At 39.0% G+C, this 72,089-nt stretch overlaps 1 protein-coding gene and 1 long non-coding RNA gene across 2 annotated transcripts; both read left to right on the top strand.

The window, feature by feature from the left end:
• Positions 1 to 24,903: 24,903 nt before the first annotated feature.
• On the top strand, positions 24,904 to 42,716 carry LOC129773707 (uncharacterized). The gene is made up of 4 exons (XM_055777351.1): positions 24,904 to 24,939; positions 41,355 to 41,534; positions 41,929 to 42,183; positions 42,258 to 42,716. The coding sequence occupies exons 1-4, from the start codon at positions 24,904 to 24,906 to the stop codon at positions 42,714 to 42,716; spliced, it is 930 nt and encodes a 309-aa protein (XP_055633326.1).
• Positions 42,717 to 47,784: 5,068 nt separating this feature from the next.
• On the top strand, positions 47,785 to 49,152 carry LOC129778072 (uncharacterized). Its single transcript, XR_008743361.1, has 2 exons — positions 47,785 to 48,510; positions 48,572 to 49,152. It is a non-coding gene; the product is annotated as an uncharacterized LOC129778072 (long non-coding RNA).
• The last annotated feature ends 22,937 nt before the right edge of the window (positions 49,153 to 72,089 follow it).

Raw genomic sequence — 72,089 nt, 5'->3', positions numbered from 1 at the left:
TTTCTGACTGCCGAACGAAGTGCTGATACATGATAACGCTACCGAACCTCGTTCACTACTGTTTCTCAGTTACCGTGATGATATCTACGATGATAGTTATCTAAAACCAAATATGTCATCGGATGATTGCTCGGTAGAATTACGGGGTATTTTGTATCCTTCTCTACATTTGGTGCCGCTCCGATTCTGCCATCCACTCGAAGAACACCTTGCTCATCTAAAGTGGGGCAAAGCTGATACAGAGAACTGTTTTTTCCTACGCCTGTTTTTTCGTTGATCGACTTTGTCCTATTGCGTATCAGCACCATCATCTCATCCGGATATCTGTGTCACTGTGCCTCACGGATTAAAAGGATTTCCGCCTTTTGGAGCTCTTCGAGTGTCAATGGACCTGATAAACGTTTTTTTCCCAATAATTTTTGTTTCAAGTTTTCTATGAATCGGTATACATAGGCAACAGCATGAATGGCTCTGGTTAGTTTAGAGAAACGTTCCATTTCGACCAAGCGTTCGGGAATCGGATTTGCTTTATGAGCATAACAGGGACGTAACTCTTCGTCAGTTTGTTTGTTGGACAGTTTTTTTTCGACCATTCTGTTTCTGCCAGCCGTAGGAACGAGGGGCCCTTGAACCAAGCACTGCTTGCAGACAGATCTGGTCCATTTCCCCACTTCGTCGCAAGGTCTGCCGGATTTTGCTTAGAGGGAACCCAACGCCAGTTCGTTACATCGGAGATCGTCAGCAATTCTCCGATTCTGCAGGCGACAAATTGTTTGTAACGACGATGGTCAAACCGTAGCCAGGCTGATACGGTAGCTGAGTCACTCCACAGGATCTTCCTGGTGATGGATAGTGTGTGGTTTTCGTTGATGAACTGTGCTAATCGACCCCCAAGAACTGCGGCCAAAAGCTCTAATCGTGGTACTGATTGGGTCTTCAAGAGGGTATCCTTTGTCTTCGCCGCAACCAGTATGCATTCCGGTAATCCGTCAGGGTTCAGGGTTCGGAAATACGCCGCCGCACAATACGCAGATTCACTGGCGACCACGAATATGTGGAGTTGTAGATCCCTGTAGCGTTGATGAGTTGCGCCTGGGAAGTAGCAGCGAGGTATTTTAAGGCCACGAACGTCGACTAACAGGTTGATCCATTTTTTCCACCTTTGGTGTAGCTCATTCTTAACCTTTTCATCCCAATGTGTTCCAGATCTCCACACCTCTTGCAGTAAGATCTTCCCGTGTACTACAAACCGACTTAGCAGACCTAGCGGATCGAAAAGTGACATCAAACATCTTAGAAGCTGTCTTTTCGTAGGACTTTCATTGCTGTTGAGCAAATCAACAATTTCCTGCTTCATCTCGGTTGCGAAACTGAAGGTATCTTCTTGTGTTGACCACAGGAGACCAAGAACTCGTTCGGGGTCATTGTGTTTATCCGCCGCAAACGATTTATCTTCCTCGAGGTCACTTTAATAGCGTCTTCCACGGACTCGTAGCTTTCCAGAGAGTCGTCCACGTAGTGGTTCTTCACTGTACCTTCAACAGCTCGAGGATACAGTTCTTCGAATTCTGCGGCGTTCTTGTTTTTCATGAATTGCGCTGATGCCGGTGAGCACGTAGAGCCGAAGGTCGCTACATCCATGAGAAACACATCGGGAGTCTCGGAGGGATTATTGCACCAAAGAAATCTTTGAAAGTTGCTATCTTCTTTCCGCCGAAACAGCTACGTTGAACTGGCGAAAGCGTACGAGTACACCGGGAAGTGATATCAGCTGATCTGGACCCTTTAATAGAACGGAATTAAGAGAAATTCCGTTTACGGCCGCTCTAGCATCCTAAATCATGAGAACTTTTGTGGGCTTCCGAGGGTTTACTACAGCTCCTAGTGGCAAATACCATACACGTCGCAAGTCAGCACTGTTCAGTTCTTTCTCGGTTGCTCGATGGGCGTGGCCTTTGAATTGGTAGTTTTTTTTAATTATTATTGATGATGGTCCCACCACTTTCCCCTACATAGGTTTGAGCTGGACGAGTTATCTTGTGGATAATTATATGGAGGAGTTTCTTTGTAATATAAAACAACCAGTAAGCAAGTTAAAAACAAAAAACGGTCCGGTTGTACCACTGGCATAGATTGTTTATCAAAAGAACAAGTAAGGGCATTATCTGAAGTATGGTAGTCTTTCAATTGTCGTTGGAAAACCTGCTTCAGATCTGGATTACGATGCATTTTTCTCTCCAAACATTCAAGTCGACGTAGAGCCATATTATAGCTATCCGGCAATTCTATATGGTCGGACTTCCAAAGTAGGCCGGTTTCAAAATGACTGCCTACTCGAACTGTAGTATCCTGCAACAATTGTTGAGCACGTTCATCGGATTTCGACAATAGTGGAGTCCCAGGTAAAACTCCGACTTCATCCATGGTAACGAATTCCTTGACTCTCCACTCTGGTTACTTTGGCAGTCCACAACAGGCATAGAAGCATCGTTATACCATCTACGCCGAGCTCCCTAGCTAAACTATCCTCGATTAGGGTCAAGGATGAACCATCGTCTAGGAACGCAGAGGTGTACACAGCCTCTTTGGGTCCATGTAATGTGACAGGTATTATCGTGACTGTTTCACTAATCGATGTGAATGATTTTCTGCAGTATTTACTAAGGTCTTTACATCTGAACTACTACGCGATGAATGTAGAAGAGGGTGATGGCGGAACTCACATCCGTTTATTCCGCAGTTGGACGGTTTTCTACAACTTCTTCTGCCGTGAGCGTTCAAACAGTTTCGTCCACCGGATTGCACATACTTCCAACGACAGAAAGGGATGTGAAGGTTGAACAGTTCTGGATCCGATGTTAAGTTTTAACAAATGAAGGAATTACTTACAAAATTTTGTGCCTATATAATTTTAGCTATGTGTTTAGACTTAAGTTTTACTAGCTATAAGCCTTAATTCAATTTTTCCTTAAGCCTTAATTCAATTTTTCCAATATAATTCACTGTTCGAATTCACTATATGTGCTTATGGGTTTTCGAATGGTAATGAGCGGATCTTGTAAAATGCATTGCTTTTTCCCTTTTTTCCCGATTGGACTGTCACCTTAACAACCTACATGTCAGACCGATCCAATCGTCACAGGATCGTTACCAGCAGAGCTGCCAGTACTAACACAGCGACTAACAAAAGAGACCTCATCGGGTATGATCAATGTGAACAAATGGTTTGACGACTAATGCCGAGCGCTTCTGAGCGAGAAGGATGCAGCCGGCAAGTATGGTCTTGCACCGGAGCTCTTCGAGGGAGTTCCAGCTAACGGAGGAGTGGAAGAGAAAGGTTAATCTTTACCATCTATAAAAAAGGTGAGAAGCTGGATTGTGAGAACTACCGTGCAATCACGATCCTGAGTGGTGCCTTCAAAATTGTATCTCAAACCATTCTTCGCCGTCTATCGTAAATAGTAATCAGATTTGTGGGAGGTTATCAGGCCAGATTCATGCTCGGTTGCTCGGCGACGGACCCGATATTTACGATCGATACTGCAGAAGTGCCCCGAGTATCAAGTCCTTACTCACCATATCTTCGTCGATGCCGCATATGATACAATCGACCGGAAACAGCTATGGAGAATCATGGACGAACTAGGCTTTCCGCGAAAAGTGACAAGACTGATTCAGACCGTTATATAGTCGGTGGCCCCATACGAAATGTACCATGAACAAATACCTGATTCGAGCGGTTGTCCTCTATGGACACGAAGTATGGACGATGCTTGAAGAAGACATGTAGGCACTTTCGTTTTGAACGGAGGATGAACCACCAACTGGCCCAGCTGTATGGTAAACCCAGTATTCTGAAAATCGCTGAAGCTGGACGAGTGCGATAGGTGGGACATGTTGTTAGAATGTCGAAATGTGAAGAAGACCTCATTTCAATAGTATGTAGACTCATCTATATATATATAAATGGATTTCTGCCTGTCTATCTGTATGTCTGTCTGATTCTTATGGACTCGGAAACTACTGAAGCGATCGGCATGAAAAATGGTATGTAGGGGTTTTTGGGGTCGGGGAAGGTTCTTATGATAGTCCGAGACCCCTTTCTCTACAAATGAAACACAAATTTCTGCATTACTCGAGAATCAATCAAGCAAATGAAACCAAATTTGGCATATGGAGATTTCAGGGTGCAATAAATGTTTTTACGGTGATTAGACACTCAACCCCCTTCTCTTAAGGGGGAGGGGGACTCTGTCATGCAAATTAAACACAAATTTCTGCATTACTCGAGAATTAATCATGCAAATGAAACCAAATTAGGCATATGGAGGTTTTAGGGTGCAATAAATGTTTATATGGTGGTTAGCCACTTCACCGCCTCTCTAAGGGGGCTGTTATCCAAAGAAACACAAATTTCTGCATAATTCAAGAACTAATCGAGCAAACGGAACCAAGTTTGTCATGTGGAGGTTTTAAAGGGCAAGAAAGAGGGTTTTTCTAAAAGGATAAGCTCATTGGTTTTAATGGCGACGATCATCTGAATCGGTGCAGTAGTTCAAAAGTTATGATTTTTTGAAAAAAGTTATTTTTGGAAAAAACCAGAAAAAAAAGATTTTTTGGACCACCCTAAAATGGAAATGGTCACCCTAACGAAGAAATACCAAAAACGGACCTAATATTTTACGATAAAGAACAAATTTACTACTTTTCACCAAAATCTGTGGACCACTATATCGGTTTGGCATGGAATGGCTGTATTCGTTTTCCAAAACACGAGTGCCAAAAATCCACGAAAAGTTTACAATATCGATGAAGTAACAGGTTACATAAACAAACTCGTGAATGTGGCTCGATACTCGAGATGCGAATATATCGACCGTATGAATGTGAAACTGAATTATCTGGGCCGATTCATTAATTGCATAATTTATCAGATGTTCTAAAACAGCTCCAAAAAGAACCTTATGGATCATCGATTATCAAACAACAAAAGCAAATTAGTCTGAGCTGGGATAGAACAAAATAACATCAGAATGTAATGTATTTAAATGTCAAGAATCAACCAAATTAAATATGCTGCAAAAATGAATACTCCAAACATTCGAAATATTGAGGCGTAGAAGTTCGTCTATTCGCTGTATCTTCTTGTCATCGTTGGTAGAAAAACCAGATTGCAATCTCCGACCAAGTTTACCTACCAAACATGAAAAGTGGAAGGAAATAACTTGTTCCATCGGATGCAGCATGTCGGCCGTAATGAAGATATTCTGTCCCACTTGTCCCTCCTCATCGCCGGTCTCCTCCAACACTCAACCTTTCCGGGGTACGTTGCTATTGGAGCAAACAGAGAAGACATTCGATGAAATAAATAAAGCTGCACACCTTTCCCAAGCAACCGAGGTGAGCAATAAAATTGCAACGCAAATGAACTACCACCGAAAGCAGGACAGCCACAGTTGGATTGGACGATGTAAACAGGATACACAAAAGCATCATTTCGTCGGATACGTCGCCCGGTTCTGTGCCAGCACTCCGGAAGTAATAACTGTAGAAACGAATTTCGTAACGATGAAATTTTTCCGACCTCCTGGGGGGTGGGCCGGGTTAGGTGATCAGGAGGAAGACGACGATCGAGAAAATAACTATGATTTGATGGCGAATGAAGAATTATTTCATTGGGATTGCATACCAATATGCAATATGGTTGTGCCATTTTGACCATGTTTATTTTTGCCAAAGCAAGTGAAACGCGGTATAAATATATTCATGTTATTTCTTTTGCAATCAAAAATTTTCCATCAAGACAAGCAAACAAGGGGTGTGCGTATAGATTTAATGATAAAATGCAATGTTGTCCTCAAGCAACCTGATAGTATTGATACACTTCAATAGATTTTTTTTCAGAATTGTTAATATAAGTTTTTTTGCTTTTACTGTCTGTTTTTTGTTCTGTATATTTTTCGAAATGTATTTGTACTTTTAACCATAAAATGATGAAAGTTTTTTTTAAATTCTATTTGTATCGTTTACATTCACTTCAAATTTATTAAATCTCACCGAAAAAATAGAATTTACTCTAGAAAAGTCTTGTGAAATCAACTATGATTTCGACCACTTGCTTGCGTTGATATAGCGCATTTAATCGTGCTCATCATTCGTTTGCCGACGAAAAAATATATCATGCAAACCATTGATATAACGTTATACATTAGCTCCGCAAACATATATAAAACACTGGAAGATTATTGATCCAAGCCAACATTTTCTTCTCGTTGGATCTCATTTCCATACTATAGGGTATGGAAATGGGTATTTTCTTCGTGTTAAATAAACATACGTCAACTTATCTTATTTTCTTATTTCATGGAAATGATTTTATTCTCTGGAAACAATAAACAAATCTCACACTAAAAAAAATTAAACATTAGAAAATACTGCTCCCACATACCCCCAGAGTGGTTAGCGTCTCACATTATCATGCCGGGTGTTCGGGTTCGATTCCCGTTCTGGCCGGGGGATTTTTTCGTCAAAGAAATTTCCTTCGACTTGCACTGTAGCCACGCGTATTCTAGAGCTTGCCCCTCGGAATGCATACAAGGCGTGTTATTTGGCTTAAGAAATCTGAATTAAGTAATTTATTAATACTATACTATACTAATAATACTATACTATATTAATACTATTAATAGACGTTAGTTAATGCATACGTTGAGACGGCAAAAGTTCCTCAGGGAACGTTAACGCCATTCAAGTAAGTACATACCCCCAGAAAATCCCATTTGCATTTTCTATGACTAGTAACTGATAATCAAATGCTAACCATCCGTCTCTTCTTGACGTGTATCATTTATCTGATAACCCCAGAATTGAAATTTAATGTGATGGAAACCAACATAAAACTGATGCAACGATAAAAGCTTTCACTTTCATCAACGCCGCTGGCTTTCTTGTTTTGGATTCATTAACTCATTAGTTTACGAGGAGTGAGTGCGTTATGTGGTTTATGATGTGGCGACTGGTCATCATGGATCCTTTCAGTGAAGTTGATGATTAGTTGTGGAGATCAATCGATTGCCACTCATTCGCTATGAATGTTCAGATTCTATGGTAGATTTTGTTGACTGTTTCAATGTCAATAAACCAGTTTTCATTTAATGCATTCGAAGTAAAGAAATTGAAGGGTTGAACATGTGAAACTGAAACATAACAGTTGGACAATAGATGTAATTGAATAGGATATTTTATTTGGTGGCCCAAAAAACAAAAAACATATGACTATCTGTGATAGTGGGTATATTATTGAATAATACACAAGTACGCATGTAATGAGTGGGACAATTGAAATTTGGTCAATTTAAATTTGATATATTTCTCTTGAGTGTGCTAAAGCAACCTCACTAAAGCAAAACCTGTACATTTCTTATTTTGTAGTGGTGTGCCGAAATGTGTTGAAAGTCACTAAAATAGAGGAAAAAAACTTTTTGAAAGTAGATGCAAACAAATTGCATCATGTTTTTTCGTCAATACAATTTCCTGGCACAGATGACATTCCAGCAATAGTTTTTTGACGCTGTGCTGCCACTCTCCCGTATCTACACTCAAACTAGCGTTGGCAGAAAACATTTAATCTTCGGCAGAAAAAATGCTTTTTCGTGTGCTGAAGTCCTTGGGCATGATGTGATGCAAAGGTAGTTTGCGAATCAGCAATTTGGTCGACTTCTGATAGCAAGCTACCTTTGCAGCGTTTGGTTCGTGGAATTGCCCAGGACTTTAAACCGATTGGCGCTTCCAAAGTTTCGCGGTTATGACACTGCAGGAGGCCTATTCGAAGATAACAATTTGTGTGCTATCCACGCAAAACGCGCCACATCATGCCCAAGGACATTCAGCTGGCCCATCGTATCCGAGGAGAGCGTGCTATTAGCTTAGCATATAATCAACGGCCCTTTTCAGGGCTCCAAATTTGATGGATTAGAGTTCAGAAAAGTTTTTTGCAGGCCGAACTGAAAGGAGCATTCAGCGAAAATCGTGGTGTCGATGATAATTCGATACAGATGGGTGCCATTGACTATGGATTTGATAATGAAGAATACGAAATTTGTGATAGTTTGTGATATAAAATTATTAGTGTACGAATGCCGCAATCGATAGTCGAATCTAATTTGCGCTGGATATTTCCTCGGAGGAAAACCCGTGGCCGAGTGGTTAGCGTCTCACATTATCATGCCGGGTGTTCGGGTTCGATTCCCGTTCTGGCCGGAGGATTTTTCGTCAAAGAAATTTCCTTCGACTTGCACTGTGGTCACGCGTATTCTAGAGCTTGCCCCTCGGAATACATTCAAGGCGTGTTATTTGGCTTAAGAAATCTCAACTAAGTATTAATGAATGACGCTAGTTAATGCATATGTTGAGACGGCAAAAGTTCCACAGGGAACGTTAACGCCATTCAAGAAGAAGAAGATTTCCTCAGAGGACTCGATTCGTCCTTTGAGCATTAATAATCTCTTTCTGGCAAAAAGTCCTTATTTTTACTGTGTAATTTCTAGAAGGAATCCATTCCTTCTCAAGTGTTAATAATCCTATTCCGGATCAACGATTATTCCAGTTGTCGGGATTTGGGGAGCGGGTACTATTTGCGCTGGGTATTTCCGAGGAGGAATCGATGCCCCCTTTGAGCGTTAATAATTCTTTTCCGGCTAAATGAAGTGGTATGTCTAAGAGATGAAATGTCTGAGATTTATATGCTTGTTACTTAGTCGTTGCTAAGTCAACGTTAGTCCTACGTCCACTTTGCGGTTATATCAAAGATATAACCCACTTCTAGTTTTTAATTTTGGAATTTAATTTTGAGTTAGTTTGTTAGTAGTGTTTTTTTTCAATTTGATGTTTTTCTATATATGTCATTGATCATTGATACTTCTTTTAATCCTCAAGTTACTTTGATCCTTTCTTTTGGTGCGTCCGAAATGGCATCATTAACTGTCAAACTTTCATGAACAACGGCAGTATTCAACAGAGCTTTTATAATGATAAAACCGTTATTTACTAGTTCAGTGTTGCTGGAACAGAACCATCCTAGACGAATGACCGCGAAGAAATGAAAAGAACGTGATGTTAGCTGTTAACGTTTATTTATGAAAAATATTTCCATTTGTTGCTCATTCTTGTTGACTGAGTAAGAACAAAAAATTGGCCTTCCGGAACAAAAAACAAAAACAAAAAAAAAGGAACCAGAAAATCGTCGTAGTTACTGTAAAGTCACAAATCTTCAAAAGATAAAATATGGACAGCAAGAGAGTATGAAAGCTTCACAGATGATTTTTTCCAAAAGAAAATAAGCTCAATTTAGACGAACCTGACGGATCTAACAGCTTTCGGTGAGACTTGTTAAGAAAATCACCCCAGCGCTAAATTATTGTCGTGACAGAGGTCTGAAGAATATGTTTATTTATTTGACTAAAATCGACATCATATCAAAATTCCACAACGTGTTACAAAATCCATTTTTTTCTTATCATGAAGCACGATTCTACCATTCCTCTTCTCGATTTTCCGCGGAACGGAAAAAAATTGTAAGGGGTTGTATCTAGGACACGACCACATATTTTCGACGTAGAACTACGCAATTATATTATGCAATCCACTTGTTTACCACATCGAATATTATTTCAGAATGCATCGAATTTTTTGTAATAGATTATGTTCTTCGTTACAAATAAATTTGATGCACGTCCTTTTACGTTTGATATGATGCCTAGGACTACCAAAATATGTGAACGGAAGAATTGTCAAACAATCATTGTATTTTACATTTCCCTCTGAAATTATTGCACATCTCATGTTTACGTAGTTCTCGAACCGCGGAAGTTCATTCGCCTCTAGTATCTGGAATGACGATTTTCCCAGGCTTCTCAGAGTAAAAGTACGTTTTAGGGAAACATATTCCGGTCTGCACAACGACAAGCTAGTACAGAAGTACTCAACACCAAAAAATAACCCCGACTTGCATGTTTTGACAAAGCGGATTCCTCCAGGCACATTGATTTAGAAGTCCGTGTTAGGGAAACACTGCTCGGTGGGAACAAAAATACCCCCGACTTGCATGTATATTTGCAAAGCGGCTTTCCACAGGTACATAGATTTTGAAGTCTGTGTTGGGGAAACCGTAAATCGGGCCAATCAAAACTTGGCAGTTACGGCGTTTCGATAACGCTTGACATTCTATAGTTATTAACGTTAACTTTATTTCATAAAAACGTGACCTATTTTCTGATTTGGAACCTTTCCTGAAAGACGTAGTTCTACGTCAAAAAAGTAAAGAGTGTATTTTTTTTGCTCTCTGGGCTCCCTAGAAACGGGTTGCTCGTTTCTTGTCGCTCGGGTGCTGTCAGTTCGATCAAAGATGGCGTAGAAACAACAAGCACTCCGTGAGCGCGTTGAACGGTTTTTCGAAACGCGTCAAGAAAAACAAGAAGTGGGTCATATCTGTGATATAACCGCAAGGTAAACGTAGGACTACTGTTGGCTCTGTAATCATTTATTTGAAATTGCATCTGAATCAATTCTAAATGAATGAATGAATGAATATTTTGAAAGATGCTGAAATTTTTTCTTGTTAGTGTGTGGTTTTATGAGTAAAGAATGGAATTGTTATTAACATAAAATTTAACTCTTTCGAACTTGTTGGTGGTTCCTAAATGAACCGATGGAATTTGAGTGGCCTTGTAAAAGCAACTGAAGATTTGTTTTCGTGAGAATAACACGAGATTTTTCATGATCACTCCATGCGCAGAATGGAAACTGAGGACGCCACTTCAGGGTGAAAACGAAATAAAGTCTATATAACCTTGCATAAAATTCGCCATTTTACAATGTGGTATGTATATTTTGAAGAATGGCTTGGTATAAGTGTTGTAACTTAATTTGTTTTCAAATAGATAAACGATGAGTAGCATGTGTTGCGCTAGAATGCTTCAAATCTTTTTTTGTATCGGCCCTTCCATTATCAGTGATATAATCCAACTTAATATGATATCGATTTCATCGCCATTATCCACAATATTCATAACCTGTATCCATTATCGAACTCAAAATGTTCGAACATTATCAATGATTTTGGTCCAATCGCGTGTTGAAATCATCCTAAATATACAAAGCCCTAACTTTCTTACCATATACTGAAGACATTTAATGGTTCAAATGAATCTTAATAGAAATAAAATGAATAATCACGACCAAATCTTGCTTTTCAGTGCGTAGAATAAATAAACATCATCATTTTCGTGTTTCTGGACTCTAATGTACGTGTCGCATGAGCTGATTCAGCTTTGCGTAAATTCGTCAATTGGATTGCATCACGGGGACACCAAGTCGAATGCGTAAATGCGAATATTCCTTCGCTTGGACGCATTCACACGCAAACTGACTGTTCATGACTGTTCCATGCGAAAGCAGAACAGAAACTGATGCGAGTAAAAGTACTCACGCCTTGCATGTGTCCGCTATGGTTTCCCAAACACTAATGCAAGCGAGCAAAAGAAGTCGCAGCTTGCATGTACTCGCTATGACGGTTTCTCCAGGTGCCTAGATTTTGCGTCCGTGTTCGAGAACACATTGCGATTACCAATCATCATCAATGAGCAATGATGATTTCAATAGCTTGCTTTCAAAACAATTTTTAAGCTATTGAAACGATTTTTTGGACCAATAAGTGACAATAATATAACTCGTTGACATTTTATCTTTCGGATGAAGTGATTATTATACCGCTCCATTAGGCCGGTAAAGAGGTATTAACGCGCAAAACCTTGCGCTGCAGAGTCACTCCCTCGTTTCAGAAACTTTGAACTTACACCCCGGTACTGAAATGAAAGACGTAGTCCTACGTCAAAAAAGTTTACTATAGACCACTTTCGGGACGAAAATGTGCCGGTTATCATTGTTTACCAGATCCTGGCATCCCGGAACGTCGAGCGGAAGACCGGTAGTGGCAGTCTGGCGAAGGTCATGACGAAAAAGAGGAAGGAATCTTTGAAAAAGCTGTTCGCGAAAATTTCGCTGTATATTGTACTATGCGACAAAGGGATTTCAAAGCCCTGGTTTAACAAGCCGAGCGGACTTGCCATCAACCAGAAGATGTACTAGGAGCAGTGCCTGGAGAAGATTCTGGTTCCGTTCTTAGAGGAGCATCATTCTGATAGGAAGTACGTCTTCTGACCGGACAGGGCGTCTTCCCATTACGCCAAGAAAACGTTGGCGAGGATCCGGAATTGCATCCGGAAGACGGATGTCAGTGCCGTCCAGCGCTCTTGTGAGAGCATCTCCGCCAAGTTGCGCCGTACGGCTGAGCATGGTCCCTTTGCCAACATTCACTGACTTTTTTTCTTGAAGAACAACCGTTATGTTTCTAATAAAAAAAACTGAATTGCTTGAAATGTTTTTGATTTTGTTTACTATATCACTGAAGAACAGTACAATCGTTCATTGGTGATAAGTACACTCGTTTCAAAATAATTTAATTACTATACAAGCTTGTGTGCTGAATCTGTTATTCATGTCCATCAATATTCTGGTACAAACCCTACATCATTAATCTTAAGCGTTCATAGAAATGAAATTTTTCACCCAATCGCATTTAGGTAGTTTTCATTAGTTAAATTTAATTTTCTACGGACATAGTTGGTCCAACCACTTGCATTCGATGCTCGAAGGGTGCGAATCATTAGTCACTTATCCCTAAAATATCGAGCGGAGAAAATGTATTTATATTATGTAGGGGAAGGGAGGGTAAGCCCGCCACTGAGGATAAGACCGGCACCCCCTGAGTTTCACTAGAAAACTCTGATTAACTACGTTTTGGAATACTCTACATGTTAGTATTTATTATTTTAGACGTTTTCAATCACATCGAACCCACCGTGATCCGTCAATTGTCAAAATATAAATCAAAACAAACGCGAGTGCCGATGATATGTAGCCGGATGTAATTTTCCGTCAGTGAAGTTTAAGCTTTTATTGTTGAACGCGGTTTCAAATTCTTTTCCGTTGCTCTACAGTTTATCCCCTGGATTGTTAGCAATCAATGGGATTCGAGTTGAGGCAAGTTAAAGCAATAAGTTAATAGAAATAGTCTTCTTGAAAAATGTGTGCTGCCGGGGTAAGTCCGTCACCCTTTCAGTGGGGGATCCCGGCATGGTTTGCGTTTAGTTGAAGGTTTCTAAGACATATTTTCCATCAATTTCAGATGCCTCGCAGCTGCCAAAGGAAAACGAATCGAGGGAGTTGGTCCCAGGAGAACCTCACCCTTGCAAAAGAGGCTATTGTTAGTGGAGTTTCTATCAAACGTGCTTCCACGACTTTTGAACTACTGATGTAAATTTAATGTTGGATTTAAGCTGTTCGATAAAATTAAATGAATTTCATCATTGAACGAAAAATAATGGCTGTATGGTCTTAACGAAAATCATAAACTAATTACAACTAAACATAATTTAATTAGTTTTATTGCCATCATAATCACAAAAACCTGAAAAAATTTACCTACAGTCATGAACTCATTCTTCTCTGTGATTTCAAGGCGAATCCTAGTGTGATTAAAAGCGTCGTATGACGGATATTGATTCAAGTAAGAAGAAAAACTGACCACCGGTAAGTGTTAATGTGGTCCTAGATTCCATTAAACTTGTAATTGAATTGTGGTGTGGTTTGGTGATTTCTTCTCCATATTCCATGTTCATCGGAACTTGTTCCGACCATATTTCCGGAATCGGTTGAGCGATTCGAACCATACTCGACAGCGGCATTTAGAATTAGAATACCTTCTATTTGCCGACTGTCACATTCAAACTGGTTCATCTGTTGCCAAGTATATATATATTGAGAAATTGAGATGACGGTCTTACCCCATAGGGTACCGGTGTTACCCCCATGGGGTGCCGGTTTCACCCGCACTGGTTGATGAGCTTCATTTTTATGGCAGGTTTTCAAATTGACTATTACTTGAGAAAATTACCGTTTAAATGTACTGTTATTCCTTATATCTCATGGCAAATAAACTAGACAATGATTCTGTGGAGGAAACATATCAATATGTGCCCGCAGATCTCACAAAACAATACTTTTCCTTAGGGGGTCGGGCATACCCCCCATTCCCCTACAAGGCACCTCTCAACCGTTTGATGCTAGCGGTTTGTTGTACATTCGAATACGCAATTGAATGAGAAGTGCAAAGGAAACTGATTACATGTAATGGTATCAGAAGGAGCACCAAGTCATTACACACAGTAACAACAATTGTGATTCTCGATTGCACTTCAGCCGCATCCCCCAGCGAAGGTAGTCATATGACGGGAATCATATTGAAATGATGACTCTATGCCTCTAAAACACTCTGAAAATAAGGTTCGCAATTGCACTCGCGTATCTTGGATCTAGCCATTCATAAATACATCACATGTGTGTTATTAGGCATCGAAGTTTTATCTTGAAAATAAATAAGGACGCTATGATACTATGATGAGAAGGCGAGGGAGAAGACGAAGAAACATGAGATTAAGATAGAGAAAAGGAAAATAAAAGCGGATATAGCAGTTACATATACACTTTTAAGCAAGCAGATGTCAAAAGTCGAAATCTTAGAGTGGGTCTGTAATGAAGTAGGAAACAAAAAATCAACGTTTCTGTACCAAAATACGAGCTGATCATGACGAAAGAACAAGCCAGCACGAAGTGTAAATAAACTTTTTTTTTTGCGGTCAAGGAGAGTCGATCCAACCGCATAACTTGTCCAAATTCGATTGATCCTAAAACAACAAAACCGTCCATATTTAGCTCTACTCACAGTGGTGGTGTTTTCTCTAAAATTGTGTGTGAAAAAAGGACAGAGGGTACGGTATACCAACAATGATTAGGGTACCTGTTGAACAGGGCACAAAAAAGAAAATTGAATCAGCCTAATTACGAAATAACATTTTAATTAAAAACCTTTTCATGCATCGTCGAATTAATTCCAATGCAAAAATTGTTTATCTTAGCTCACAGGAGAAATTAATCAAAAATAGGTCAAGCATGATGGGCGCCCGTTTCCCCTAACGAGGTGGTAAAACTTAGACCGCTCCTGATTGGGTGGAAACAGGAGCTAGGGGGATTGTTTTTGTATTGATTAAAAATTAGTCATTGTTATGCAATTAAATTCATCAGTTTCTGGATATCCCATGGGAGTCGTCACTTTGGGATTAATTAACGAAATCAGTTCTGTCAAATAACCAAAAAGTGTTCTTCAAATATGATCGATTGCAATTTATAACCGGCAAGCAAAGAAAAGCACGAGGGTCTAAAGCACAAACCGGTGCTGTGGCAATAGTACACAATAACACAATATACTGTTACGAAATCGAATACAGTGAATTGGTATAAAAATGATTTACTGAACGGTAAAATTTCAACACGTGTCAACGTAACGGAAAATACTCCAACCGTTCCGATCTCAGTGCGCTCGATTTCCGCAAAATCTGTATCCCTCGAGTATGAAATGTTCTCCCAGGGATCAAAAATGTCATTCTCCCACGAAGGCTAATACTTGTAGCATTCCGACATCGATCTTAATTCCGCCAAATATTCCTAAACTGAGCTTATTCAGAGCGTCAAAAATAGCTACACCCTGGCTTTCCCAGCTTTCCGCACGTTCGGTAATCTCGGGGAAAATACAAAAATGTCTCAGGTTTTACACCGGCAACGCCTCGACACACATCATTGCCCTCGGGATTTGTGTTATGATATGCATGACTCGAGCCTTCCAGCAGCTTCCAGCAGCTTCCAGAAATGGGAAGGATAATAAATCTGATGCCGCCGTGATACTTATGATACTCGACGGAGAAATTTCCATTTTTTTCTTTTTCACTTCTGCGCGCGGCTCGGGCAAAATTGATATAACATATTTCACATCATCATCATTATTGCCAGCTTTAATGTTGTGTCCCTTTGGGCTTTCTAATGCACAGCCTCTAGCTTTATACCTAATAGTAGTACTTGGTATTTTTGTGAAGGAAAAAAAAACAACAAAGAAGCAGCTCCGGAAGCAGCTTCCATGAAAATTGTGCCATATTACGATTATTGCACCTAACATTGGCCCCGGCTGGACAAAATATTATTATAAATGTTTTATTCCAGGCTACACGTTTGTAGTGATGATGATTGGTTTTATGCGAAAATGAAACACCCTGAACAGTTTGCAGCAGTCTTCCATGTTTCACAAAAAAACACTGCGCCCGTCATAAACATGTCCACGCTGCTGTTCGCTGTTTTGTGTTTGAATACCAACATGATTTTTTCGTACCTATGTTTGAAAATGTTTGCATTCGTAGTATGTTTGAAACTACGATGTTTAATCCTAATGTTTCACATGATGTTCGAACATGGTGTACAGTTTCTCTTGCATTTTCACCTCAAGCACCGGCAGTTTGTAGAGTAGAAGAAGCGAATCGGACACCACACCACCACCACTCAACACGTGGTGTGTGTTGGTATGTTGACATGGAAAAAAAGTAGAAGGGTCTGAGCCTAGGTGCACGGACGGAAGTTTGACGTAGGACTGTGATTGTTCAGAACAGTTGTTTTGTTTTAATGTAATTATTTTCATTGTTTAGAAATCTGTAGTTTAACTCTTCTGAAACTCCAAATAGCAGCCATGGAATGGGCCGTTTGTTATATGTACTCATAACCGTCAAACAGTTTGTAACAAACGAAAAAATAGAATCAGCTTCTGGTAGGAACTGTCTATCTGAAAATGATTAATGAATGTCAGTTTGACACATTCATTAATGAAACAGGGTGGAATGATAGAAGGAGAATATGAGGATCGGTATACGAAAAAAAATATATATTGTCATTGATTACATTGAATATAAAGTTTATGGGGAAGAAACAAAAAACAAGTTGAAAATACTTACGATTTCATGATATTTTATTTGTTTATTTGATTTCATGTGTATTTTACACATGAAATCATGAAGTTGCTTTATTTTAAATGGTGATATTGTTATTCCTTTCTATTGTGTTATTCCTATTATTGGCAAAAGCTTTTTCGGTGAAAAAATGTTCGTTTGCAGACTATCGTAATCAAGTCGAGTAATTGGAGTAATTGGTTCTACTGCTCAATCTATCATAAAAGGAACTAAGTCATTGAGAATTGTGAATATGAGTCATGAGGATTATTAATATTTTATTTCGTTTAATTTTTGTGATGCGATGTAATGCTGATCCCCATAAGTCCTCACATTATAATCGTTGCTATCCTTCTAGTATTGCTATCATTTTTCGCTGTACAATTGACGAATTTAAGTAAAGCAGAATCAGCTCATGCGACATCTACATTAGAGCTCAGAACCACAAAAATGAGGGTGTTTGTTTATTTTACGCACTGAAAAGCAATATTCGGTGGTGATTATTCATTTTAGTTCAATTTAGATTCATTTCAGTCATTGAATGTCTATATATTTACGGTGGTTTCAACACGCGATTTGACCAAAGTCATAGATAATCTTCGAAAATTTTAAGTTTGATAATGCATACCGGTTATTGATACTATGGATAATTGCGATGGAATCGATATCATATCAAGTTGGCTGATATCATTGATTATGTAGAGGCCGAAAAACAAAACATCCTCATTTTACTCGCTGCGCCATCTGGTTGTAAATCCAACGTAAATTCGTCAATTGGTGATCTAACGCAAAACGTAAACGATCGGTGAGACATCTGGATTTTGTTTTTGAACTAAGAAAATGATGATAAGGTAACCAGAAACTGAAAAATAAATCACGTATATTTTACTTCCGGTATTTCGAAGGTAGTTATCACATGCAGGAACCATGCATTTTTCAACTTGTTTTTGATTGTACTCTCGAATTTACTTTTTTGATTCAACCATTGTCAAGATTTATACAATTTTCACTACTGAAAGAGGTGAGAAAATGACATGTTATATATATATAAAATTGGCGATCTAACGTACAAATCTACACCTAGGCGGCGCTGCGGTGAAAGTGATGATGGTTTTAAATTTTGCAAGCACATTGTGAAATGATGATTTTCTAACCTTTTCAGCGTGGAAAGAATACATGAAACCGGGAAATTTGAAGATAAATTCTGATTTGTCTAGAAAATTTGAACGAATTTCATACCAAAAAAACAAAACATCCTCATTTTACTCGCTGCGCCATCTGGTTGTAAATCCAACGTAAATTCGTCAATTGCCCATGTTTTCGCAGCCCGGAAGACACTGGCTTAAGATGTTCGTCATCCCGTCATATATGTATGGGTGACACTTTCTTCGTTTTTTTTGACGAAATCTTGCATGACATTTGATTGATGCATGAAATTTTTCATCTGATTACTAAAACATTCGAAACTTGTTTGATTGACTTGTTTGTTTGATAGATCGAATTATTGCACACAATTTTGTGTTGCATACAACATTCATGGGAACGAAGTTGAAAGAAAGAATGCATAATACATGATTTACCTTCGCATCCGCTCGCAAAACATACCTTTTTTGTTTGTTAAATTGCTCACTTGTTTTGTTATTTCGACTGTTGATGTCTCAGGCGAAAAAAATGCCGAATAAATTTTCCGTCTAATGGTATATATTATAACATATATCATAAGAACGATTCTGCGTAATATGCATTTGAAAACTCTTAATAAACGTTACATTTTTCGTAGAGTGACCCTCCTATATAGAAATCAAAGACGTAGTCCTACGTCAAAATGCTTTCCTATCATGACTATGGGTGCTTCGTCTAAAATTTTGGGCAAATAAAATAAACCTCTTTATCTTCATATTTAGTGCACGCATCAATTTATATATTTAATTCATGTAACATTCGCTATTATTGACTATTTGAACAAGTACTAAAATTGAATAGAGCGTGGCGGAGATGTTTAGTTACTCACAAAGAAATTTTGGTTACGATAGTTCTATAATTTTAATCGAATAAAAAGTACCAGAATTAATCAGCAGTGACATGTTAGGCGTGACACTGACCACTCGACCACGGGAGCAACAATTTTGATTGGATCTTTGAAAGTTTACAAATGGCTAATACTGCTTGTTCGCGACGAACGCGACCCGAGCTATAAAACGAGCGAAGAAGAGGAGAAGAAAAGATGATGCAATCGCATACACACATAGCATATGTAGTGTAGTGTAAGTGTAGTTTTTATTTTTTTCCTTCATTCAGTTTGTGATAACATCGAGAAATTAATGGCTTGCTAGGGCGACTGATCTGTCTCTATGCGCAGTATAACTGTCATTGAAGCTAATCTTCCCTCCAACACCCATTAATAATGGTATAAATATGTTAGGGAGAGTATCGAGATACAGAACATAGATTAATTGTAATTCTTTCACAAATCGTCATCGCAAAAGCTAATCATGAATATGGTACAGATTTTTCCATAATAATTTTGCAGGTGACAATTGGTTTCAACTCAACTGATTTTATGCGTTTGATGCATGCAGAAATTTTCTGGAAACATTACTCTGCAAAATGAATTTTTCGGAATTGGTTTTTTGATAGCCCTAATCAAACTTTCATGAAAATATCAAGAATATCCGTAAACTTTCCTGAAAACATGCATCTAAAACTAATTTTTGTGTATTTATTTATTTATTTGGCCAGCATTTGTATGACGTCGTCCGCTGTGCAGTCGGTTCCGCTGACTTCAATTGGCAACATGCACGCAAAAAAATTCTCGTAGAAAGCTTCTTTCTATTCAGAGAATGTTTTCTTTGCATTAAACCAAGAATTATTTAATCAGACAAAATTTGCATGAACTCATAGCCTCTTATTTCATGCAATTTTTGTAATGCGAACTAAATTTCAAGTTCGTTTCTGTGAAAAAGTATTTCACGAAGAAAAGTTTTAGGATGAATAATTTCTTTCCGTGCATGAAAAGAAACGAAACGAAAGCAATGAATACTGCGACATCGGGTGATATGTTTGTACATGATGTTCATGAATTATAAACATCGTGTTTGTTTACACATGTTTATGTTTGTGTATCATTGTTCGTGTTTGGGATAGACATCCAACACTAGCGAAAATCAAGTTCGAGTTCAAACAAAAACATGGAATTTTCACAACGCGTGTACATGTGTAAGTGTTTTTCGGAAGACTGCTCACCATAGTTTACATAATTTGTGTTGGCTTGTTCTGTGTTCTTTGTACTAATGATATTTCGATGTCCGGTGGTAGGGCACCACAGAAATTATTACCTGATGTTATTTAAATACTTCGAACTATTGGTTATCACCCTTACCTAACATTTTTTTTTTAATTTTCTTAGCATCTCCACTGAAACTTTATCAATAAAATATAATCATTATATTTTGTTTCGCGACGAGGCAATGTTGCCACTTTTGCATTTGTCGAATGGGTTTGAACCTTGGACGGATTTCGTATTGCAGAATGCAATAGTCGATCTCGATCGGTTTACAAAACATCGTGCTAATTTCAAATCCGATAGGGTTCCGGTTCAAGGATGAATACTTGAAAAAACATATGAATTGTAAACACAAAAGAACCGAATCCCAAAACCGTTTTGTTCCGAAGAGAAAAGATTTCGATTGATCCACTAGTTGTCATATTCGCTTTTGACATGCATTCCATTATTTTCACATCCGCTAGGATAATGTAGCTTGCTCATAGTTTCGACTGTTCGCATCCATCATTCCGAGTAGCTCGGCGTTGAAAAGCATCTTCCCAAATTTCCTGCTACAAATATATTCAAACGGAATCAAATCTGCACAAAAGACATTAGTATAAAACTTCTACCTGCTGTAAAGCGGAAAAAGCATAAATCATAATTAGAAACGACAGTCTTGATCAACATCATTCAATGTCAGTTTACGGTCATTCTCCCCTCGTCGGAACGACACATCGCAATTTACCTTTCTCGTACTTTCGGCAGGAAATGGCACGAGAATAGAAACTTTTCCTCGAATATGTCAGTCACGTGTTCACAGAAATACTTAACTTGTGCTTTCCGTTCGGGTTTTTTGCATGAATCTTTTATGAAGTTTATCTATCCCAGCAATAGTCGGCTAGGCATCCCAGGCTAGAGCTGCTGAATCGGCGTTATGCAGCGTAAGATAGAGAGCGGACATTTTAACAACTTCCCACTCAACTACCCGAAAGCCCAACAATTGCCTCCAATGGAGAGAAAAAAAAGGAATGTGGTTGATATTCTCATTTCAAAAACAAACTAAGGTTCAGCAAGAAAATGAACTTCCCCATCCGGAGGGGAAAACCCATTTTCTAACTGAAGTGGAAACAAAAATCATTCTAATGCAATATCCCAAAGGTTAAGGGAACACAGCGAACAAACCGGAGTAAAACCCGATCCAGATGTTGCCACTAGCGGATCATGATGAATAATGAATTATCCTGCCAAAGGGCTAACTGTTGTGTGGTACTGCCTTTTGTTTTCGGCGACATTGTTCGGTTGGGTCGGTGGTTCGCGCCGACATTTAACTTACACAAACACATCATTCACTACTAAGGTTGCACTTACTCTACATTAATGTCATTCATTTGAAGTAATAACATAAGAAAACCGAAACATTTTTTTGTCCTAAAAGCAAATGACCTAGTTTTGTACCTTTCGAAAGTAGAGCGTAAAACAATTGTTTCGATGGAAATGTTACAGAAAGTTTCCGTCAACACTCTTTCAAACTTCAAACAGTTTTATTCTCTAACTCTGTAACTTCTCATGTTTTTTTTCTTTTCTTATTGTTGAATAAGTTACGTGACAATAAAAAGTGTTTGTTCCAACATTTCACCTTATTCTAAATGTTTTAGTTTTTTACATTGTTCGAACATTGGTTAAAAAAGAAAGCAGCGATGCTTACCAAAGAAAAGGCTATTGAAATCCCAATGTAAATTGCTTCTTAGTCTAAGTTTCTGCATGTTTGTGTCGCTGATCAATCCTCAATACATTTCCTTGATATTCGATTCCAAAACAAAAGGAGTATTTTCTCGTTACACAATTTATTTTCGTTATGATTCATGCTTGCCAGAAATCCGATCTCCCTTACATTACTGCAAGCATGCAAAATGACAATTTCATCTGTCGGATGGTGCTTTTCGCCAACTGAATGATGTTCATGGAGTTAGTGTGTATCTTTCATTCGAGATTTGCTGCGAAACAGAGTTAGTTCACAACTTGCTTCTGAAGTAACCTGTTGTTTTTGCACCGCCCTCCTTTGACAAATGATATTATTCTTTAATTTCGATGGAATCCATGTAAGAAAATCTCAAACCTCCTAGTCCTAAGGGAAACAGAAGGGAATTTTTCCTGCTGAAATAAATAATTTATTCAACAGCTGAAGATATTTTCTCGTTTTTCTTGCCCCGACATTTCTGGTTCCGCAAAAGATTCGCGCACTCCGTCGATTGTACGCCGTGTTGTTTCTCAAGTTTCCTATTTGCTTTAGGTATGTGTTATTTTTCCTCCGAACACACGCCCGGTAAAGCTTCTCCTGCGCGTGGAAAACGGGCGGAAGCTTCCAGCTACCTTGCCGAAGAAATGACGAGAGTTGGGAAAATATTTGTCTGCCTAATAAGTTTTGCCCTATTCTGTTTGAAGTCTGTCTCTGTCTCTGTCAAACATTCGCCTTTCGCATTTTAAGCTACTGCGGCACAGGTAATGAATGGTCTCTAGTTGGAAGGAAGATTGAGAAAACTAGGTAATTTGTTGTTTCGTGAATAGTGCAACATTGAGTGAAGTTGGAGTTTAGTAGCAGCTTCGGAATTTTGAAGGAGGAATGCTATCGTTATCAACACATAAATTGATGAAGAATGTTTAATTGAATTTGAAGTGACAGATGCCCGTGAATTTGTTTGAATGCAGAGTAATTATTACTTAAGAAAATATAGATGTTACACAGCACGATAACATCATGTATTGCGTGATTTAAAAAGTTCAATCGGATTCTGGAGCCCACATCTTAGAAAAAAAAGGGAATAAGTACCTACAGTGCGAGAAATTCCGATAAGCGCAAATGTATATTTTGGCTGTAAGATTAACTAGATATATATTTCCAAAATATTTTCATGGGATTTAAATGACCTTCGAACATCAAGTTTATCTTGCCAAGAAAAGTCCAATCCTATTCTCAACAGTTATTCAGAATGAGAAAAACGTGTTTTCAAGGTAGAAGTTCTTATAAGCGCACATCAGACTTTATTCTCAAAGAACGATTTATACATGTAAATGACAGCATTCAATATTTGGTTGGTTTACCATTTTTCAGAATAGTTTCATAGACACGGTTTGGCATTGACTCAATCAGATTATCCAACATTTCATGTGGAATTTTATTCCACTCGTCCCTTACACATCTCTCCAACTCACGAACTGTTGCAAATTGCCGTCCACCACTGTAGACTCGTCTTGCCAGGATTCCCCAGAGATTCTCGATGGGATTGAGATCCGGGCTACGAGCTGGCCAGTCCATAACCTGAATGTTTCTTTCGGAAAACCATGACAATGATTTCTTGCTTACGTGAATGGCAGCATTATCCTGCTGTAAGATGAAGTTGTCGTCCATAATGTCTTCTGTAAATGGCACCAAAACACTGTCCAGTAGCTCTACATAGTTGTCGGAGTTCATCCTTGTCGAAATAGTGGCGATAGGAGTCTTCCCTTTTCTTGAAAACGCAGCCCACACCATGAGACTTCCACCACCAAAATTTCTGCTCAACTTCACTTCGGGATTTTTTCGTAGATCATGCCAATAATACGCGCAGCAGTCGGGACCATCAAGATTGAACTTTTTCTCGTCGGAAAAGATCACTTCATCCCACTCTGCCTTCCAATCCATATGCTGTTTAGCGAAATCCAATCTTGCTTTAATGTGCCTTGGGGTGAGGTTTGGTTTCTTTGCTTTCTTCGTGTAAACCAGATGTCCAGATTCTCGCAAAATTTGGGAAACACGTCGTTTGGATATGGGAAGGTCCAGTTCTTGCTTTATTTCCGAAGCATTAAATTTTCCAGTCTCCCCAAGCTGAATGATGCGGTTCCGGTCGCGGTTTGAAATTATGCATTTACCTTTATTCTTCCTTCTGATGCTATATTTTGGGCCCTTCTTGAAAAAATTCCGGACCACTGTTTCTCCTCTATTGATCCTCTTTGCTATCTCCCGGTTGCTTAAACCAATATCCTTCAATTTGGTTATTAATCTCCGCTCAGTTTCGTCCAAGAACTTTCCTTTCGGCATCGTGCTTCAAATTCAATTGCGCTACTTCACTGCTTAGCTGATTGTGGTTAACTCATTCTCACGTTACAACCTTACCAGGATGTGTTGAAAAATGGCCAAGATGTTTACATATTGGTGGGAAAATATTTAAAATGCCAGTTGCGCTTATGAGAATTTCGCACCATAATTTTAAAAATGTTTTAGTAAAAAAATATGTTTGCACCAATGATGACTTAAACAACAAAGTTAGTACACATTTAGTCATTAGAAAATCACTACGTAAAAAAGGAATGGTTTTATCTACTATATATCTAGAATTTTCAGAAAACCCAGGTGCGGTTATAGGATTTTCCCCCACTGTATTCTTTTGCTTGGGTGAATCAATTCAGTTACCGGCTAACTAAAACACTAATTTGGAGCGGGTGCTTTTCTTTATATCAAGTTGATTATTGGGAGTAACCTAGCTAACTAATCAAGCACTGATGATAATGGGTGTTAAATAAAAAATGAGAATTTTTTCAATACCTTTCAGTAACTCAAATAAAGAGCATAAAATTTTCTTTCTCCAAGAAAATTGGTCTTTGGGCTCCCTAGCAACAGTAGGCGTGTTTGGTTTTGCTAGTTTGAATTTAGTCAAAGCAAAGATGGCGTCGAAGCAGCACGTGCTCCACGAACGCATTGTACGGTTCTACGAAACGCATTTCCAGCAAGGAAAAAAGTTCTCGGTGACACATTTTAAGGAAGAAAATGTACCTGTCAGTACGGTATATCGTATCCTGGGTTCCCTGAACGTAGAGCGGAAGGTCGGAAGTGGTCGTCCGGTGACTATAATGACGAAGCAGAGAGGACATCGTTAAAGAAGCTGTTTGACAACAAGGACGCAACCAGCCTGCGTGACACCGGTCGGAAATATGGCTGCTCCCACGTATTGATCCATCGGACCCTCAAGATGGAAGGAATCGTCTGCAGGAAGAAGACGAGGTCGCCGGAGTACATGGAGGAGCAGATTGAGACGGTTAAATCACAGTGTCGGTGGATGACCAAAAAATACCGCAGGACGTCTTTCGTTCTGGACAACGAAAGCTATTTTCCGCTGTCCAAAACGCATATTCCAGGAAATGATAATTACCACTCCAGCGACAAGTCATCCACACCGCCTGAAGTGAAATACAAGTTCAAGCACAAGTTTGAAAAAAAGGTTATGTTGTACATCGCCATTTCCAACCGGGGCATTTCAAAGCCTTGGTTTAAGCCGAGCGGTCTGGCAATCAACCAACAAATCTATCGAGAAGAGTGCCTCGATAAAATCCTGCTGCCGTTCCTGAACGAGCATCACGCGGATGGGAAGTACGTCTTCAAGCCGGACAAAGCGTCTTCCCATTACGTCAAGAAGACGCTGGCGTATCTTGAGGAGAAAAAGATACCGTTCGTGCCGAAAGATCGTAACCCAACAAACTTGCCCCAGTGCCGCCCAATAGAGGATTTCTTTGGCTCACTCAGTGCCCTAGTGTATAAAAACAATTGAAGGACCAAGGACACGAAGCAACTGACTACAAGAATCCGGAATTGTATCCGGAAAATGGACGTAAGTGCCGTACAACGTTCTTGTGAGAGCATCGCGACAAAGTTGCGTCGAACAGCAGACCACGGCCCTTACTCAAACATTCACTGACATTTTTTTGAAGAAAATACATTATGTTATTAATAAAAAATACTGAAATCGATGAAAAAAAAATTTTTTTAAATGTGATTGAAAAAATTCTCGTTTTTTATTTAACACCCGTTATACAACCTTACAGCAAGAATTGAACTACTCGATAATACGTATGAGGAATAAGAACTAATAACTTCCCAGAATTCAGATAGTGGATGTAGAAGCTACTAGTACCTTCAGACTCAATGAAATGATATACCTTTGATTATGCCTGAGTGTCGCTTTCCTTACAAATTTCAAGTGGACACTGTAATTGATTGAGTAATTCTGCGAAAATTCATGCTAATCGCCTTACGCATTTTGCCTTGGAATCACCAATTGAATCATCTTTTTCATGAGAAGCACTGTAAACTGATATGGCTAGACTCAATAGTTCCACGAAGAAATGTTTCCAGGGCCCTATTTAATCAGATATGATTTATTTCTTCGGTTGGTTGGTTATGATATCAGCCGTCCATTTGCCCTTTTCATTTCACTTCTCAAAAAAAGGTCTATTTTGTAATTTGCACATAGTTTCAATTAATGTGAGTATATTATTAAGGCAGTGTTCTAGTCTAGAAATTTGAAGAAAATAAAAAATATCCTTCATATTTCTGTAGTTTAGTTTAGTATTCAAGAATATACCCTAGAAAGCACTTATCGAAAATCCCATTACAGGTCGGACTCGATTATCCGGGATTCGATTATCCGGATTTTCAGACTCGATTATCCGGAGTATTTTATTTTTGATCTTCGGAAATTTTGAATAATTTGTATAATAATTCCACATTGAATAGCCAATATGGTTATCAAATGGAAGGCTTGACTACTAGAACATAATTATTTAAGAAAAATGCAAATCCAAGATGTTGGATTACATATTTTCTCAGAACCCCATTAATAATCAAATGAAAGGGCTTGACTAGTAGAACACAGTTATTTATGAAAAATGCAAATCCAAAATGGCGGATTACATATTTTTTCAGAACCCCATCAATATGGTTATCAAATGAAGGGGTTTAATAGTAGAACACAGTTATTTATGAAAAATGCAAATCCAAAATGGCCACCACCACAAAATGACGTCATTTTTGACGTAGCACTACGTCTAACCGGAAGATATAGGGGGTGAAATGGAAATCTAGGCACTGAACAAGAGGAAAAAATGCAAGATTTGGAACGCTTATAACTCGAGCATTTATCAATAGATCGCAAAGGTTTTTGCATCAATTGATAGGAAATATATCTACGCATCTATCATAACGAATAACATTTCATTTTTCTTGAGATAAATAATTGAATAATTGTGAAATATCAAGCATTGCCCAAATGCACTATGTGCCCATTTTTGATTGGTCCATTTTTTGCTCCTCAAATCGTACCGACCAAAACGGGCAACTAGAGCAGCAGCGAAATACAATGAAGCACGATTGGAAAGGAAAAAGAAAAAATATGAACGAAACGTTGGTCGCAGTCTCACACATGCGTAATTCTCGAGCCAGCCAGTCAGCTTAAAAATCCCCGCTCCGCTGTCGTAACGATCATTCTCATCCAAACCGTACACCACATCGTTTCGAATCACATCAGATCAACAAAACAACACAAGCTGCCATGTCTGAGCATGGCAAAGGAGGAAAAGTGAAGGGAAAGGCAAAATCCCGCTCGAACCGTGGTGGTCTGGAGTTCCCCGCAGGGGTTGCTAGGCCGAGCGCGTTAGTACCAGTGCACCAGTCCACCTAGCCGGCGTTATATAGTTTCGGCCGCCGAAGTGATCGAGTTAGCTGGCAAAGCTGCTCGCGACGATAAAAAACCCGCATTCGGAACAGAACACATTCGGTTCGGTGGACATCAAGACAACAGCACGGCAGTGGAACTTCATTCAAATCACTCGTCGAAAAGTGTCTCCTTTTTCCCCGCTTGTTTACATCGACGAATATATTTTTTTCCACTATGTTTCGTAGGAGAGTGTATGCTTACTGACAGATTTCTACTACGAGGTGTTTAATGTAGGATGAAAGGTGGGAATGTTTCTGTTTATATATGATTTATCGTACGATTTAATTGAATGTATAAAAGTTGTCATCAAAACTGGCGTGATTTGGTAGCTGTATAAGTTGTGTGAAACGAAGGTTTAGTGTAATGATTTTATATTCAATTTCATATGCATATGCCAGTTATACACATCATACAAGTAATGTGTCTTAGATGTATGTATATCGCCTCCAATTTTAGATTTTTGACGTAGGACTACGTCTTACATTAAGGGTGCCAAATTAGAAAACAGTTCACGTTTTTATGAAATAAAGTTAACGTTATTTTTGCTACGGACGGATTTAAACGTTTTGTATACCAATCGAATAAGTATTGTATATGTATTGCATCTCCTCTGAGGAAAATTCTCAGAATATTTCTGTGCTCGAAACAACAAAGGTCGCTTATTCTGCTCGTTGTGTGTTTAATGTTTCCCCTCGAGCTGTGAACGCTAGTGAATATTTCACTTGAAGTGCATCTGGCATTGCAATTGACACAACCATCCGAATCATGGCAAAGCAGGCGAAAAAAGAGAAGAGTACAAATGATTATAGGTCGCTTCTAAACATAAGTGTTTGGTTTTTTGTGTGTAGCTTGTTTTCATTGCGCAAAACTTATAGCTTAGAAACTTTGTTGACGGTTTTGACCGAGATTCGAGAAACGTTTTTTCATAAACGGTCATTCTCGCGATGTTTAATTTTTAGCACTGCAACTGTGTGCATCTGTTAGACGCGTGTTTGATGCCTGTTGAATGGCGATGCACTTCTTCTTCTTCTTCTTTTGAATTATAGACACTTGAAACTCAGAGAGTTCATTCGTCTTTGATGGCGATGCACGGAAGATGCCTCTCGTTAATATTCGGTGCAATGCGTGCATTGATTGAAAGAAACGAATTGTGACATATGACCAATTAGTGTATTGTTCTCGCAAAGGCAAAAAATGATCGTTGCTTCTCGAAATGATTCTATAATACTATGGATGGGTTATACATATGATATAACCGCAAGGTTGACGTAGGACTGCCGTTGGCTTAGTAATCAATTGTATTTCTTCAACTAGCAATAATCCCGCCTCAGATGTTCCTCATTGGGTACGATATCGCCGCTGCGCAGAGCTATCTTTTGTGTGTATCGATTAAACTAGTGAATGAATGAAACTATTTACGAATTCAATTGCAAACAAATCCCAATTTAATTCAATTCATGCATTATGGTAGTGGTTATCGCAGCAAATAGTAATCAACATTTTGCCTTTTGCAGTATGCGTAGAAGTTCAGTGAAGAGATATCTTCCAATGCAGTCTTGAATAATCGAGCCAAAGCGTTGCATTTGTACCCGCTTTTGTAGACCGTGTTACCAAAACGAATTCCGGAGTGTGAAAATGCATGGGGGTATAAAAGTATTGCCAACTTGAATGTATCTGGAATCCCGATTTTCCCTACTTCTTGGTTTCGGAATCTGTATTGGGAAAACACATTCCAATTTGCAAAAACGCAAACGAGTGCAAAAGTACCCGCAGCTTGCATCTATTTCGCAATTTCGATTTCCCCTGGCTCCATGGTTTTGAAGTCTGTGTTAGGGAAACATCCATCCATTCTAGCGATCGTACCTCAATTGTGGCGCAATCACAACTGAGTGGATTACCGAGCGGCACTCGCTTATATACCGATTGGTGTGATGTCAATAGTCTATTCTGAAAGCAATTTTAGGGCTATTGAAACAAGTTTTTGGATCAGAAAGTAACAAGCATATAACGCGTAGACATTTTATCTTTCGAATGAAGTGTTTATCATACCATTTCGTTCAGTTGTTTGGGAGCTATTAACGCTCAAAATCTCGTTCTCCGGCGTAACGCTTTCGTTTTCGAAACTTTGAACTTATACCCCAGTATAGAAATGAATGACGTAGTCCTACGTCAAAACTACGCAAGCTATTAAACCTTTTCAGGGTTCCCGGAACTTTTTACAAAAGAGTTATTTATGAAATTTCGACGTATTCGCAAATAATATTCGAAATGATAAATCATCAAATTTCAAAAGAAAAAAGATTCCGTAGTCCTACGTTCTAAGCGGTCGTGTCTCGAATACAACCCCTCGAATTTTTTTTACGATTTAATGTTTGCTGGGCAGGCCCGAAGGCAGTTTTAAATTGTTAAAATATGAATGAAATTTTTTACTTCATGTTATTTGATTACTTGAAACATGTAGTACTGAACTATATTTAACCATTTCTATATAAACTTTACGATATTTCCACCAAAACAAAATAAACAATCAGGTATCCGAATGCAACTCTTTCGTATCATATGTAAGAGCTTTAATTGCCCTAGAATCATATTTTAGATAGCCGTACGAGATAGCTGCGGCTTGATAATCCAAACAACCGGAGTTCAAATCCCATAGAAGCAATTTTATAACCGTCGCCATCACTAATATAAAATATTTATATCACTAAAAGTCAATTGATTGATTCCTATTTGTACAAACATAAATGTTTATAAAGGTTCTATATACATACAAAAATGGTGATTCCCCGAGCCGAACGTTTTACTTTAATATTTTCCGCCATTTTTATTATGGCAGTGATGAATCGTATATTCGTATGACAACATACTTATGATGTTATTAGGTATTGCCTAATAACCTTGCATGTACAGTAAGTTACCTCTAATTTGACATTTAGTTAATTGGACAGACCTGTAATGGAACACTAATAATTGGACATTTTCATCTCTAATTGGATATTTTGTAAACATCGAGTTTGGTACCCAAAGTATGGCCCCGGATTGAAAGTCGCCACCAGACGTCGACATTGTACCACTATCATCGTGAATGTCCAATTACAGGTCAATCACCTCTAATGCGACACTGAGTAGTGCCTCGGTATGTCGAGGATTAGAGGTAGCTTACTGTATATGCTGTTTGGGCGCATCATATACCGCCCAAAATATCAGCTATTCGATGCTCTATATACGACAGTTATACGATTTAATGTTTGCTGGGTTGGCATACTTGACAGCTTAATTTGTCAAGTTCATAATCTCATGTTTACAGTTTTGAGTTAAGTGCAATTGAATGACGAAGTTGAACTAATTTATTTTTGTCACTTTGTTTATCAGAACTCAAAAGACCGGCAAACAGATAGTTTTTCGTTCTTAAAAGTTAAAAATAAAAAAAGCAACTTTAACTTTCACTTTTCTTGAAACCGGAAATATTCTGACTTAAAAATAATTTTTAACGTAATATTCCAAACATACATGTATTTACAAAAATCTATAATAATTATCATTATTATCAAAAACGTTTTCCGCCATTCGTTTTTTGGTTGTCTGTTGTTTGGTATAAGCATGACAATAGTCGTACTAAATGCATGTAGGAGTCGTATATTCATCCATCCAATCATCGTGAATACTATTGCAAGTGGAAAATAAATGTGTGTTCGTTGCTTATGATGCGAACATAAATAACAAAATAATACAGTAATTTAAATTTAATACGACATGCCGAGGCACCACTCAGTGTCGCTTTAGAGGCGATTTTGGCCTGTAATTGAACATTGACGATGTGAGTGGTACAGTATCGACGTCTGGTGGCAACTTTAATGTGGCGCCATAATTTAGGCCACGAACTCGATGTTTACAAAAATGTCTAATTAAACGTGTCACATTACAGGTCTGTCCAATAATCTAAACGTCATTCGCTATCCAACTCTTGACGAGTAAAGTTCAGTGTCGGTATTGTGCGTTGCCAAGGTCATTGCTGTCCGCTTTCGACCTGACCTTTTGTGAAGTGGAACGAAGGAACAAAGGAAGCAGCGCTCTTGCAGCGAGCCGGATTGCGGCTGTTGAACTGATTCGGCATAACGGGATCGCCATCGCGTGACTCAATAATAATTTAGAAATAAGACAGAAATTTTTGTAAAATGGAGAATAGTGGAGGATCTCCAGAGATGGAGATCTCCGATAATGAATCTCATATAAGATCTGGGAAAAAACATAAACGAGTCCCTCATAAGGAAGATAATTCTTCTGGGGACGAATCCGCTCATCCTACCAAGCCCCCCTCTAAGAAAATTGCAAGCCTCCCTTCTCAACCCACTGTTACTTCCACTCCCCCTCTCCCATCATCGATTTCGCTTCCCCCTTCTGATGCTTCCGATCCAACCCAATCCTCGTCCTCGTCCTCATCCTCGTCCTCGTCCTCGTCCTCGTCCTCGTCCTCGTCCTCGTCCTCGTCCTCGTCTTCCCCCTCTGTTGTCTCCGCTCCACGTGTCAGAGTTTATCCAGAAGATGCACCTGGAACTGGCCCTTGGGTTGTTTTCCTCCGGCCAAAACCGAAAGGAAAAAACCTTAACGTGATTCAGATCATGAAAGATCTGGCCAGATACACTTCTGTATCTGAAATTCGCAGGGTTAGACCGAACAAATTGCGAGTTGTCGTGAATAAACGGAAACACGCAAACGAGATTGTTGCTGATCAACATTTCACTCTCGAATATCGAACATTTATACCCTCTCATAACGTAGAAATTGAGGGGGTGATAACTGAAACGGGTCTGACGAGCGAACAAATAAAAGCAGAAGGAAAAGGCAAGTTCAAGAAGCTCCCCTCAATGGAAGTGAAAATCTTGGACTGTCGCCAACTCGGGAAACTTTCCCATGATGGGGACCAAACTAAATTTACGCCGTCCGACTCGTTTCGAGTCACCTTTGCTGGTGCCGCCCTCCCTGACTACGTTATGGTGGACAAATTGAGACTACCTGTGCGACTCTTCGTGCCAAAGCCCATGACTTGCAACAAATGCAAGTCAGTCGGTCACACTTCGGATTATTGTGCCAACAAGGAGCGCTGTGCCACTTGCGGAGAGCAACATGAGGGGAAATCTTGCAGTGCGACTGAGCATAAATGTCCATATTGCGGGGGATCCCCACACGAGCTCTCAGTTTGTGAAAATTACAAGAGTCGCTGGGAGAAACAGAAGCGCTCTTTGAAGGAACGCTCGAAACGCACTTTTGCGGATATTTTAAAGGGCGCTTCTCCACTGGCCCAACAACAACAACCAATCAACACACAAAATGTCTTCGCCACGTTGCCCGTTGACGAAATAGAAGCGGACACAGCTAACGGGGGCACACCGTTCATTTTCTAAGGGAATCCCCGGCGCAAAAATGTGACCACTCCCAAAGTTCAAGGACAAGCCCCTCCGGTGATACCCCCTGTTAGCATGCCTAAAAAATCGAGTGCAGCGGACAAGCAAAATCAGGTTCCTCCTGGATTCCGTGGGAATAATTCACCTTCGAATGGCCCAGCACTCGAGGGGACATCAAAAACCCCAACTGTCCCTGTTATTCCGTCCAGTTCAACTTCCCAATCGGGATTTATAAAGTTGTCTGACCTTTTGGACCAAATCTTCAAGTGTTTTAATGTTTCTGACTCCATCAGAACCCTTGTCATCTCAATGCTTCCAGTATTAAAGACAATTTTGCAACAATTGATGCAAACATGGCCCCTCCTTGCAATGATTATCTCTCTTGATGTCTAATTCAAATAGAGAGGTCGGAGATATCACTGTTTTACAGTGGAATTGTCGTAGTCTTATCCCTAAATTGGATACATTCAAAATTTTAATTCATAACTACAATTGTGATGTTTTTGCTCTGTCCGAAACTTGGCTTTCTTCGCGAGATCATATCTCTTTCCACGATTTTAATATTATACGCTTGGACCGTGATGATAGATACGGAGGGGTGCTTTTGGGGATCAATAAGTGCCACTCATTTTTTAGAATTGACCTTCCACCTATTGGAGGGATCGAAGCTCAATATGACCGTTTTGAACACTGGGGAAACAACACGTGTACCTAAACCTCCTGCTAACCCAAGTGCTCTTGACCTCTCGCTTTGCTCGAATTCACTATCGTTAGATTGCAAGTAGAATGTAATCCAGAACCCCAACGATAGTGATCACTTGCCAATCAAAATTTCCATCACCATTGGGTTGAATTCTTCTGAATCTATAAACATGGCATATGACCTCACAAGACACATTGACTGGAAAAAATATGCGAACGCGATTGCTCTAGCCATCAATTCCAGAGATGGTTTACCTCCATTGGAGGAGTATAACTTCCTTTCTCGTTTGATCTATGACAGCGCGGTTCGCGCTCAAACGAAACCCATCCCAGGTTCCACCATTTCCCGAAGGCCTCCCAATCTATGGTGGGATAGCCAATGTTCCAAGCTATATGTAGAAAAATCGAATGCATTTAAAGCTTTTCGGAAACGTGGAACCCCTGAAAATTTTCAAACGTATTTAGCCCTTGAAGATCAATTTAAAAACTTAATCAAAGGGAAAAAACGTGCTTATTGGCGAAATTTCGTGGGAGGTTTGTCACGAGAAACGTCAATGAAAAAACTATGGAAAGTGGCTCGAAATATGAGAAATCGCTCTTCAACGAATGAAAGCGAAGAATATTCACATCGATGGATTTTTAATTTTGCACGGAAGGTTTGTCCTGATTCCGCTCCTGTGCAAAAAATTGTTCGAGATATACCACAAGGTAGGTGCGATCTTGATTCCGAGTTTTCGATGGTAGAATTCTCTCTTGCTCTGCTCTCATGTAACAATTCTACTCCGGGATCGGATAGAATTAGGTTCAACTTGCTGAAGAACCTCCCTGATGTGGCGAAACATCGCTTGTTGAATTTATTCAATCGGTTTCTGGAGAGTGGTATTGTTCCGGATGATTGGAGACAAGTACGAGTTATAGCTATTCAAAAACCCGGAAAACCCGCGTCCGACTTCAATTCGTACCGCCCAATAGCAATGCTGTCTTGTATACGGAAATTGTTGGAGAAAATGATCTTGTTTCGCCTTGATCGATGGGTAGAAACGAATGGCCTACTCTCAGATACACAATATGGGTTCCGCAGGGGCAAGGGGACGAATGATTGTCTTGCGTTGCTTTCTTCAGAAATTCAAATGGCTTACGCCGAAAAAAAACAAATGGCTTCAGTATTCTTGGACATAAAGGGGGCCTTCGATTCTGTTTCAATAGAGGTTTTGTCGGACAAATTACACTCTCGGGGTCTGCCGCCTCTATTGAATAATATGTTATATAACTTGCTTTGTGAGAAACATTTGAACTTTTCTCACGGAGATTCGGCAGTAAGTCGGGTCTCTTACATGGGCCTCCCCCAGGGCTCATGTTTAAGCCCCCTTTTGTGTACAAAAGGCCGAACGGATAGAAGTTGTAACTTCTATGTAAGCGACATCGACAATTGCCTTACACAAAATTGCAGCCTAAGACAACTTGCAGATGATGGAGTGGTGTCTGTCGTAGGACCAAACGAATCCGACCTGCAAGGACCCTTACAAGATACTTTGAACAATTTTTCAACCTGGGCCATTGGGCTAGGGATCGAATTCTCCACGGAGAAAACAGAGATGATGGTTTTTTCTAGGAAGCATAGACCAGCAAAACCAAAGCTTCAACTTTTGGGTAAACCGATCACTCATGCTATGTCATTCAAGTATCTTGGGGTCTGGTTCGACTCCAAATGTACTTGGGGGGCCCATATTAGGTATCTGAGTAAAAAATGCCAACAAAGAATAAACTTTCTCCGTACAATTACCGGCACCTGGTGGGGAGCCCACCCAGAAGATCTTATAATGTTGTATCGAACAACTATTCTCTCAGTGATGGAGTATGGCAGTTTCTGTTTTCAATCAGCTGCCAAAACACACCTCATTAAACTCGAGCGAATTCAGTATCTTTGTCTCCGCATACCATGAGTCTCGAGGTTTTGGCAGGCCTACTCCCACTAAAAGATCGCTTCAATTTATTATCTCTTCGGTTCTTCATCCGGTGTAAGGTCATGAACCCATTGGTGATCGGAAATTTTGAGCAGCTGATCGAGCTAAATTTTCACTCCGGATTCATGAGTTCATATCATGAATTCATCTCCATGCAGGTTGATCCTTCTTCGTATATTCCCAACCGTGTTTGTTTCCCTGACTACATCAATTCCTCTGTGCATTTTGATCTGTCCATGAAGCAAGATATCCATGGATATTCAGATTACCAACGATCGAGGATCGCTCCAACGATTTTCGATGAAAAGTATGGGGGTATCAATTGCGATAATATGTACTTTACTGATGGGTCCACTATAAACGAGTCCACAGGATTTGGAGTGTTCAACGAATTTTTTAGCACCTCACACAGTCTTCAGAATCCTTGCTCAGTGTATATTGCTGAATTGGCAGCAATTCATTGGGCGCTGGACAGCGTCGCCTCACGACCTGTTGAACACTATTACATTGTAACGGATAGTCTTAGCTCTGTCGAAGCTATCCGTTCAGTGAGGCCGGAAAAGCACTCGCCGTACTTCCTTGAGAGAATACGAGAAATTTTGAGTGCTTTATCCAGACGCTGTTATGTCATTACCTTTATCTGGGTCCCTTCACATTGCTCCATTCCGGGTAATGAGAGGGCTGACTCATTAGCAAAGGTAGGTGCAATTGAAGGCGATATTTATCAGCGTCAAATCGCCTTCAATGAATTTTATTCTTTAGTCCGCAAAAATACCATCGCTAACTGGCAACGCAAGTGGAATGAAGATGAATTGGGCCGGTGGTTTCACTCGATTATCCCTAAGGTTAGCCTCAAACCGTGGTTCAAAAGTCTGGACTTGAGTCGGGATTTTATTCGCACCTTCTCCCGACTCATGTCCAATCACTGTTCGTTAGATGCACTACTCTTCCGTTTCAATCTTGCCAGCAGCAATCTCTGCGTTTGTGGCCAAGGTTATCACGACATCGAGCACATTGTTTGGTCGTGTGAGGTGTATCTGGTCGCCAGATCGAATTTAAAAAACTCCCTTCGGGCCCGAGGAAGACAGCCCAATGTGCCGGTGAGAGATGTGTTGGCTCGGTTAGACCTTGATTACATGTCCCATATATATGTTTTCCTTAAAGCTATAGATCTTCGTGTGTGATTGCCCCTACATCCTTATACCCTCCTTTCCTTCCTTTGCGGGTAATTCGTCCCCTTGCTATAAATAGTAGAATAAGTTGAAATGTAAATACACTATAGATATACGAATAGATTTATAAATTGAGTGTTCATCAACATTGTTACAATTTCCTTATATCCCATCCTTCTCCTAAAAATATGTCACCCTCCTAAACTCGAGTACACCGCGAGTAATCGGTTTTCCACCTTACTAACCATAGATGTAAGAAAATTGTTTATATATATAGTTTTAAAATTATATTTAAGAATTCGGCTCCTTTAAACTTAAGTAACTGAGCCTGTAAAAATAAACGAATTAAACAAAAAAAATAATCTAAACGTCGCATTAAATGTAACTTACTGTATATAAACAATATTTATTCCCAGCTGTTTTGAGGCATCTCGCACAAATTGACAATATCATTCAGTTGTCAGTGCAAGTCGGTCCAATTTTTAGAGTGTAAAAAAAGTTCACTGTTTACATAAAAGCAATCTCGATTCGGTCCCACTTTTTTGCTTGAAGTTACTATCCCCTGACAACAGGCAGTTGCAGCGAGTGGCGAGTGGCAAACGCAATCGCAAAACGGCATCAGGTAGCAGAAGAAAAAAGTTTGTTCTTTATACAAACTGCTTTGGTGACAAATCCAGAACAAGGTGGCATCGAGGGAGTTCGAAATGGTTTTTTTTTTCAAAACCACGAGTACTAAGTTTTCTAAATTGGAACCATTACATAAAACAAGGCGCTTTTCAGGGCCATTAAACCTTCCAAAAAAGAGTTTAGGAAATACGATTCAATGCTTTCTAAAACATTATCCAAAATATTAATAAAACGAAAATTGATTTTTCATAATTTGTTTGCCAGGATGGTAGTTGTTCTGAGCTTATTGATAGTTGGGGACTTTCCTGATTATTCAATTTTCACCAATTCTTAAATTGTTTCCAGATTGAAAGTACAGTAATTTACAATTAGTTCGACATTTAGCTAATTGGACGGACATGTAATGCGACTTATTTAGTTGGACATCTTTGTAAACATAGAGATCCAAATTATGACCCCACATTGAAAGTCGACACTGTACCACTGTAATCGCAAATGTTCAATTACAGGTTAAAATCGCCTCCAATGCGACACTGAGTGGCGCTTCGGCACGTCACATTGAATGTAATTTACTGTACAACATGTCACAAAGCTGGATGGGAAGAAATTTTCCAACTGTGAAAGCTGTGGCGAGTGGCAACAAATCGCTAAACAGGAAGGTTTAGCCGAACAAAATGGGGATATCGAGTGATAACAAAACAATAAACTCTTTAGATTGAAGATAATTTTGTGATCCTGTGATCCTGTGATCTTTTTAGCCTGCATGTGAATCCAACGAGCGAACAAATCGTAATGAATGTATTTTTTTGCCATCGCTCCCTTTTAACGCTCATTCGTTCGTCTCGTTGGACTCGCCCCTCTGGCTGAGTCTGCCGATTTGTCTCTATCCTGTGAGTGTGTACTGCTAGAGTATAAAACACGCGGACCCCAAAAAAATATCTTATTTTCTTTCAAACCGTAAACCCGTGTGGTTGTACGGCATCGGCATCGTGGACGTAACAAAGGAGGACAAGTTAAGGGAAAGGCAAAGTCTCACTCGAACCGTGCAGGTCTCCAGTTCCCTGTTGTCCGCATTCACTGATTGCTCCGCAAGGGTAACTAGGCCGAACGGATTGGTGCCGGAGCACCAGTATACCTAACAGCGATAATAGAGTTTCGGCCGTCGGAGTGCTCGAGTTGGCTTGCAAAGCTGCTCACGACAATTAGAAAACCCGCATCAAGAACAGAGCAGCTTCGGTTCGGCGCTCATCAAGGCAACAATTAGTTTCAGTGAGTGGCAAAGTGTTGCTCCGACACGTCGCATTAAATGTAATTTACTGAACAACATGTCACAAGCTTAATGGGAAGAAATTTTCCAACTGTGAAAGCTGTGGCGAGTGGCAAACGCAATAGCTAAATAGGAAGGTTTAACCGAACAAGATGGGAATATCGAGTGATAACAAAAACACAACACCAAAGGTTCTTTTCAGAACCGTCAACATATTCATAAAGAGTAAACAGTAAACTAATCCATTTTTCAGGTAGATAGGTAGGTATTCACGTAGGAGAAGAAAATAAAACAATATATTTAAAATATATATTTAACAAAAGCTGTCCCCTTTGTATAGTCCTACGTCACTCCGGTTATGTCCCCGACATTACCCACCCGTCTTTTTTGAATGTCCCATCAATATGTGTTTCAAATAAAAGTGCTCGACTGGTAGAACACAGTAAACCATGAAAAAACCAAATCCAATATGGCCGCAGTTCCCAAATAAACAATCACTTTTTAATGGTTTATTCAGCTTGCCCTGTTTGTATGTATGTTTGAGTGTTTGTAGGGTTGTCCCACATTACATGAAATTTGATCCCGTTCCTGATTGATCTGAAATTTGGAAAACACCTTCAATTATACACTGCCATTATAAAACTGCGTATTTCATGATCATGAAAAATTCAATTTGGCCGCCGCTAAAAAATGGCTGAATGGCTTGACATAAATTCTAAAAGGTCGCCGCCACAGAATGATCGACTATGTATTTTTTGCAATTCCCTCAATATAGGTATTAAATGAATTGATTTGACTAATAGAATACAGTACATCATCAAAATATTCCGAAGAAAGTAAGGTAAGAAATGAAAATTTAAAAAAAGTTGAAAGGTTTCATTGAAGAGAAGTACACTAATGATACAGATAGTTTACTGAAAACTAGAAAATAAAATAAGTAAAAAAAAACCTTAAAAGTTAAACGGTTTAATGTACTAAAAGCTAGGAAATAATTAGGCGAGTTGCAGTTAGTAGTTATCACATTCCATTCCGTTCCTCCATTAATCTAGGGCAATGAGACTAAAATAAAATCGTGAGGTATATGACAAAACATCTAACTGTGGATAATGGAAATCTAACGTTTATTTCTTACCTAGTTTTCTTCGGAATATTTTCATGATGTACTGTATTCTATTAGTCTAATCATTTCATTATTGAGGAGATTGCAAAAAATACATAGTCGACCATTTAGTTGCGGCGACCTTTTTGAATGTTTGTTGTTTGTTGTTGTTGTTGTTTTTGTGTCCTCCAAATCAAGCCATTCAGCCATATTTTAAATTGATTTTTTCAAGATCTGGAATACGCAGTTTTTTAATGACAGTATAAATGAAGGTGTCTTCCAAATTTCAGATCAATCAGTCAACAGGAACGAGGTCAATTTTCTATTAATGTGGGACAACTCTACAAACATTCAAACATACATACAAATAGGTTAAGCTGAATGAAACTATTTCAAAGTAATTAGTTATTTGGGGACTGTGGCCATCTTAGATTTGGAATTTCCATGATCTGCTATGTTCTACTAGTCAAGCCCTTTCATTTGATACCTATATTGATGGGGTTGTGAAATAAATATATATGGCGCCATCTTGTGGTGGCGGCTATTTTGGATTTGCATTTTTAATAAATGACTGTGTTCTACTAGTGAAGCCCTTTCATTTGATGCCCACATTGAAGCGGTTCTGAGAAAATATGTAATCCGCCATTTTGTAGTGGCCGCCATCTTGGATATGCATTTTTCATAAATAACTGTGTTCTACTAGTCAAGCCCTTCATTTGATACCCACATTGAAGCGGTTCTGAGAAAATATGTAAACCGCCATTCTGTGGTGGCCGCCATCTTGGATTTACATTTTCAATAAATAACTGTGTTCTACTAGTCAAGCCCTTTCATCCGATACCCATATTGATAGGGTCCCCATGGCCTAGTGGTAAGCGTTGCACTTGCCAAGATGGAGGCTTCGGGTACGATTCCCGTTCGGGTCAGAAATTCTATCGTCATAGATCGTTTTTCTGGCTTGCACTGGTAAAAGGGAACTGTCTAGGGTGTGGTGGGATGAGCATTGGGCATTGCCAGTCCCCAAGAAAATCCACAAAAACCCGGAAACAGCTTCTCTAAGCGAATTGACGCCGCTATAAGCGTTTTTGTCCAATCCTGGTGGTACTCGGGACGTAAAGCAGCAGTATCTCGATGGTCCTCCTGCGAGATAGTGGGGTTGGTCGCAGGCATTGCAAGTCGCACAACTAATACACCAAGCAACAAACGATACACAAGAAGTTTCGAACCGGACTAATCAACACATACCCAGGTGACGAAAACGGACTAACTCGGAAACTCGGGACGTGGAATTGGATTGAGGATTAGGGGCCGATTCTTCAACATCAGCAGCATTAACGTACACAGCCCTCACCTCGCAAGTCCCGATGATAACAAAGACGAATTCTACGCGCAGCTGGAACGCGAATACGAACGCTGCCCAGAACATGACATCAAGATCATCATCGGAGATTTCAATACCCAGATCGGTAAAGAGCAGGAGTTCGAACCTGTAATTGGTATGTACAGTGCACACCAGTTAACAAATGAAAACGCCCTAAGACTCATCGATTTCGCCACCTCTAAGAATATGGCCGTACGTAGTACCTTCTTTCAACACAAATTCCTCCACCAATACACCTGGAGGTCACCAAATCAAACAGAATCTCAGATCGACCATGTTCTGATAGACGGCCGACATTTCTCGGACATAACTGACGTCAGAACCTATTGAGGCGCTAACATCGACTCGTACCACTACCTAGTGGTGGTTAAGATGCGCCCAGAACTCTCCGTTGTGAACAACATTCGGTACCGATGTCCGCGACGGTACAATCTTACGCGACTGAAAGAAGCAGATGTCGCCGTAAACTACGCACATTCGCTTAAAGCTGCGCTGCCGGGAGAGGAACAAATTAACGAAGCTCCTCTCGAGGACTGTTGAAGCATGATTAAAGCCACCATAAACAGCGTAGCGGAGAACATCCTAGGACAAGTGGAACGAAGACGACGGTACGAGTGGTGACGAGTGTCAGCAAGTGTTACAGGAGAAGAACGCTGCGCGGGAGCTCATGCTGCGTCAAGCTACCCGTCAGAACGTGGAACGATATAGACAGAAGCGGAGACAGCAAACCCAACTCTTTCGGGAAAAGAAGCGCCGCCAAGAAGAGGACGAGTGTGAAGAACTCGAACAGCTGTATCCCGAAAAGGCTTCGTGCCGCGAGCAGAAATGTGATGTGATGGGAGTATACTGACGAACGAACGTGATGTGACCGAAAGGTGGAGGCAGCACTTCGATGAACACCTGAATGGCGTACAGGCAGAGGACCAAAATTACGATGGAAGCGATTACGTTGGTGCTGTAAATAATGAAGATGTACCACCCCCAACGATAGGTGAAGTAAGGAATGCTATTAAACAGTTGAAGAACAACAAATCAACTGGCAAAGATGGCATCGGAGCAGAACTTATCAAGATGGGCCCGGAAAAATTGGTTAGTTATCTGCATCGGCTGATTGTCAGAATTTGGGAAACAGAACAACTGCCGCAGGAGTGGAAAGATGGGGTTATTTGCCCTTTCTTCAAGAAAGGAGACAAACTAGACTGTGAAAACTTTCGTGCAATCACCGTCCTGAATGCCGCCTACAAAGTGCTTTCCCAAATCATCTTCCGTCGTTCATCGCCACTGACAACAGATTCGTGGGAGGTTATCAGGCCGGCTTCGTCGAAGGTCGGTCTAAATCTTCACCTTGCGGCAGATTCTCCAGAAATGCCGTGAGTACAGAGTCCCCACGCACCATTTATTCATCGACTTTAAAGCCGCATACGATTCAATAACACGAAAAGAGCTATGGAGAATCATGGACGAAAACGGCTTCCCTGTAAAGCTGACAAGACTGATTAAGGCTACGATGGATGGAATACAGTGCTGTGTGCGAATTTCGGGTGGATTAACTGATCCATTCGAGTCCCGCAGGGGGCTTCGACAAGGTGATGGTCTCTCTTGCCTACTGTTCAACATTGCGCTACAAGGTGTTATGAGACGAGCGGCGTTTAACTTGCGTGGTACGATTTTCAATAGATCCAGTCAATTCATCTGCTTCGCTGATGACGTAGACATTGTCGGCAGAACATTTGAGACGGTAACTGAACATTACACCAGACTTAAGCACGAAGCAGAGAGAATTGGACTGAAAATCAATGCGTCTAAAACCAAATACATGCTGGCTTTCAGATCCGAGCACGACAGGACCCGATTAGGTAGTAGTGTAATGATCGACGGCGATGAGTTCGATGTAGTGGACCATTTTGTCTACCTTGGCTCGATGGTAACGTCTGACAATGATACCAGCCGCGAGATCCGGAGACGCATCATCAATGGGAGTCGTACCTACTATAGTCTCCACAAACTCCACAAACTGGCGTACACGATATCTTAAGCTCTACTGAACCGATTCATGTCGAATTCATATGAATACAATCTGCAGGCATGAACGCATGAACCTCTAAAAACGATAGGTTTTTTAGAATTGTACTATTTTTTGAAAATCGGGAAACGTAAGAAAAACCGATTTAAACCGCATTTTGTTTCTCAAAAGGCTGCCATTATGTCAAAAAAAGATGTTTTTGACTTGTCCGAGGCTCATGCGATAGCGGCATCTTTACTGATTTAGAATCTGTTCGATTTTTCTGTTTCAGATTCATTTCGTGTAGCCATGGCACAACTTTTTTTGAACTCCCTCAGTTTGCAACTATTCTAGAATATTTTTTCTCCGTTCAATTTTTGTTTTATCGTTAAAAGATTATTGAACAAATAATGATATAATGGATCGTGAAAATACAGTTTGTTTAATTTTTACGGAGCTCGAAATAATGTCCGAAATTCGTGTCTCTACACTAGAACACCCCCTTAAGTCAAAAGTATTAGGTCACCTTAAGGGATATATTATTGCTGTACGAATTTTTAAACGTTTTTCTCGAAACCTTGTTTTTTCAACTGGTGGTATCGATATCTCAGGATCGACTCGACCGATTTGGTTGAAATGTTTTATCAGCATGTAAAAATGAATTATCTAAGGCGTTACATAGGTGTTTTTCGATATCTCATTTTTCGATTTTTTATGATCTTCTAATCAGCGATTTTTCCTGAAAAATAACTCATTTTTAACAAAAATGGTTGCCATTTTGGTAATTTTTCGAATGTTCTAAAAACTCTATGTAACGCGTTCTAAAGCCTGAAGGCAATACCTAAAGGTGTTGTCCTAAAGTTTCAAAATATTCATTGGAATTTATTCTGCGGCACCCCGTTCCTTCAGAACCGATACCACCAGCAAGGTACATCAAGGTTTTTTTTTACGCGGGGGATACGTACCTCGTAAAAAAAACGCGTTAATTGGAAAATCCGTGTAAAAAAAACCGTGTTAATTCGAAAATCCGCGTAGAAAAAACCGCGTTGATTGGAAAATCCGCGTAAAAAAAACATGTCACCTAATGATAGATATAAAATGGGACTATCCTTATGTATAACGGAAGTAAAAAGTGTTGCTCGCTTCCGAAAACCCTTGGTTTTTTTCTGCAATTTCGTTGATTACTGGTAGCGAATGAGGTCATCTGCTATTGCTAGAAGATTCCCTAGTAATTTGTACAATCTTCTGCCGATGCACGTGCAGTTCCACTGTTGGACCGTCCAGAGCTAAGTAGACAGGGAAAGACATTCACGAATCGCTGCCCGTAAAAACCCCGGCCCGTTGTACCGCCCGGCGAGCTTCCCGTTACCCAACACCTAAAATCCACGTAAGAATCGAGATAAGGTGCGGCACTCATTACCTTCATAAGTGTTAAGCTCCGTTACAAGCATTAATTACCCAAATAAGCTCTAAGGAAACATAAGAGAAAAATGTGAGCTGAGGGGGAGATGTGATATTGCACTGGTCTTGGTGTTAATTGGAAAATCTGCGTGAAAAAAACCGCGTTAATTGGAAAATCCGCGTAAAAAACCGCGTTAATTGGAAAATCGTATTCGTACACTCAAAAAAATGGAAAATACATCATCAAACGTACCTTAAACAATAATCAAAATACCCAAAAACTTCATTTTATTCCTAACATCCGCAAAAAATCAGGAAAATTCATTATTTTTCGACTTTCCAGACAGGGGTCCGCCCTTAAATAATACGTTAAGGGGTCAACACCCGAGGTACGGATGTTACCACTACGCCAGAATGAGCGTTGGAAATATTGAATGTTGCTAAGAGATACCGAAAACTACTTGTGTATTCAGTAAGTTCAGTGTTTCAGAGCCGCTCTAGATAGCGAGCAATTAATATTACATGTTCATTCTAAAAGCTAATTTGAAAATCTGTTCAAATTGGCGTTTTATTGTTTCGCAAAACGTTCGCGTCCCTCACTCAATGAAATCATCCATTCATCGACCCTTATCAGTGTTACCAAAGTTTGTATAAAGAGTTTCATTCTTGAATATGTTTGTTTCTTATCATTTCGTAGTTCTACGAGAGCTGAATTATTCGGCTGCCAAATCTGTAGCGTCAAATCCGTTAATGTGTTCATATGGTCAGTACATATATCAACACAAAATTTTGAGACCCCGCATTTCTCGTAGTCAATAATGCGACAGACGGTGAAATGGCTACCACACTTCCTCGCAGGGTTGCCAATAATATTTTTGAAAAAACTGGAAGATTGCTCTTAAAAAAAACTGGAAGAAAACTGGATCCTGTAAAACCTTTATTTTAAGAAGACCGGCTATGATTTATCTAAATTGATTTTTTTTTACTCATTCCAATGTTTGAGAAATAGATTTTTTTATGCTTCGTGTAGTGTTTATATGTAGTTCATAAAACTGTAACTGTAATTACTGTGAAACAATATTTGAGGGATGGTTTTATTTGGGCAAAACTTGAAGAGTTTCGTATTTATCGCTTCATAAAATCCATAAAATCGCTGATAGAAGAGCGTAGCGTATAGTTCGATACCTCAAAAAGGCACAGATCAGCATGAGATACGAGGTAAAATACCAAAAACAACCTCGCATAATGTTATTTCAATACTCAAAAAACCACAAACAACGTTGCTCAAGTATTACTTTGGTATTGGAATTATAAAATTTTAGTATTGAGAAGCTATCTTTCTATTTTTTTTTGCTAATTTACATCTTATATTAGAGTTGTACAAACCTAATTTCGGTATAAAGATCAATATGAGGGACCCTTAAATATTTCCTCTAGCTCGAGAAAGTACTTTTTTTTTCTTGCAAAATATACACTATGGTTCACATGCATTTTATACATGTTAGCTATCAGCTATTCAGGGGAGTTTGTTTGCATATCAATTAAAGACAATGGAAACCATTTACTCTATAACCTTCTGAACTTCAGAATGTTTTAGAGGATCTATAACATCTGATGTTTATATAAACTCAGAGCCTGCGGAATCTATGAACTATTTTGGGTAAGTTTTCTTTCGATGGACATTGTACCAGTCGCGAGTGGAATGCTAGATCAATTGGTCTGAACTTCAGAATGAGTTGGAACATCCGATATTTATATAAATTGAAACACAGTGTAGCACATTGATTCTTGGGTAGGCTGTTAAATAAAATTAACAATAGAGTGATACCCTGTTTTTAAAGTAGTTTGATATGTTTCCACCATTCGGGAAAGCTCTTCGTTTTGGAATTTTCGACAAAACACCGACCGATTGAACAAAATGGGAAAAACCGAATTACAACCTCGCCTGTCGTAGAAAAGAGAGATCGATCCAAGGTCGAATGATAAATGTAAGAAAATAAAATTACATAAGGGATGGGAAGAGGGAGGGACAGATAATATTTATCATTGTAAATTTATTTTACATAAAATGGATAAAACTTGGGCACACATATGAAAAAACTGGATAAAACTGGACGATATTCCAAAAAAACTGGAAGATTTTAGGGTTCAACTGGATGACTGGATCGAGAAAAAAAACTGGAAGAATCCAGTTTAAACTGGAACATTGGCAACGCTGCTTCCTCGTTTGCATCGTTTGATAAGTTTTGAACAATCGCTCAACTTAGTTAAACTGATAGGATAATTCATTGGATACGTTCTCTATTTGAATATTCCCCTCATACTTCACATCATTCATGCACAGAATGAAAAATACGAAGGTCACACAACACAAATAAACCGTTAAATACACAACCTTTTATACTTGATTAAACAACTATTTTTACAGGAATATGAAACTCATGTTTTTTTGTTTGACTTCCAGAGAAAAAGTGTTCTGAAGTTTTGGTTTTTCCCGAAGAAACCTCCGGCGTAATCGGACTTCTTCTCCTATTATAACAAAAACAGCACAATGAAGCCAAGCGAAACGAAATTCAAACTTAACCCGAATGGGCCCACATTCTCCGTTTGGTTGGAGGCATAACCGCCGTTTCAAAAAAGGTCTCCACACTTTCGGCTCGATATGTTGAGATGAAAAATCTCTCTGCTGACTTCTAAACTTTGCAAAAAGCTCAAACGTTCAGTAACAAAAAGGTCACCGTAGTTTTATCTTCTATTTATTCGTGTGCAATACACAGCATTAAGCAGAGCAAGCCTTAAGCCGGGTTCAGACGGTGCGAGTAAGCATACGAGTCGGTCTAGTCAGTTACTGCAGTACAGCTACTCACACCGTGTGAACACATCATGCCAGTTAGTGTCATGTGTGATTCGGCGTGCGAGCTACTTCAAATTTTTTTGAATTTACTCGCACTCGCATCCCTCAAAACGTCAAAAACAGAATTTAGCGCTCGAATCAGGGATGCCAAATCTTTACATTGTCTTTACATGTCTCTATTTTTAAGATATTTGAAAATATGCGAAGATTATTATAGACTTGAAAATTATTGAAAAAACAAATAAAACCCTCATAGTTTCTAAGCGGAATCGTTGTTATTAAACGGTTTTATTTAGCTTGCCCTGTAATCTGTTTGTATGTTTGTAACATGTCCCACATTAGTAGAAATTTGACCCCCTTCTTGTTGACCGATTGATCTGAAATTTGGAACACACCTTTATCTCTGTAGTCATTACAAAACTGCGTATTTCATTATCTTGTAAATCCAAGATAGAGGCCGCTACAAAATGGCGGATCCCTTTCTTCCTCAAAACCTCATCAATGTGGGTTTTCCAAAACCCCATCAATATGGGTATCAAATGAAAGGGCTTGACTAGCAGAATACAGTTATTTAAGAAAAATGCAAATCCAAGATGGCTGCCACTACTAAATGGCGGACTACATAGTTTCCCAAAACTTCATTAATATGGGTGTTGGGGGGAAGCAAACTACGCCACTGATGACTTGATCTGAACCTGCGCATCCGGACGGTGCCACTCCATGACGCACCCAGACAATCATTGACAGCTAGCTGTCATCACTGTCATTCTGAAAACTTCTCTCGTACCACACATTCTTTGCTAATCACAAAAAAGGAGTAGAGATAGAACCCAAAATAAAGTTGAATTCCCAAATTGTTAAATAATTGAATCATCCTGTCGTGCTTTGAATTTAAAACGAGGAGATCAAATGTAGGTAAAACCTAATAATGTAAAGTTCTTGTTTAATTATTGTTTCTCTTAATAAATACAGCTTTGAGCTCGCTATACATTGATAAAAACGCGTGCTGAATAGAACCTCCGAAACCCCCGTAACAATGGGTATCAAATGAAAGGGATTGACTAGCAGAACACGGTTATTTATGAAAAATGCAAATCCATCAAAATTCTACCAAATGGCGGACTACATATTATGTCAAAACACCATTAATATGGGTATCAAATGAAAGGGCTTGAATAGTAGATCACAGTAGATCATGAAAAATTAAAATCCAAGATGGCCGCAATCACAAAATAGCAATATACTTTATTAAACGGTTTTATTTAGCTTGAACTGTTCGTATGTATGTATGTATGTCTGTAGGATTGTCCCACAGTAATAGAAATTTGACCAATAGGAACTGACCGGATAGGAACTGCTGTCATTTTAAAACTGCTTATCTTGAAAAATCCAATTTGGCCTCCGCTCAAAATCGCTGATTCCATATCATCTCAAAAAAAAAGGTTGATTGAGATATGTGTATCAAACCAACGAACTTGACTTGGAGAACACACTATGTATTTTCTGCAATCTACTCAATATCGGTATCAAATGAAATTTTTTGACTGATAGAATACAGTACAATGCCTTTATTGTAGAGAAATATTCTAATGAAACAGATAATGTACTAAAAACTAGAAAATAAAATGAGTAAACAAAAACTTTTTAAATTATAAAATCCATTCATTTTCATTATCCACAATTAGTGATTTCATCATATGTCCCACTATTTTATTTTAGTCTTATCAATGCCCTAGACTAATGAAGGAGAGGTGTGATAACTACTAACTGCAACTTGCCTAATTATTTTCTCTAGCTTTTAGTACATTATTATGTTTAATCACAAATAAACCGTTTAACTTAAAAAGTTTTTTTACTCATTTTATTTTGTTTTGCACGCTGGTGGGGCACGTTTTCTTTTTGAGATAGTTTTCTTGGGATTCTAAATATAAAATCATTATCGGGCACAATTTTCATTCGAAATTCACTCACAACTTCCAAAAAAAGTATTGTTCTAAAAAACAGAATACATATTCCATTTAAAAAAGTAGATTTTCATTCATTATTTTAGTTTTTGAGGCGTATTCATTCCTCCTGCAAATCTACTATCATTTTCATTTCACAAATTGGTACACGAAGCTGCTGTCAAGGCGAAATAATTCAAAATTTGAAAAATCTTTTAGACTGCCATTTGTAGCACTACATACTTTCGGAATTATTTTAGCTATGGATGCTTTCGAGATTCTAAAAAAATATCGACAATAATCTGAACGATATTCCAGAAGAAAGGTACAACATTTCTAGTTTCACTTATGTAGGTATAGCATCCCTCATGAGTGTATCTTGCGTTGTATTTGTGGAGCAATTAAATCCAACAGTTTTTTCACTTTTTCAGGTGTTATTCTCAACACTGCTCTGTACTCTCGGGGATCATCATCGTAGAGTTACTTCAATATTGTATTTGTTGCTCCTTTTTTTTTGCATCCAATTCCTGGACCGAATCCTTTTTTCTTTCTGCTTTTTCCGGATAGTACCTTCAGTTCAAAGAAATTCAGCACAAAGTATTTTTAAACACGGCCAGTGTGTGTTTAGCGATAAAATTGTGTAATGATAAATTCAACTGAAAATCTAAGACGAAAACTGCCAATAAAGAAGTCGATTTCGGATCAATCATCTGACAAATTCGGATCTGATTGCTGTTTCTGACGATTTGATGGACATTTGAAAAACCGCCTGGCATCTCTGGAAAACCTGTGCCGTAGTATCTAGTTTCTTGCCAGCAGCTCACATTGTGTGAACGGACAAGGCGAGTCAACCATTTGTCAAGCGAGTTCACCGGGTCAGTAGCTGCTCATTGTGAAGCCAGCTACTAGCAACGTATAAATGGGCCTTTAGGCATTGAATCCGGGGTTTTCTTTGGCTAAAAAAGCTGAGAAAAAACGATAGAGGGAAGTATTTAGCTTTTGACTTCTAACCTGCTGTCATAAATCGTCTGAGGAGAGGAAGCCCATTGTGCTGCATATCTGGTTTGTGGATGCGAGATTGAAATTCATAAAAATGCCCTTCAGCTATCGACTTTTCGTCGTTCGGATTATATATTTTTTGAGGTTGTTTTCTGTTTCACAAGAAATCGAACTTCTATGGTAGAGCTGTGTTGTTATAAAATATACAGCGGGAGATATATCTCTGAGCAGTCTAGAGAAAAAAATTAATCATTTTATCTAAGCCAATTGTGTGAATTTAAGATTTGAGCATGATTTAAAATAGTGTGACGAATTACTCTGCTTGTCTAGAAAAATCCATTTTCAGCGTGCACAAAATTGAAAACGTGATTAATCCTTGCTTGCACGACAAACGCCTTCTGAACAGGAAATTCAAACATTGTACAGGGAAAACAGGAAAAATCTATCCTTCGCAAGTCACCGTGTTACTGCCGGCAGAGTGGATCCATACGCTCTCTCTAACACTTTTTACCTAGATACCATTTCCTCTCCTCCCCTCGTTCTCACTCCAGCAAAATAGTGATATCACTTTCCGGTCTCTCTGGCTGCCGAAAAAAGGGAAATATTTTATTCATAAACACGAAAGAGTGGATTTTGCACTTCTAACCGGTCGTCCACTGGCCGACAAAATGGTGGCGTAGTTGCAAGCAGTTGCCATCGTTTGCCATGGCTACAATGCCGCGGTGTTCGGAGCGTGGGGCCAGGATAAAGTGATGACTCCAAGCATCCCTCCTCTCCCTAGCCGGAACGGAGGAGCGTATGTCGAGGAGGAGGCCAAAAAAATGCAAAGATAAAAATAACAATTTCCATTCAGAATTTGTAATCTCTCGCCCCACAGGTACCGCTAACTTCGATATTTGCACGGCGAAACGGTGCGAATTTCGGTTGTTGCCTTTTCGGGGCGTTTTGGGTACTGTACTGTTGGGTTGATACAATACGGTAGGAGTGTTTTTGAATATGTTTTAAACAATTATGGGATAAAATGGATTATATTAAACAGTGAACAAGTTAAAATGTAGGGAAATATTGAATCATTTGATTGATGTAAATCGAGTTTGGTGGGTTCAGTGGGTTTTAGAATTATTACATTACATTAACTCAACGGATAAGAGTGAGATGAGAGCTTGAAAAATTGAACGGAAAAAACATTCATAATTAGCATAGTACCAAGCTGATGTAGTGGGGGGGGGGACGTGCATGGCGTGCACGATTCCAGCCCTTCTGGTTATCTGAAATGAAAAATTCGAACAGATTCTGAATCTGTAAATATACCGCTATCGCATGAAACTCGGGCAAGTCAAACATGCTTTTTGACAAAATTTTTGAAGAAAAAAAAAACTGTTTAAAAAGTTTACGTATCCCTAAAATAGCAAAAATTAAAAAAAATATATAATTTTTTATTGCTTCACGCGATAGACAAATTCAATGAGTCTCGAGGTTTTGGCAGGCCTACTCCCACTAAAAAATCGCTTCAATTTATTATCTCTTCGGTTCTTTATCCGGTGTAAGGTCATGAACCCATTGGTGATCGGAAATTTTGAGCAGCTGATCGAGCTAAATTTTCACACCGGATTCATGAGTTCATATCATGAATTCATCTCCATGCAGGTTGATCCTTCTTCGTATATCCCCAACCGCGTTTGTTTCCCTGACTACATCAATTCCTCTGTGCATTTTGATCACAGTTAGCGCTCAACTTCCGAGTTGATCAGTCGATTTTTTAGACGAGCAAATTTTGGAAGTCGTTCACAGACTATTTAATACGTTCTACATTCTTTTCATCTACGCTTTTCGCGACGTCACATTCCGTGATGCCGCGCCGCGAAAATACGTTTCGCGTCGATTACTCGCAGTTTCCGAAACTGCTTTCTCATGATGAGATTCATAAGTTCGTCGGAAAAGAACTCGGTCTCACACGTGAAAACGTTCTACAACTCCAGCCAAGCAAACGACTTGCATGTACCTTCGTAAAGGTCAACAACCTGCAACTTGCTGAACAAATAGTTGAGCAGCACGACAACAAGCATGAGTTCGTGTTTGAAGGAAAACCATACAAATTACGAATTGCGATGGAGGACGGCGCGGTCGAGGTAAAACTACTTGAGCTACCCGAAAGCATCACTAATGAACAGATTGCTGATTCTCTCGCCGAGTACGGCGAAGTAATAAGTGTTCGTGACCTTCTGTGGGATGACCGATACAGCGACTTCGGTGGTGTTAAAACCGGGGTTCGTATTGTTCGCATGGTGGTCACGAAGAACGTTCCTTCTCTCGTGACGGTTCAGGGAGAAGAAACTGCGGTGAGATATAAGGGGCAGCGGCAAACTTGCCTACACTGCCACGAATTTGTACACATTGGCATTCCATGTGTACAGAACAAGAAACTGCTGGTGCAGAAGCTCGCAGCAGATCAATCGTACGCTAGCGTAACGAAGGGAAACCCGACTAAAACTCAACACACCAAACCAACGAACCTCCGTAAACTATCATCAGTTTCGTCAAAACGGATGGCAATAAGTCCACTCGATATCGGACAACATGATAACTCGAGTCTGAAGCCGAATCTCCTTGGAATGAGTGAGACACAATCTGCAACACCACAACAAAAAAAGACGATGCCACCTCCCGCTACACCTTCAATAACGAAACCGTCCACATCACAAGCTGTAATCCAGCTCTCGCCTATTTCATTCCCGAACGCCATCACGTCGCATCGTAGACCCGATGGCAACGAAACAGACACCTCACAAACTTCTCAAACCTCGAACGCCAGCCGGCGCTCGCGTAGACAACCACCAGGCAAGAAAATGCGCCACTTCGGAGAAGATATCATCGTCACTGAACCAATACACGTTAGAATCTCCGACGAAGAAATTCAATAAAATGGAGTACGTCAGTTGTAACATCGGAACGATAAATATTAATACCATCACCAACCAAACCAAGTTAAACGCCCTTCGCACGTTCGTTCGCACCTCCGAGTTGGATATTGTGTTTTTGCAGGAGGTTGGGAACGAACAGCTTCTCTTGCCAGGCTACAACGTTATTTGTAATGTCGACCATTCAAGAAGAGGAACGGCAATCGCTTTAAAAGAACACATCAAATTCTCACATGTAGAGAAAAGCTTAGACGGGAGATTGCTCGCTCTCCGTGTCCACAACACTACGTTATGTAATGTATACGCCCCATCTGGTTCTGTTCTTCGTGCTGAAAGAGAGCGGTTCTTCAATAACACTATTGCATACTACCTTCGGCATCGTACCGATCACGTCATCTTAGGAGGCGACTTCAACTGCGTAATTCGTCAATGCGATGCGACGGGACAAAATTCGAGTCCCGCTCTTTTAGCCACCGTACAGCAGTTACATCTGCATGATGTGTGGCAGCGGCTCCGTCCACGAGAGACGGAATACACTTACATCACACATAACTCCTCGTCTAGACTCGATCGATTTTATGTGAGCAACGGTCTCCGAGAACAGCTGAGAACAACAGCTGTACATGTGTGCTGTTTTTCGGATCATAAGGCCGTCACCGCGAGAATTTGCCTTCCCCTCCCCGACAGAGCACATGGTCGTGGATTTTGGTCCCTACGTCCGCATCTACTGACCGTAGAAAATATTACCGAGTTCCAAATACGGTGGCAGCACTGGACTCGTCAACGCCGAAATTATCCGTCGTGGATGGAATGGTGGCTGTCGTGCGCAAAGCCTAAAATAAAGTCCTTTTTCCGATGGAAGTCCAAAACAGCCTTCGATAACTTCCATCGTGAACAACAACGTCTATATCAGTTACTACGGCATGCGTACGATGGCTACCAAAACAACCGGTCCATGCTCACCACCATCAATCGGATAAAGGCAAAAATGCTAACACACCAGCGAACTTTCTCCGAAATGTTCGTGCGTATAAACGAAACCTTCGTTGCTGGTGAGCCGCTATCGACTTACCAGCTGGGCGAGCGAGTGCGCCGAAAAACTATCATCGAGCGGCTGCGAAACGAAAGAGATGAAATCATCGGCGATTCTGCTGCGATACAAAACCATATGGTTGAGTATTTTAAAAATCTATACGCACCCGGGCATGTAGAAAAGGAAGAAGGCCACCCGTTCCAGTGCGAGAGAATCATCCCCGAGCGGGACGATACAAACGAAGCCTGTATGAATGAAATTACTACGAGTGAGATATTTTCAGCTATCCGCACAAGCGCATCGAGAAAATCACCAGGACCCGACGGACTGCCAAAAGAGTTTTATATGCGAACTTTCGATGTGATACATCGTGAGCTGAACCTGGTTATCAATGACGCTATCAGGTCAAATTTCCCATCCCAGTTCGTCGATGGGGTGATCGTACTGGTTAAGAAACGAGATTCGGGAGACAGCGCACGTTCCTACCGACCGATTAGTTTAGTCAATTACGACTACAAAATTCTGTCGCGGGTTTTGAAGCAGCGACTTGAAAATGTGCTTCGAGCTCATAGCATTTTAACTTGCTCACAAAAATGTTCAAACGGCAGTCGCAATATCTTTCAAGCAACGCTAGCATTGAAAGACAAAATTGCACAGCTGAAAGCGGACAGACAAAAAGGCAAGCTGATCTCTTTCGATCTCGATCATGCTTTCGATCGTGTGGACCATCGTTTCTTATTTACCACGATGCGAGCTCTGGGCTTCAATCCACAACTTGTAGATTTGCTCTCTCGTGTATCAGCAGCCTCTTCGTCTCGCTTGCTCATAAACGGACACCTCTCCGCACCATTCCAGATTCAACGATCTGTCCGACAAGGAGATCCTCTTTCGATGCATCTTTTCGTGCTCTATCTTCACCCACTTCTGCAGCGATTAAAGCACGTGTGTGGAGCAGACCTAATTACCGCTTACGCTGACGACATTAGTGCAATTGTATCAAGTGTAGATAAGCTTGATGCGATGCGTGTTTTGTTCCGGCGTTTTGAAAAAGTAGCAGGGGCACGCTTGAATGAGAATAAAACCATCGCAATAGACGTTGGATGCGTAAACGATCCAATCACTACAACGTGGCTTCGTACGGAAAACACCGCCAAAATACTCGGGATTATTTTTACCAATTCGGTCCGATGTATGGCAAAGACAAATTGGGACTTACTCGTGACGAACTTTTCGCGTCAAGTATGGCTGCATTCTTCACGAAATTTATCATTAACACAGAAGGTAACGCTGTTGAACATTTTTATTTCCTCGAGGACATGGTATATGGCAGCGAATCTGCATCCAACGGCAGCACACGTGGCGAAACTGACGACCATTATGCGACGCTTTCTATTCCGTGGTGCATGTGCAACCATACCAATGGAGCAGCTAGCACGAAGACGGGAGAATGGTGGTCTCAATCTTCAATTGCCAGCGATAAAGTGCAAGGCATTGTTGATCAATCGGCACCTACACGAAATGAGTTCCCTTCCCTATTACAATTCCTTCCTCTCCCAAACAACCACTCCCCCTTCAGATCTTCCTTGCCTAAAGCTTATCCTAAACCACATTCCAAATTTCCCCTTCCAAATCCGACAGCAACCATCCGCCAATCTCATCCACCGTTTCTTCATAGAACGTACAGCAAAACCGAAAGTAGAAATAGCAAATCCTGCAACTAACTGGCCCCGTGTGTGGAAGAATATTGCTGTTCGGGACTTATATCCAACACAACGTAGTCTTCTATACATGTGGGTAAACGAGAAGTTCTCGCACCGGCGACTGATGTTCGTTATGAGGCGAACGGACGATGAGAATTGTATACACTGTTCTTCGAGTGTGGAAACAATACAGCACAAATTTTTTGGGTGTCCGAGAGTACGAGATGCATTCAATGTGCTACAACAACAGCTGCTAGTGGTAACTGGTGGACAACGCGCACTCCATTTAGAGAATCTCCTTCGGCCATCGCTGGAGGGGATAGCAATGAATGAACGAATTTTGATAATGAGATTGCTGTTGACATATATCACCTTCATTGATAGCAGCAATGGTAGAATTGACATAGATGAACTAAAATTTAGTTTCGAAGTCGAGGTTGAATCAATTATGTAAATAATTTTTACCAAACAAAAACGACAAATAAACGTATTTATAAAAAAAAAAAAAAAAAAAATCTGTCCATGAAGCAAGATATCTATGGATATTCAGATTACCAACGATCGAGGATCGCTCCAACGGTCTTCGATGAAAAATATAGGGGTATCAATTGTGATAATATGTACTTTACTGATGGGTCCACTATAAATGAGTCCACAGGATTTGGAGTGTTCAACGAATTTTTTAGCACCTCACACAGTCTTCAGAATCCTTGCTCAGTGTATATTGCTGAATTGGCAGCAATTCATTGGGCGCTGGACAGCGTCGCCTCACGACCTGTTGAACACTATTACATTGTAACGGATAGTCTTAGCTCTGTCGAAGCTATCCGTTCAGTGAGGCCGGAAAAGCACTCGCCGTACTTCCTTGAGAGAATACGAAAAATTTTGAGTGCTTTATCCAGACGCTGTTATGTCATTACCTTTGTCTGGGTCCCTTCTCATTGCTCAATTCCGGGTAATGAGAGGGCTGACTCATTAGCAAAGGTAGGTGCAATTGAAGGCGATATTTATCAGCGTCAAATCGCCTTCAATGAATTTTATTTTTTAGTCCGCAAAAATACCATCGCTAACTGGCAACGCAAGTGGAATGAAGATGAATTGGGTCGTTGGTTTCACTCGATTATCCCTAAGGTTAGCCTCAATCCGTGGTTCAAAAGTCTGGAATTGAGTCGGGACTTTATTCGCACCTTCTCCCGACTCATGTCCAATCACTGTTCTTTAGATGCACTACTCTTTCGTTTCAATCTTGCCAGCAGCAATCTCTGTGTTTGTGGCCAAGGTTATCGCGACATCGAGCACGTTGTTTGGTCGTGCGAGGTGTATCTGGTCGCCAGATCGAATTTAGAAAACTCCCTTCGGACCCGAGGAAGACAGCCCAATGTACCGGTGAGAGATGTGTTGGCTCGGTTAGACCTTGATTACATGTCCCATATATATGGTTTCTTTAAAGCTATCGATCTTCGTGTGTGATTGTCCCTATGTCCTTATACCCTCCTTTCCTTCCTTTGCGGGTAATTCGTCCCCTTGCTATAAATAGTAGAATAAGTTGAAATGTAAAAACACTATAGCTATACGAATAGATTTAAGAATTGAGTGTTCATCAACATTGTTACAGTTTCCTTATACCCCATCCTTCTCCTAAAAATATGTCACCCTTCTAAACTCGAGTACACCGCGAGTAATCGGTTTTCCACCTTACTAACCATAGATGTAAGAAAATTGTTTATATATATAGTTTTAAAATTATATTTAAGAATTCGGCTCCTTTAAACTTAAGTTACTGAGCCTGCAAAAATAAACGAATTAATAAAAAATAGACAAATTCATACAGATTGTATTTATATAAATTCTATTGAGTAGAATTTGAGATATCGTTACGCCACTTTGAAAAAAAACTTTTTTTTTGAGAAAAACGCGCTTGAAGATAATGGTTATGTATGTACTAGATGAGATACCGTATCACTAAAATGGTCATAACTCGGTAAATAATGGGATTTTCGAAAAGTTCTTTCTAGGGTATATTCTTGAATGCCCAATTTTCAGAATAATGAAGATTTTTTTAAATTTTTTTCATGTCTAAGAATATTCCCGCTAGAGCTAATTATATTCCAGGTACTACATCACATTTCAGCAAAACCATGTTACTATTCATAACAGCAAGGAAACTAAGAAATTGATTAAGGAACAAAAACTTAATTTTTGGACTGGCCGGCTCCTGACTTGAATACTGTTGACAATCTTAGGAGGATCCTTGTACGTAGAATCTACATTGGAGGAAAGTGATACACCACGAATAAAGAGCTCAAGGTCGCAATTTCGGAAACATGGAAATATATCGAGAAATCCGTTCTGTAGAATTTGGTAAATAGTATACCAACACGAATGTTCCAGTTTATTAGCCGAAATGGCATGGTTGCCAGTTATTGACATTTATGACATGTATTTTTCATTGATAAAATTTATAAATTTTGAAATGGTTTTATAGAAACTGGAAAGCTGAAATTATCATATTTAAGCACAATAAATAAACAAACAACTCTTTTGAACGAAATTGACGTCAAATAAACTGTTGCAACGGAATAATATCATCAGGGTTGTCTTATAGAAGTTGAACAGAGTGTAGTACACTACTATCTTCCAGTATTTTGTCTCGAAATCTTGAATTGTCCTTACCAGAACAAATAAAAATTACTGAAATTCAATTTAGTTAGAATCCAGTTCATCTTGAAGCAGTGGATGATGTTACATGTTTGGAATGATGTTAGGGGCTGTCCACATACTACGTGGATAGAAAAAGCACGATTTTAGACTCTCCTCTCCCTCACCGTGGACACGCATGGACATATACATACCCCTCCCCCGGTTGTCCTCTTATTTTAGTAGAATAATTGAGAAACTAACTAAATTGCACATGAATTAAATTTTATTTCCATTTATGTTTATTTTATTTCAAATTTTACTAGCTGTAGTCTGCCTGCAACGCTTTGCTGTGCAACACAAAGCATTTTGTTGCGAGCGAACCCCGTTGGGTCGATGAGGTAGGCGAAATGTTAAAGCTATGTGACAGTGACATAACTGACAGTGCGAACCGAATTAAAATAGACAAACAATCAGACATACAAAACACAAGCTAAAGAACACAATAGGCAGACGTGAACAATTAGATTGGTGCTCCCTTGGCCGAGTGGTTAGCGTCATAACTAACATGCCGGGTGTTCGGGTTCGATTCCCGTTCTGGTCGGGGGAATTTTTCGTCAAAGAAATTTCCTCCGACTTGCAATGTGATCACGCGTATTCTAGAGCTTGCCACTCAGAATGCATTCAAGGCGTGTTATTTGGCATAGAAATCTCAACTAAGTACTAATAAAAATGACGCAAGTAATACTACGTTGAGACGGCGAAGTTCCTCTAGGAACGTTAGTGCCATTGAAGAAGAAGAAGAAGAACAATTAGATTGGAAAGTGAAATTTATAAAACTTACTATTGAACACACGAATTACACAAATTAAAAGTTAAGGGACAGAAATGTGAATCATAAATTAAAACTACATTGAATTATAAACAAATTAAAATTGAATGAATTAAAAATTTACAGCTTGAAGCTACACACATTAAAAACGTGTTTGCTCTTGAGATTGCCCATAATCTCCCGTGGAAATTACGTGTGTTTCAGAACATATGTTTCATATGAGTTTAGTTGTGAAATACTTGTAATACTTTGTTTTTCTATTATCGCGCAATATATAGTTGAACAATCCGCATCCGAATATAAACCACACAATTCCGATTGATCTTGAGCAACGTTAATCGAATAAAAATATATGGATTTAAAATTATTATCAGATACAATTTTAGTTCACAATTTTTCGAACACTTGCAAGGAGATGTGTTGCTATCACATTAAATACATATTCAATACTAAAAATTTAATTTACACAGCTTTATTTCAGAAGTGTGCTTATTTCATCTGAAAATCTTAAAGCTCCCTGAGCAACAACTATCCTTGAAGTGGATTGTATTCTGTGTCATAATATGAGCTTCATCGGTGTCGAACTTTTCGAGTTTTTGAAGCGCACAAAAACGAACAGAACAATTTTATATGCATAAATAATTTTTTATCAATTTAAAAAAAATCAAAAAAATAAATATAAAGTAGGAAGCATGCTATACAAATAATGATGACATGAAAATAAAAAATACAGCATTTTCAAGCTACAAATTTCAAATTAAGGGATATCGTACGTACTTATTTTTAGTTTCATGTCTATATGCGTTGTCGACAAAAGACATTGCTAGAAAAGATAAATCGGATTTGGTTTGCTTTCAAAGTTTTTATAGATTTTAAAAATATAATCCCAATAACAATCCAATCAATCTGATTATTTCGCTTCCATTTGATGCATAGAAAGTTTCAGTATAACAATTTTCTACAGTGGTACTCTCTATCGAATGGAAAATTATACTTCAATTTTGAATTAAGAATATTTCATGAAATAATGAATGCACAGCAAATCGATGGTCAAAACTGTCCACTGTAAACTTGAAAATATTCTATACAAAGTCCAATTGTTTTGATGAATGCATTATTTTATAACAGCATTACATGTTTCAAAAATCACTCATATTTTCCGATGACGCATTTTGCTCCTTCATTTTTTTGTCGAGTGTAGTTCTTTTTCTACTCCGGAATACGATTGGTCACAGGAAATGTCGGTTCATTTACATACTCGTTTCATTTTTAATCGTCAGCACAATACGAAACCTTTTCCGCCATAGTTCGGCGAATTTTCAGAGGATACTAATAGCGCATTCAAAGTATTATCAATATATATTTTTTTCTATTTTTCAACTGCTTATTGATCATTCTGTATTGAGTGTCTAGATGACTTTCAAAATGCTCACGGGGAAAATTACATCACTACTCATCGATTTTTGGCTTACCTTGCCCGAAAAGTTATTTGTTATTTGCTCTTTACTTTTTTATCATTTCGTTCGAGTTATAATTTTGTATTCCCTATTTCGAACGTTTTGCCCATTCAAAGTCCGAAGAGTAACAGATCAAACGAAATGCAAAAACAACTCGAACAGAATACAGAATGAAATTTTATCAAATAGTTTGAAATATTTCGAATCGAACGAATAGGGGTGTTAATTTTTCTCCGCTTCAATTCTTGAAGAAGATCAATGATATGAGAGGAAGTATATGAATGTTTGATTGGGCAGTACTCTCAGGCGGTTTATTGATAAATACGGATAATTTTGAAATTCTAGAATGTGTAATTTAATTTTATTTTATTTGAATGTATAGATGATTGTATCTAAAAAAATATTCTTCCTGTCCACGTGGACTCGGTCTATACCCCCTCCCCCCTCTCCATGGACAAGCGTGGACATTATCAGCTTTCGGATCCACAGAGATGTATTTCTTCTTTTTGTCGCATCAGAATGATTAGCAATTGCAGATCGTTCATCGGCATATAGAACTGAATGCTCTTCTGTATCCGAAATGGGAACGATCGGATTCATTACGTACCCTTCCGAGATGAGGACGATCGGATGTTCACGAATTCCATCAACAGGATAATGATTATTAACTGAGGAGCATTGTTTATTGTTGAATGTCTCTTAGACTGTTGGTTTATACACCCAAACTAGCGTTAGCTGAAAACATTTCATCTTTGATAGAATTTTTTTTATCTGTATTATAGTGACTTTCAACTCATTTGGCTGGTTCGTCACTTTTACCTCCATTTTTGGAAGAATGTCGGGAGTGAGAATTAAACTCGTGACCTTTAGCGTGAGAGGCATGGATGTTATCACTACGCCAGGTCGCCTCCTCATCTTTGGTAGAAATAATGCCATTTCGTGTGCTGGAGGGTCAAATGCGCAAATAATGAGCTGTTTTAAAAGCTTAAAAATGGTTTGTATGTATGCGAGCAGATCTCTTTCTGTTTTCTTTTCTCATTTCATTTGGGATTGTGCCAAAAAAAAGTCCATACAACATCAATGGGGATCAAGAACCAAGGCCGGCTGGAATGCAAAGCTATTTCAAAGCCGAACGCCTATTTCATCACCGTACTATTGTGAAATTTTGAACCGATTAAGAACCGCGATTAAGAACAAAAGGCCAGGTTTGGGGCGTCTCCGTAGCCACATTGGTTGCGATCGAAAAAATCGGCTCTGTTACAGCTAACAGCCAAAAATAAACAAAAGAGATAAAACGCCAGGTTTATTGACGAAAGAAGTGTTCCTCATCCACGATAATGCGCAATTCATTCTGCTCGCGTAACTAAAGAGAAATTGAAAAAATTCAAAAGAAATGTGTTCGAGCATCCTCCTTACTCCCCAGACCTCGCCCCTAGCGACTATCACTTATTCCCGGTGATGGAACAGACGTTCGGCGGTCAACGATTCGATAACATTGGAGAAATTCGTGACGCAGTTACATCGTACTTCAAAAAGTTGGACGCTACGCACTTCGCACTCGGAATACTCGTGCAACGCTATGAAAAATGCTTCGAACGTTACGGCGATTATGTAGAAAAATATAAAATAAAACGTAGATTACGAAAATCACCTTTTTTTGTCCTAACTTTATTTTTCCGCGATTTCTGAGGCACTGAAACTTATTTTTTGAACGACCTTCGTATATAGAAGCGTGGTAATATTACACCTCGTCATAAAATGCAGTTGGAAAGTGTTTTCTAATAGGATAAAGAAGAACATGAACGAGAATATATCTTTCTCTGTCTAAGCAGTGTACTTGGCAAACTATACGAAAAGCTTTCATATGCTTTCATTTAAATGTGTCTCCTGTTTCGTTCGCTTATATTGGCTCTAGCATATACATTACACAAATGATATACACGTATTGGGGAGTAGAACATTTTCTATTATTTATCATTTCTTGTAATAAATCGGGATGCCATAACATGTGCCAAAAATTAACTTTGGGTGTAGATTCGCTAGACATCAGTTCGTAGATAAACGCGAAACTTCTCGCCTTGCGTTTTCTTTTAATAAATTTCTAATTAGTCAATGTCATCATGTCTATAGAATAACTGTCAAGCTCTAAATGAAATCGTTCTGGCCGAAATTTGTTCAGCATGACGGTTGGGCCCAACTTTTCTAAATTTCTGGACTATTTTATTGAAAACTACTACCGTAATTTTATAGATTTGTTTGTTAACTATTACTCTTTGAAGTTATTCAGAAGTTTTCATTTTTTCATTTTTTGTTAGATTTTGTTTACTCACTTACATGACTTATTTACTGTGTGAAAATATGCCTAAAAAGTAACATTAAAACCACTCAAAACCTTTGAGTAACTCCCGTTTTCTTCAGGTTATGACAGTTAGAGCTGTGCGGTATTGTAAGCATTCGATATTGGAGCGATATGAACAAAGTGTTGTTTACATTTTAAAAATAAAAACAGCATTAGAAAACGATTTTCTCAATTTTGTTTGAATAAAAAACAATCTGTTAAATGAAAATAGCAATTTCATGGGTCTTTGTTATAAAACTAACATTTTTTATTGCATTACCATCATATTTAGCTGGATTCAACTCATAAAACATAAACAAAACATTTTATTTCAATGACACGCAGAATAAAAATAGAAAACAAATATAAAAGTCTGAGTTCTAGAAATAACAAACCACACAATAAAAGCAGAAAAGTTAAAAGCATCAGTGTGCATAGTGCGGCCTCCTGAAGCTTCAATAACTTGTTGAAGACGTTTGGGTATACTATCGACCAAGTTCTGGAGGTGCCGAGGGTCGATTTCGTTCCACGTCTTCTGGAGACTAGTTGAAAAGCTCAAATTTCGATTCGTCAGCCTAAAGTACTTTTTTGTTATTTTTTATCCGGGTTTGTTAATATGTTTCCGGGTAAATTCGAGTCCTTCAATTTATTATCCTTGCTGATAAATGGACGTTTTTTGTGAATCTGCTTTTAAGTCCATGCTCAGCTGGTCAGTGGCGTATCCTCCAACGAGAGGAATAATTTTGACTGATGCTTTCGGATATTTCTCCACTTGTTGGATGATTCGTTAATACGTCCGGCTAACGGTCTTCAGACGACGACCTTTTCCGGATCTGTCAGCAAGCGAACTGTAAGCTTTGTGCATGACCACAATTTCACGGACCGCTTCTCGGCTTATTCCGATCTTCTCTGCAATCTTCCGCTGTGAATTTTGCTACAAATAATCCTAAACAACAAGATTTCGGACTTGCATGCTGATTTTTTTCCACCCATTTTGATTTTGTTGAAAACTCTTTGTGTAGACAACAACAATCGACTTTTATGTGTCAATGTAAACAACACTTTGTTTAAATTATATCACACAGCCCTAGCTGTCATAAAATGTGGAAACGAAGGATTACTCAAAGGTTTTGAATGATTTTAATGTTATTTTTTGGGGTGGGATTTTATTTTTGTCATCACATATTTGCATACTTGATAGAAGTCATGTAAGGAAGTAAACAAAATCTAACAAAAATGGCAAAACTTTGCCATTTTTATATGAAATACGGTGGATGTAACATCTCTTCTGAAACATACTGTAGAATGTGATATTATATTGAAGATTATTTATTGATTATTGACATACAACTTGAAGGTAGATAAAAAATAGAGACATTGGACGGAATACGTGGTACACATTTATCCAGTTTACAACATGGCGCCAGCGGACGGTACGGGAATTTACCATCTGGTTCACACACCGTCATATACTTTTGGGGTGGCCTTGGCCGCAGTTTTTGAAAAATAGTTGGCTCCCGAGACGCCATCAGCGTGCGCTGTACGTACGGACGCACTGAATGTACTCGACAAAGAGTCTGAACACCTCATATATACAAGTGAATCGAGAAACAAAAATATGTTCCAAAATGAATATGAATTGTCTGCAAAGGATAACGCTGCGATAGCCCTTTCGCTGACTGGAATCGTATTAGGGTGGCTGTCAAACTGCTTGTTTCAGGTAGTTATTCAAATGAATAACAACGACAATGATCATTGTTTTTTGATGTTTACTTTTTTGAGTGTGACAATGCAGTAGCCATTTATGTCAGAGCAAAACTGAAATTCATCGCTTTATTCTGAATAATCCTAGGGTTATGTCCAGGTCTAGAATGTTAAATTTGGCCTAGGTGCTTGATAAATATAAACTTATATAAACAATAAAAATATAAACATTGCAAAGGGTTGAAGAGTGTTTTGAACAAATTATTTCGGATTGACCGGGATGCACACAAGGGTCACCCTGGTATATTACGGACATAGAAACAATTCCATGTTCCACACCCAAAAGAAAGCTAAAATTTGATAGAAAACTGTCTCATACACCCTGTTCCAGTCCGCACTCTATATCATTTGCAATTGCGCTCAATTTCATTGTTTATGTTCCACTCTTGCCATCCCAGTTGTAGAATGGAAGTTGCTATTCGCTGGTGGCGATGTTTTCGCTCCACCAAGCGTACAAAATCCGCTTTCAGCGGCTCACTTCTGCTGTTATACACCCATAGATACCCGGTATACCATTTGCTACTGCTATCGGCCGACTGTTCAGTGGAACTCTGTGTCAAACGGAACGTACGAATGATAACGTCGAATTTGAACATTCCCTAAATCAACCGGGACGCGGCGGAAATGTTGAGCTGTTTCTTGTTTTCCGGTGTATCTCAAAAATGTACGCTGACCGAAGCGATATCGCGTAGAGTGCCGGAATGACTGAAGTTCGCATAGCTTGACCTGACTGCCAATTGTCGGTATAATCAACCTGGAAACTCGAATCAAAAATTCCAAAGATTAATAAGAGCATCTGTTATATTCTTCCGTATAGGGATATTCTTCGCACCCACTCTGAAGGGGAGATCATTTTTCCAACGTAAACAATTTGTGATGTCTTCTCGCTTGGAACTTGTTTATGCACATTTTGCCTCTCCATCGCATATATGCGCTGAATAATGTTCGCCAGAAACCGGAATGAATGGGTTGAAATTAAGATGCTCGGGTGCCGCGTAATCCACTGAATACGCGTGGAGCACGCACCGAACGACAAGAGCAAAACGGCGAGATGCTCGTAATTGGTAAAATGAGAAATACCACCATCGAGTTTAGCATCATCTCTGCCATTAAGCCAGAGCATCGTCCCGCGTTGTTTGTTGATTCAGTGACGATCCGTAACAATGAAATTATTTATGAGCAGAATCAGCATCACTTTTTTTGCGCGACTCGTCCATCGAACCGCCACCGAAAGTGAGGAAGCAATCTCGGTGTTGTTGTGGGTGCTATTTTCTTTTCTCGAGAAGCACAAGTTGGCCCACTTAATGGATACATAAAGATGGACAAATGATGGATGATGAATATGAATATGGAGAAATACTTGTTGAATGGATAAACTATTTGTAGGTAAGGTAATGTTTTGTTATGATTAATCAGAGAAGAATTCTTGTGATGTGAGTTTTGTTTTATTGACTTTTTATTTATTGGATCTTTTCAAAAGGGGAAAAGCCACAGAGGAAATACATTATCCATATTACATCTTAGGCATAAAAACCCCTGTATATAATCGGTACAATATTCTTCTTAAACTATTTTTACAATATGCTTGTATATCTCCAGTTCCCTTATATATGCAATATAAGCATTCAAAATAATAGACCTTCGACAGTCAAAATGACTGATATTGAGGTCCTTCTTTTATATTCATTTTTGCACTCAAGAATCCAATCGAATTAGAACTTGGAATAATATGTAATTACATAATTATGGAAAACAAATATTTGCAATATTATGAATAACAAATATCATGGAATGTTATGAAAAGCGAACAACTTCAAAGCTTTTTTAAATCTTAGAAGTGGATGGATGTTTTTTATATTTACTGGCAGATTATTGTAATTTGTTATTGCAATGTAGATACAGCCCAGTCTGAGATAATTTGTTCTCGGGACTGACACTCTAAGACGGTCAATTGATCGTGTTTCATATCTGTGAATTTCGCCTCTGCTTTGCAAACTTACATTGCTCATAAGTATATTTATTTTTTATCTTATAGACAAACAGAACTGTTTCAAAATATTTTATCTGATTAAAATTCAACATGTAATTATTTCTATACAAATCTATTGTGCTTGAATTTGGGTTACTGTATTCTTCCCAAAAAATAATTCGCATGAATTTATTGATTGTTATAGCTATTATGTTAATGACATAAGCAGGTGCATTCTGCCAAACGATATTCAGATACGTGATCTGCGAATGGACATAAGCATAGTAAAGATACTTCCTTTGCCTAAATGGCAGCATAAAACTACATCTTCTGAGCATTCCAAGAAATTTAGTTATTTTCCCGTGGATCTTATTAACGTGAATATTCCATTTTAGATTCTGCTGTATTGTTAAACCCAAATAAGTGATAGAATTAACTCTTTCTATTTGATCCTTTCCTAATTTCAATTCACATCTTATGTTGCTGAAACGATCAGTACTCGCAAGAATCATGAATTTAGTTTTAGAGGCATTACCCGTTAATCCGTTATTGAAGAACCAACTATTGATTAGGTTCAAATCGTATTGCATATCTATAAACATTTGGTCTGTATCATTAGTACTGTAAACAAGAACTGCATCATTCGTATATAATTGTAGTATTTCTCGCAATGGTAAATCAAAGATATCATTAATGTAAACATTAAACAATAGAGGTCCTAATACGGAGCACTGAGGCACACCATATTGAACACTACTTTCTAGACTTCTGTGATCGTTAATTTCAACAATTTGCTTTGTATTACACAGATATGATTGTATTAGATTTAGCGCATTTCCTCGTACTCCGTATCTGTTGAGTTTCAATAGCAGAATATCGTGTTGAACACAGTCAAATGCCTTGGATATGTCAACAAAAATAGCTGAACAAGTTCTTCTTTGATCAATACTTGATTGGATATTGTTTATTAGGCTAACCACCGCACTAGAAGTATTTGATCGAGGTTGGAAACCAAATTGATTCTTATTTATAAGATTATTAGTTGTAAAGAAGCTTGCTAGTCTGTTGTGTATAACCTTTTCAAAAAGCTTCGAGAAGGCAGGGAGAATTGAAATTGGTCTGTAATTGTCAGCTAGATTTTCGGGCCCTTTCTTGTAAATTGGTATTATTTTGGCCTTTTTTAAGTTATCAGGAAATTTACCTTCTTCCATTGATAGATTTAAAAGTGCTGTTAGCTTTGGAACAATTATATCAGCATTATGTTTCGGAAAGGTAGACGGTACCAAATCAATTCCAGCAGTCCTTGAATTTTTTAAATCGCGTATATAATTATCAACTTCAATGGCAGAGGCTGGAATCAGAAGAAGTGAATCAGAGATACTTCTATTCAATGTGCATATTTGTTCTTGGTTTACAAAATTATTCAACAAATTGATACGGAGTTCGTTAGGAATATTTGAAAAGTAATCATTAAATATATTACATATATCAGTACTATTAGTTATTACTGCATTATTATATTGCAATTCGGTTACAGCAATCTTTAGATTCTTGAACTTTTTTTAAAAACAATTTCATTCATTATGCTCCATGCTTTTCTAATATCATGACTATTATCCTCAATTAAATTTTGATAGTACAGCTTTTGTTTCTGTCTAATGAGTTTGGTAACATAGTTTTTCTGTCTTTTATAATTCAATTTAGTTTGTGTGTTGTTGGGCCACTCTACTGTTCTTCGATACAGTTGTTCTCTTACACGAATATGATTTAGAACAGTTTGATCAATCCATGGAAACATAGAACAATTCTTTGATTTGACCTTTATTCGCTGCACGTTGTTTCTCAGAAGATTAGTTACCAGACTGCCAAACTCTTCCAAATTGGTAATTTGGTCTATTGATTCTCTTAAATCGACCGATACGCTATCAAAGTCATACTTTAGATACTCAATATCCGTATTAGAATACGTGATATTTTCGATGGCTCTCAAACTAACTAAAACTGCTCTATGATCAGAAAAACTTACATCATGCAGGGCTAACGAGTATTCATAGTTACATACATCCGTTATTGCATGAGCTAGGATAGATCTACATGTTCTATTACGATAAGTGAAATTATTTTCATTAACTTAATTAAGAAACGAAAAACCGTTAGACATTACCATTGATTTGTATTGTTGCGATAATTCATTCAGCAAATTTATATTAAAATCACCTACACACACCAGCCCATTGTAGGATTCTAATAATCTATCTAGGAAATTGATGCTTTCAGCTAAATCTGCATGCGGTGGCCTTTAAATTACTCCTATTTTCATTTTTGGTCTTCGAAAAGCTATCACAATTGCACTACCTTGCTGCCTTGTTGCTGAGTGTTTAATAAATCGTGATGGCGATGCATGTTATGATTTTACCGAAGGACTACATTTAATAGAAACATGTAGAGTGTAAAACTATAATCTAAAAATTGAACATTTAACGCAATAATGAAAGATTTCGAACACTTATAACTTATCGAGCATTATATAAACGAAAATCTCATGTTCTGATTGGATCAATCTGTGCTCTTCAAACGGTTCCTACCAAACCGAGCAACTAATGCAGCAACGAGGTACAAATTCATACCATTGCGGAAACAATCGCAACTAACCATCTTTCATTATTCTGTCAAAGGAAAGAAGCAGCACAATAGATATTGACTTTCCTGTGGCAAATCGTCAGTTCTGGATTTGCTATATCGCTGAACAACAAAATTGGTTGCTTCAGAATGCTTTCCCAGAATGTATATAAAACAAGTTCAGTGCAGAGCTCGTACGCACGGAAGCATGGCAGATGAGCGACAGTAACTTTGGTTCCGTCCTTGCTCCTGTCATTAGTATAACAGAGATCTCATTTGCGACAAGACGGGTCTATGGTACTAGGTGAGGCCGTTTCGTCACTAAGTTGGTTAGGGGAGCGGTATATGAAAACAGTACGGAAGAAAGCAGAAGGGGAATTTTTTCCTTGAAGTGTGAAAGAGACAGACTGATCACGAGCGAGCTTGGGCACAAGCGTATTGTGTTTTGTTTACAAACAAAACACAGTAGACTTCCAAGATGGCTGAAGAGTGGTTTTAGCAAGTTGGCCCACCTTAGGATATACTTCTACGCGCCTTGATTTGCGATTTTGGGTTGCCATAATAAAATCTGTGTTTTTGGTCTCAAAAAATCTTTTTATCTGTGTTTTTTCTCAATAAATCTGTATCGAAATCTGTATTAACCCTTTACGGTAGTTTGTCTGCTTTCGACCACCACAGCAAAGAAGTATACTAATATTATAATTTATGCAACAATTCATCAGTTCAAACTTTTTCTAAACGAAGTTTAATGTCTTGTGAACCTATTCAAGGAACTAAAACGATGCTACCAGGAATAATGGATAACAGTACTCAGTATAAACAAAAATTGCCATCCGTGCTTAAGGAAAGGATTAATGGAAGCTCTATGTATTGCGGTACTGTGCAGAAGAGCATTTTTCTGTATGTTCAAACAGAAAGATAAGAGGCGAAAGACTAATTATTTTTGTGTTAGAGGAGATGTGTCTAAAACGCGCCTGCCGAGCAATTTGACCCGCCTGATTTTCTCGTAAACCAGCAAGAATAGAAATGCAATGGATATAGGCAATCGTATATAGGCAATTGGATATAGTCAGTGATAGAATCCTATCATGTAAGTTTTACATTTATAACATGCTTTAAAAAAAATTTGAAAAATAATTTTCTTTGGAAGCGATTTTCGATGTGATTCATGACATCATGACATCATGACATAATTTCTATAAGGTTTTTGTTGCTTGAAACCGATTCAAAGGCGATATCTGTGGGTCATATCTATTGAGTCCAGTTCCCAGTGAATATCTCAGGGGAAGAAAATGGTAATAAAGAATTCATTTCCTTCTCAATTTGATATTTTCCGCATCAGTTTACCATCGGGCAGTATGGCACTCCCTCGATCGGGGCAATTTGCTCGCTTTCGACCGGATAACATTCTCACGAGAGAAATAGCTTGTAAGTGAGAGATGCCAGATAATTTTTTCAAATATCTCTGCATGGCACGAATAAATGTCTTCAAATGTAATTATAATGCAGGGTACGTTTATGACAAGGTAGTCTGGACTGACTAGTGCATCAGTGACAGTGAGGCTGTGACGTGTTAGCTTTGCAAGGAATAATGAATATATATATAATGAATTTGTCTAAATAAGTTCATTTCTTTTGTATTTTAGCTAAATCATTTATGTGCACTCGTGGCCGAGTGATTAGCATCTCACATTATCATGCCGGGTGTTCGGGTTCGATTCCCGTTCTGGCGGAGAGATTTTTCGTCAAAGAAATTTCCTTCGATTTGCACTGTGGTCACGCGTATTCAAGAGCTTGCCCCTCAGAATACATTCAAGGCATTTTATTTGACTTAAGAAACCTCAACTTAGCAAATGACGCTAGCTAGTAAATACGTTGAGACGGCAAAAGTTCCACAGGGAACGTTAAAGCCATTCAAGAGAATGACCCTCATTCAGACTGATTCGAATGATATGTGAATAAAATTGATGAGTTAGGAAAAAAATATTATTGAGGTCAAGCCATAACTAATAATGGATCGTTATTTTGAAAAATCTGTAAATCTCTATGAAAACAAGAAAAATCTGTAATCTGCATCTACAGATCTTTGGTTTCAAACAGTCTGAAAAATCTGTATAAATACAGATTATTCTGTAGATATGGTAAACCTGATTTTGATTCTCTTATACAGTTAGCGTGCAATGAACAGCCTTTCTTAAGGCTACCACCGAGTTCACGCATTGCAAGTAAACATCCAAGTTGGCCTAGATTGTAACGCAGCCGTTTGGAAAGAACGCGAATC

This window comes from Toxorhynchites rutilus, chromosome 3 (genome assembly GCF_029784135.1).
Source record: "Toxorhynchites rutilus septentrionalis strain SRP chromosome 3, ASM2978413v1, whole genome shotgun sequence".
NCBI lineage: Eukaryota > Metazoa > Arthropoda > Insecta > Diptera > Culicidae > Toxorhynchites > Toxorhynchites rutilus.
This window is presented reverse-complemented; position numbering and strand designations above follow the sequence as displayed.

Bases quoted from the DNA above. Each gene is read 5' to 3' on its own strand.
- LOC129773707 (XM_055777351.1), top strand. From the start codon at position 24,904: ATGGCGTCGAAGCAGCACGTGCTCCACGAACGCATT. The intron at 24,940-41,354 runs GTACGGTTCTAC...TTCTACGCGCAG, and splicing joins ACGTGCTCCACGAACGCATT to CTGGAACGCGAATACGAACG. The intron at 42,184-42,257 runs GTATACTGACGA...AATGGCGTACAG, and splicing joins AGAAATGTGATGTGATGGGA to GCAGAGGACCAAAATTACGA.